General features: G+C 39.9%; 5 protein-coding genes across 13 annotated transcripts; 3 read left to right on the plus strand and 2 right to left on the minus strand.

Moving 5' to 3' along the window:
* Window positions 12,102-14,341, plus strand: LOC104747695 (glutathione S-transferase T3-like). The gene has a single exon (XM_010469370.2). The coding sequence runs from the start codon at window positions 12,699-12,701 to the stop codon at window positions 13,707-13,709; it is 1,011 nt and encodes a 336-aa protein (XP_010467672.1). The 5' UTR covers window positions 12,102-12,698; the 3' UTR covers window positions 13,710-14,341.
* On the minus strand, window positions 25,965-30,152 carry LOC104747696. Of its 9 annotated transcripts, none has more exons than XR_002035359.1 (9): window positions 30,031-30,152; window positions 29,873-29,922; window positions 29,721-29,790; window positions 29,555-29,636; window positions 28,902-28,959; window positions 28,605-28,643; window positions 28,337-28,427; window positions 27,076-28,244; window positions 25,965-26,984 (listed from the first exon to the last, which is right to left on the minus strand). XR_002035359.1 is itself a non-coding variant. In XM_010469372.2 (9 exons), exons 1-8 carry the CDS (start codon window positions 30,089-30,091, stop codon window positions 28,225-28,227), a joined length of 471 nt encoding a protein of 156 aa, XP_010467674.1. In that variant the 5' UTR covers window positions 30,092-30,152; the 3' UTR covers window positions 25,965-28,116; window positions 28,198-28,224. The 9 variants fall into 9 exon arrangements, 6 of the variants coding, with proteins under 6 accessions (XP_010467674.1, XP_010467680.1, XP_019092077.1 ...); XM_010469372.2 differs by having other exon boundaries at window positions 25,965-28,116; window positions 28,198-28,244; XR_761218.2 differs by lacking the exon at window positions 28,337-28,427 and having other exon boundaries at window positions 25,965-28,116; window positions 28,198-28,244; window positions 28,605-28,734.
* Window positions 33,600-36,377, minus strand: LOC104747698 (vicilin-like seed storage protein At2g18540). The gene is made up of 4 exons (XM_019237418.1): window positions 36,079-36,377; window positions 35,607-35,866; window positions 35,182-35,511; window positions 33,600-35,098 (listed from the first exon to the last, which is right to left on the minus strand). Exons 1-4 carry the CDS (start codon window positions 36,374-36,376, stop codon window positions 33,836-33,838), a joined length of 2,151 nt encoding a protein of 716 aa, XP_019092963.1. The 5' UTR covers window position 36,377; the 3' UTR covers window positions 33,600-33,835.
* On the plus strand, window positions 40,525-42,360 carry LOC104747699 (scarecrow-like protein 15). Its single transcript, XM_010469380.2, has one exon. It carries the CDS (start codon window positions 40,630-40,632, stop codon window positions 42,133-42,135), a length of 1,506 nt encoding a protein of 501 aa, XP_010467682.1. The 5' UTR covers window positions 40,525-40,629; the 3' UTR covers window positions 42,136-42,360.
* Window positions 65,548-66,425, plus strand: LOC104747700 (probable thionin-2.4). The gene is made up of 3 exons (XM_010469381.2): window positions 65,548-65,842; window positions 65,937-66,014; window positions 66,114-66,425. Exons 1-3 carry the CDS (start codon window positions 65,617-65,619, stop codon window positions 66,209-66,211), a joined length of 402 nt encoding a protein of 133 aa, XP_010467683.1. The 5' UTR covers window positions 65,548-65,616; the 3' UTR covers window positions 66,212-66,425.

Consider the following 72,089-nt stretch of genomic DNA (forward strand, 5'->3'; position numbering starts at 1 on the left):
TTACCCCCGTCGATCATCCAGACACGTGAAAATCAGTCAAGCCGCGCTCGACGAAGCTGTACAAAGAACCTTGGATCGGATGAGCGGTCAAGCAGCACATATAGAATCTCAAGGGCGAAGTGATCACGCAAGGAATCAAAGGCGACAATACGAGCCTCAACACGAATAGAATGAAGACGGGCTGGCGCTGCGCACTCTGCGAGCTGAGCACAACACTCCGCGAGCTGACCACAACGCTCCGCGAGCTGACCACAACTCTCCGCAAGCTGACCACAACGCTCCGCAAACTGACCATAACACCGCTAACACACCGCGAGTTGAGCACAACGCTAATGGGAGGCCCCGTCTCTCGTCGATCGTCGTTGAACCTAATGGCGAGCAGCAAAGGGTGCATTTCCAGACCAACCAGATGCTCGCGGATCAACGCGCTGGACCAAACCAATCCGAGAATGCTGAAAATCACGCACTACGGCAAGAACTTGACAGATGCAAGCTCAGCTGCAGACGCTTACGACTCAAATGCACCGGGCAACAAGTGTAGCACCAGAACTAGAAACCGTGCTGGCGGAAGCAAGGCGCTCACCATTTACCGCAAGGGTCTCAAAAGTTAGGGTTAAGCACAATCCGGCAACAGCAAGAACAGACCAATTCCATACGATGGAAAGGGAGACCCCACCATCTTCCTGAAGTCAATGACGTTCCACATCAATCGGTCGTATTTCTCACCTGAGGAAGCAGACGCAGGAAGCTGTCAGTTGTTCGTCGAAAATCTTTCCGGCGAGGCACTCAATTGGTTCTCCAGGCTTGAGGCCAACTCGATCGATGGGTAAGAAGCATTATTAAGCGCATTCCTTCAGCATCACCAATACTTCATGCGCACACCTGCGTCAAATGCTGACCTGTGGAGAATGTATCAGAAGCCTAACGAATCATTACGGGCTTTCATGGAAAGGTTTAAGGATGTCGTGTCCCGACTCGCTATAAGTGACGAATCCGCAATCGGTGCGTTAAAAAACGCGCTCGCCCAGGGTACCAGATTCAAGGACGACCTAACAATCCTGCCTGTCACAAGCTTAGGCGAAGTACTTGCACGAGCCAACCAATACATCCTAGTCGAGGAAGACAGAGATAAGAAGAACCCCGATCAACCAAGTACGATAGAAAAGGCATCTGAGAAGGTTCCAAGCTCAAAAGGCAAAGCCGTAGATGAGTACCATGAACCACGCCAACACTACAACAGGGACTATGCCCGTGGCGAGAAGGGAAGGAAAGCGACGATGTTCGCTATCGTTGGAAAAGAACAACAGAATAAGTTTTGGAACAAGTGGCACCGCGAATCCAATAACCCTGGCTTCAAAAGCAAACGCCCGTACTACGAGTTCCACATATTCAACGGACACTCAACCGAAGAATGCAAAACGCTTCAAATGCTGCTTCTGAATAAGTACAAGAAAGGTGATGTCGATGTAGAACGAGAGTGGAGAAAAGTTGTCACACACAGAGACAACCAGTATTGCCTGGGAGACGAGTAGCAGTACGACAGACAGCGCGAAGAGGAAGCTGCAGCACAGAATGACTGAGCACGGGAAATCGCTCGCTTACCTCCTCCCCCCAAACGAAATCACAACGCGGAAGAGCACGATGAACCACCAGCTCCTCGTCGAAGGATCAACATGATCATGGGCGGCTTGTCAACATGCCGCGATTCTGTTCGGTCTATCCAAGCCTACTGCCGCGAAGCAGAAACAAAGTGCAACATGCCTTCCCACAACAACATGTTCAAGACATCCTCCGCTCCAATTATGTTTACTGAAGAAGACGCGCGCAACGCAAGTTCAAACAACGACCCACTTGTCGTAGAAATGGTGATCGGGGACAGCTCGGTAATGAGAATTCTTATTGACACAGGGAGCTCGGTCAACGTGATATTCAAGGATGTACTGATCTAGATGGAGATTGATCTGCGCAACACGGTACATGAAACGCAGCCTCTGACGGGATTCGATGGAGACACCATCATGACTGTCAGAACTATAACGCTTCCAATCTACGTCGGCGGCACGATGCATTGCTTCAACTTCGTAATTGTGGACAAACCCATCTTGCTACAATGTCATTCTGGGAACACCATGGCTCCACAGGATGAGCGCTGTTGCTTCTACATACCATCAATGTGTCAAGTTCCCGAACGCATACGGAATCTATACGCTGTGCGGAGACCCTCTGATGGCACAGACTTGTTTCATCATCGAGAAAAAAATGCAGAATGCAAGGGCTTTCGTAATTGCTGAATCAACTCCACCGCGAGACCCACGCGCACCTCCTCCAAAGGAGTCTGTAATCCAAGTCAACATCGATCTGTCCGACCCCAAACGCTGCGTCTGAATAGGCGCCGAGTTACCAATGGCTCTAAGAGACGAGCTCGTCCAGTTTTTGCGCAAAAACGCAACTACATTCACATGGACGATAGATCATATGACCAGGATCGATCCAAGCATTACAAGCCACGAGCTCAACATCGATCAACCTTACAAACCTGTTAAGCAAAAGCGTCGAAAACTCGGTGCGGAGCGAACAACAACGGTCAATGATGAGGTACGGAAGCTGCTTGATGCGGGATCAATTACTGAAGTGCGTTATCCAGACTGGCTAAGTAACCCAGTCGTGGTTAAGAAGAAGAACGGTACGTGGAGAGTATGCGTCGACTTCACTGACCTCAACAAAGCTTGTCCGAAAGACAGTTTTCCTCTCCCGCGCATTGATCAGCTCGTTGAAGCCACAGCAGGAAACGAGTTGTTATCTTTCATGGACGCATTCTCGGGCTACAATCAGATAATGATGCACATGGACGACCGTGAGAAGACTGCATTCATTACTGAACAAGGCACTTTCTGTTACAGAGTCATGACGTTTGGATTGAAAAACGCTGGAGCAACATATCAGCGACTGGTGAACCGGATGTTCGCAAGTCAACTTGGAAGAACAATGGAAGTATACATTGATGATATGCTCGTCAAATCAGCTCAGGCCGCAGATCATGTCGCACACCTGAAGCAATGTTTCGAGATACTCAACAAGTACAGCATGAAGGTGTTTCCGGCGAAATGCACATTTGGGGTTACTTCCAGAGAATTTTTGGGATACCTCGTTACGAAGCGCGGCATAGAAGCGAATCCAAAACAGATCTCGGCAATCATCAATCTCCCGTCTCCAAGAAACACACGCGAAGTACAGCGACTTACTGGGCGAATTGCCGCACTGAACCGTTTCATCTCTCGTTCAACAGACAAGTGTTTGCCGTTCTATCAGCTCCTCCGCAAAAATAAACGCTTTGAGTGGGTTGAGAAATGCGAGCTAGCATTCACGCAGTTGAAGGATTACTTATCATCTCCGCCAGTCCTGGCCAAACCCGAGCAAGGAGAAACTTTGTATCTCTACATCAGCATCTCCTGTTCAGCTATAAGTGGTGTGATCGTTAGAGAAGATCATGGAGAGCAACATCCATTCTTCTATGTGAGCAAAACTCTCGATGGCGCAGAACTTCGGTACCCGACTCTTGAGAAGCTCGCATACGCGGTCGTTATTTCAGCTTGCAAGCTTTGCCCCTACTTTCAATCCCACACTGTTGAAGTCTTGACGAACCAGCCTCTCTGAACAATCCTTCATAGTCCAAGCCAATCAGGACGCCTCGCGAAATGAGCAATTGAGTTAAGCGAATACGACATTGAGTACAAGAACCGCACTTGCGCAAAATCACAAGTTCTCGTTGAACTCTCTCCCAAACTCGAAGCTGACATCCCTCCGCCCGAGATATGGTCACTTCACGTAGATGGCGCTTCATCAAAAATGGGCTCGCGAGCAGGCGTACGCCTAACCTCGCCAACAGGTGAAATTTTGGAGCAATCATTCCGCCTTGCTTTCTCTGCCACAAACAACGATGCTGAGTATAAAGCGCTAATCGCTGGATTACGTCTCGCACATGGAATCAGAGTCAAAAAGATATAAGCTTACTGCGATTCTCAACTGGTCACGCACCAGTTCAGTGGCGATTACGCAACAAGACACGTGCGCATGGATGCCTATCTCAAAGTTGTCCGCGACCTTTCCCAACAGTTCGAGTTTTTTGAGCTCGTCAAGATTCCACGCAGCAACAATGCTCCAGCAGATGCACTTGCAACGCTTGCTTCTACATCTGATCCCGACCTCCGCTGAGTAATACCTGTAGAGAGCATTGATCAACCGAGTATCGATGCCATGCTTTTAGAAATTGCCCCTTCAACGGAAACGTAAGCAAATCCGAGCAGCGTCTTAGCAATCACCTTAGCAGTCACAAGCTCAACAGCTGCGCATTCAACCACTCCAGCTACGCCCGTACCAGCGCCCGATGCCTCCTCGCGAGACGACTGGCAAAATGAGGTTATAGCATTTATCACGGATGGAGTTATGCCAAAAGACAAGTGGGAAGCAAGGCGTCTTCGTGTCAAGAGCGCACATTACACGATGTTAGATAGTAGCTTGTTTCGTTGGGATGCAAACGGCGCTCTTCTCATCTGCGTTAATGCAAAGGACGTCAACGACATCATGCGAGAGGTCCACGAAGGCACTGGAGGTAACCATTCGGGGGGGTGGGGGCGTGCATTGGCTCTTCGAATTCGCCGCAATGGCCATTTCTGGCCAACCATGGTCGCTGATTGTTCCGCCTTCGTAGCCAAGTGCGAGAAATGTCAACGTCACGCACCGTTTATTCATTCACCGACCGAACTCCGGCGCACAACGTCACCACCCTATCCCTTCATGCGATGGGCGATAGATATTGTCGGTCCACTAACACCATCCCGCCAAAAGAAGTACCTCTTGATCATGACGGACTATTTCACCAAGTGGGTTGAAGCAGAATCGTATGCTTCGCTTGAAGCCAACGAAGTCTAGAATTTTGTCTAGAAAAACATTATATGCAGGCATGGACTCCCATACGAAATTATATGCGACAACGGGCCACAATTGATCTCGCTCCAGTTTGAAGGATTCTGCGCTGGCTGGCGGATATGCCTTAGCAAGTCGACTCCACGATATCCGCAGGGCAACAAACAAGCAGAGGCAACCAACAAAACAATTCTCGCTGGAATCAAAAAACGCGTCGACGAAAAGAAGGGACTCTGAGCAGATGAGCTCGACAGCGTTCTATGGTCTCACCAAACCTCACCGCGGACATCCACATGACGAACACCATTCTCGCTCGCATACGGCATGGAGGCTCTCGCACCAGCCAAAGTCGGGATCCTGATGCTTCGACGCTCTACGCTAGTCCACGATCCGGAGTTTAACAACAAGATGTTGTGCGACAGACAACTTTTCGTCGAAGAATAGCGCGACCAGGCACTATTGCGCATTCAGAACTACCAGCAAGCAGCGGCAAAATTTTACAACAAAAAAGTCAAGTCTCGTTACTTTGCCGAGGGAGATCTCGTCCTCTGCAAAGTCTACGAAAACACTGCCGAGAAGAACGCTGGAAAGCTTGGCGCACATTGGGAAGGTCCCTACTTAGACTCGAAGATTGTCAAGCCAGGAGTCCATCAGCTACATAAAATGAACGGCACGCCAGTCCCGTGATCATGGAACTCCGCCAACCTTAAGCGCTACTACCATTAGTCCAACAAGAATGAGCACGTCTGCCAAAAAAAAAACAAAAAAAAAAAAACAAAAAAGAAAAAACAGCTCGTCACCTAGCATTCTTATGTAATACGAACTACGAATGGTTTAATCCCTCTCGAGGGTACGTAGGCAGCCTTTCACGAGGTGCAACTATAACTTCAATAAAAAAGAAAATGTTCGAGCAAATCCTTCGTTTTCACGCTGACGCCCTGGCCAGGTGCACAGTTCTACGTTCCGCACAAATGTAATGGTGAAATAATCCATACTTTACTCTGGTAAAGAATAAAAGCCAAGTCCATACTCGCAAGCGCTCCGCATGGGTGTCGTGGTGAAATAATCCACGTCCTTACTTTGGTAAGGACATATAAGCCGAGCCCAGACTCGCAAAGCTAGCAAGGCGCAGAGTGAATAAGCCGAAGATCCCGACTCGCACAGTCTCGTGACCCCTGCAGCACCTACAGGGTAAGCCGATCACGACAGAACGCACCTAACTAGTACGAGAAGTCCATCTTGTCTACAACTCGCCGTTATGGGGAATAACATATCCAGGATAAGCCAAGAGACGTCCTACACCACAAAATATGCCCTGCAACGATAAAAGACAAATCCAAAGCAACTTCATCATAATGAAATAAACGAAAGATAGGCAATAATCAACATTTGCGCGATAAGAAGCAAGTAGTCAAATTCAGAAATCAAATCAACTAAGTTCGCAAATATCCGAAATCAAAAGCAAGAACAACAAGTCCGGCTTGGATCCAACTAAGTAAAATTCATATTAAGGCAAGCTGAAGGATTGGATCCAAACCTGAAACTGTCGACGAACGGCTTCCTCGTACGTAGTTGGACAAGCCAAGTCACCAGGAGCAGGAAGCGGAACAATATCACCGTGAATCTTGCTAGCAAGATCAGCGCAAGCTCGTGAATCGCTAGTAATCGCTTGGTCTTTCACATCGTAGCGGAAGGAAAATGAGTAGTCAACCCCTGCACGACCATCCTCCGCGTAATGGTCGACTCTCCTGCGACCATCCTCTGCGTGATGAGGACGCCTAGAGCTCCCTCCAGCATCACTCCGAGGACTCGAGCGTGATGATCTCTTCCGGGAATGATCACCACCAGCTGCTGAAGCACACCTACAAGACCCCGAGGAAGGCTTTTTTGCAGCACAAGCCGCAGAAACATCGGCAGAACGGGACCTACAATCCGGCTCACCATCCGGAACAGGCACCTCGCCATCCTCGCGCTCCACAACAACGATCTCCCCGCCGGTCTCCGCTACCGGCGCAACAACCTCAGTAGCGACAGTAGGCGCATCCTCGGCATCGAACAGGTCAGCATAGCAAGGCATTGGGCAATCTCCCATTTGCAATCCAGTCCGCGAACCTGCAAAATAAATAGGAGCCTCAGACGTAAAACACGTAAATCTCGAAGACGAAGACAGACCAATGAAGAAACTTACAAGTCTTAAAATGTATAAGAACTTCCGGCCACCGCAAAGTTGCACCCTCAATAAAAGAAGAAGCTTTATCAACGACGCCAAAGTCACACGCTGCAAAAGCTGGAGGATTGCTTGCAAATACAAAACAAAAATGGTCAGCAAACAGAATCGAAAATCACAGAATACAAACCCAACTCAACCACGGCTACCGGGAGTCAGGTTCCAAGCATGAGAACAAGCTGTGAACGGATCTTCAACTGAAATCTTGTTTATTTCCACGAAGAAGAACCGTCTCTGCCAGCCGAGGATGTTACTTTTCTGGCCGCGCGTAATTGTGAGACCTCGCATACATCAAGCAGTGCAAAGTTCCGTACGGTCGTGCGTGAACTGCGTAACAAGCTCGAAGAGGTCACAGCCGATCGGAATTCCCTTTGCGGCACAAGTTATTGCAAGTCCCACCGCGTTCCGAATAGAAGAAATTGACAGCTGCGAGAACGCGATCCCCCGTCTCGCACAATAGCTTGTTAGAAACTCTGGAATCGGAAACCAAAGGCCGCACTCGGTGAAGAAATCCTCGTATACGCAAAGGTAACCCTTGGGACAGCTCCACGGATGCTCATCGATGCTCGGCAGCGCAAGCTGGAAGTTATGCGGCATTTGAAGGATGTCAAACAAGTGAGCTAAAGACTTACTATCGGCCCATCATAGGAGAAGAATTCGCCGTCACCTGTCCGTGGGATTGGCCTAGCGTCTCTGGCACAATCTCTGCGACGTCTTGAAGTCCTGTCTCTAGCAGCAATGCCGACGACCAGCGATCTACAGCTGCACTCCGACCTAGCATGCCCCTCGTATGGGAGAACCTTCCCGCGACCTGGAGGAAGGGGAATTAGACTAAGGTCTCGGCTATCTGTAGGGAACATTACTTCGAGCACACGAACATCTTCTTCCGTCAAATCCGCGAGATCTGTCACGACACCTCCTCATTCTGATGGCTCCCACCATGAAGGGCAGCTCGGTCCAGTTTCGTCAAAGCCTCTCTCTAGCGCTCCATACTGATCATCTCCATGCCCTTCCGGAACATCATCGAAGACATCGTCCCCATAAGCCATTGCGCGAGACCTTGCAAAACCAACCAAGCAACCGGTCAGTATTAGAGCAACGAACCACGTCAAGAGCGCCGTATTATTCAAGACAGATCGATCACACCCGAATTACAACTTTGAACGGTTTGCGCACCATCACCATGAGTTCGTCGATTTCTCCGCAAATGGCGACCTCGTCAGAAACATCCCTGCCAACTTGATCTCGCCAGGACACAACAACGTCACGAAATTGAGCTCGTCAAAGTCTCCTACGTGGCAACCTTGTATGAGTGCCGAGCTCGCCAACTCTCCTACACGCAGCCAAAGTTCGAATCACCTAAAACACGCCGTCTCGTACGTAACTCTCGTATGACCTCGCTACCTTTGATGGCGTCTCGCAAACAAATCCGAGCTCTCCAAACCTTGGCCTCGCCCCGGTCACGACCTTGCTACAATCTTGTCGTCATCAAGTCCTGAGTTTCGTCGTAATCAGTATTTCAACTAAACTAGCAAACTCGCCTTCCTCACGACAGCCAGTCAGTCACGTACGGAACCCATCTCGCCACCACGTTTCCACGAAACTCGATCTCACCACCAAAGGTCAATCAGGCCTTTGACTTTGCCACCGAAAGTGCAGCTCGCCATCAAGACTACCATCTCGCCCCTATATGGAGACCATCGCGCCGTCAAGCCGTTACATGGATCTCGCTATTACCCCCACGGAAAAATCACTTCAGCTTCTACACTTTCAAGAATCGCGCGCAGCTACGTCCACCTCGCCATCATCAAAATCCAGTTCGACCTTGTAGCAATCTCGACCTCGCCAAGGTCTTGTCCTCACCACCTCACCATCGGTACTCAGAACGCGAGCATAACGCAACAACAAACACATCACATACGCCACCATCAATCTTGCAATCGCGCCAACTCATACGAGAACATCGTTTTGCCTTACGTCGAAAGCACCCTCGCACGGCTCAACGTGACCTCGCTAGCTGAAGCTCGCATGGCTCAGGTTCGTCAATACTTCAATCTCGCCAAGGTCCCGCGCCCTCGAACTCAAGGGAGACAATTCTCAACAATTTGATTCACCACCACTGTTCCACGGGTTCGCGATGGTATCTCGCAAACGGGACCTGTGCGCCGCTAGTCCTCAATCCTGCACATGATCTCGCACGAAATTTCACCGCAGAACCTCGCTCTCGCAATGGCCTCGCACACGATCTTGCCACTAAAATCTCGAGCTCGCCACGCCATCACCGCCCCTTTTCTCTATCGAAATCCGCTAAACACCGTCATCTTGTCTCGCGTGGAGACCGGGACGCCTCATTGTCCCGGTCCATGGACGGCGACGCACGGCAGGGCGCAGAGGTTGAGAGTCAAGGACGCCTAACGGTCCAAGTCTCGTTCTGCGGATACGGCGGGAGGTCGAGACTCAAGGATGCCTAACCGTCCAAGTCTCGCTCAGCAGCACGACGGGGGGAGGTGACCAGAATTCGGCGATGGGAAACGTGCAGAACATGCAAAACTCTCGCTTAAAGCTCGGATGCCTCGAAAAACTTGCACGACGCACTGTTCATCCTGGAATCTCCCATATACCTCGAAAAAAGCGCTCAATGCATTATTCATCCTGGAATCTCCCGGATGCCTCGAAAAACGTGCACGACACACTGTTTATCCCGGAATCTCCTGGATACCTCGAAAAATGTGTGCAACACACTATTCATCCCGGAATCCTTCGGAAGGTGACAAAACTTTTGAGATCTTCTGTTCTTCCCGCAAAATGGACATGAGGACGCATAGTTGGATCCGACGGGTTCAGGCAAGCCATCGCACATCGGACTAGGGGGGGGACCATTGTTGGATATGGGCTTTGCCCCCAACATTTATAGAAGCCCAAACAGAAGATATTAGGAGGTTTTGGGCCTGAAGTCTTGGATTCAGCCAATCTAGCCGCAGGGGCAAAATCGTCATTTTACGGAGAGACAGCAGAAGCCCTAGGTCACTGGCCCACTATATATACATGATGTCATTGTCAGAGCTAGGGATCCACTTTTTGGGCAATTAGAGAGAAAAGAGCAATTATTTCCGTATTAACTGCGCTTAGCTTTTTGATTGTCATTTTCTGTAAACCCGTCTGAAATTCTACGTTAAATAGAAAGACCAGTTTCGATTTATTCTCACTAAAATATTCGTATTATTTACATTGTCGATTTCATACATCAACATGTAATATTCAAACATTTTAGTTTTGTTTGTTAATTCACATACTTTTATTTGTAATATTTTCTAAAAATAAAGTAAGAAGTTACATGAGTATAGACATAATTGTTTGTTTCTTGTATATCCGAATTTTTTATCATGTGGAATTTGATTATTATTCGTAAATTTTATGCACAATGTCAATTCTATAATATGTTTTTAGTCTATATTACAAAAATTTAATACAATTTTGCGTTTATGCACAATGTCAATTCTATAATATGTATTTTTAGCATCTTACACATATTTGATAGGTAGATGTTGATTTTATGGGAAAAAATAGGTTATCTATTTTGATTTTATTATTTAGTATTGACATCGAATTTTTATTGAAGATTTTATACCAAACTTTTGGTCACAAAAATTATTGTTTAAATTTTTTATATTTTAAAATTATTAATTATAAATTGTTGTGTCAACATCATTATATTGTATCCAATAATATTTTCTTTTGTATTTTTATCTGCAATATATCATTTTAAGATCATTTTTATAATTTATATATAGACGATTGTGGATTGATCGTTGAGATCTTTCTTAATGTCAAGGAATTAAAATTTGTTCCATTAAGACTTAACTAGGAAAATTCCTCCCGGTCGATAGTTTTATTTGCCCTTACTGTAGAGTTTGGAGCCTACACTTTCAAATGAAGCTCTTGGGATCGTTGTTTTTCGATCTACATTAGTTTCTTTTGTTGAAGTATATTGAACATTCCAACCAATTTTAGTGGAAGAACGCACTATTTGTTTACAGGGCCGGCTCACTTATTTTTGGGACCTCGTGCTCAATTTTTTATTTTTTTCCAGAAAACTAGGGTTATATTTGCAACATATCAAACTTTATGACCCTAAACCTTAAAGAAAAAATCACAAAAATCTGGAGACATGGTACTTTTTCACCGTCTACACTGCCTCTAAACCGGGCCTGTTTGTTTACATCCATTAGTTTGTAAGGGGTTCAATGCAGACTTTAATGGGGATCAAATGGATGTTCATGTCCCTTTATCTTTAGAGGCTCAAGCAGAGGCTCGTTTACTTATGTTTTCTCATATGAATCTCTTGTCTCCAGCTATTGGAGATCCAATTCTGTACCGACTCAAGATATGCTTATTTCTATCCTTAGTTTACTTTTTGTTGGTGTTTTTAAGGCACTTCTTACCTTAAGCTTGTATGTCTGTAATTCGCTATGGAGCTTGTTTGAGATTTAAGATTAATGAAATTTATCAGTTTGTTCAAAAAAATAAAAATAAAGATATGTCTCCAAATTAAATTTGAGTATAATGGTTAGGACCTGAATTAGATAAAATATAATGGTTAGGACCTATATGTTCCTTGTTCTTTTTGGTCTCCTCATCCACATATATACCACAAAAAATGCCAAAAAGAGAGGACAAAAACTGCTTTTTTAAGAGAACTAGATGGAATCAGTAAAATTTTAATATTTGGTAAGATACAATGACAAGATTGTGACAAAATGCCTTTTAAAGGAACTAGATAGATTCGGTAAAATGTTAATATATTTCTATATACTTATTTAAGCAATGTTGTTAGAAGTTTAACTCTACTATTATGTGATATATTACAAATAATGTCATTGTATTTTAATTAATTTTAATAACTAACCAAAGAAAGTTATATTGGTTTATAAAATGATAACGTTTGTGAAATTTTTCAGAGCCTACTACATGTGTAAGTTGATGGCGCTTCCAAGGAATCGATAAGACAATTTAATTTACTTGGTGCTAAATGTTAGCGGAACCTACTACATGTGTAAGTTGATAGCCTACTACAATTTAATTTACTTGGTCCTTTTTCCTGCTGGTACGAATCAAATTTCGTTCAAGGAAGCTCCAATAAATTTCTGCTGGTACGAATCTAGCCCTTTTTCCTGTGTATTTAGCTCTAAATTCTCGTCTTTTGATTCGAAATTAGGGTTCTCTGATAAGTGTTTATGCCCCAACCGCTTTGACAGTGACATTTAGCTGCATCGATTAGTGACTGTTGTTAGCGTTAATGCCCCAACCATTTTCGACGATAAATGCTTGCTATATTAGACTGGTTTTGTATGTGTATGTCATTGATATGCCCCAAAATCATTTGTATATGGGATCAATTATATCTTTTGTTTGTGTCACATTGTCTAATCTGTGATAAATGCTTGCTTGCTGTTTGGGTTAGTAGGTAATACCATTGATGTCTTTCTCATTGAATGCTAAAAACATTAATCACAGTGCCCTAAACACAATAACCTCTTGTTATATATGAATGAATACATCATGTTCGGTTAACACAATAACCTTCTTTCCTTCTCCTTCACTTTGTCCTTCTCCTTTGATCTTTCTTTCTCCTATAAACAACCACCAGAAACTAGGAATGGATCTTTCGAATCCATTTAGTAACTCTTCAGGGTTTTTGAATAGCCAACAGTATGAGCCGGTATCCCCTGTCCCTGTCTTTACTTCCCAGTGGACTAATGCTCCAAGCCAAGGTGAAAACACAACTGAAGATAGAAAAGGAAGACAGAATTGGTCACCTACAGAAGATCTCGTCCTCATAAGTGCTTGGTTGAACACAAGCAAGGACCCAGTGGTTGCAAATGGTCAAAAGGGTGGGACCTTTTGGAAACGCATTGCAAATTACTTTGCTGCAAGTCCTCAGGCTGCTGGTATGCAAAAGAGAGAGGTCGATCACTGTAAGCAAAGGTGGGGGAAGATAAATGACCAAGTGTGCAAGTTTGTTGGCTGCTTAGAGGCTGCAACAAAGCAGAAGTCAAGTGGCCAGAATGAAAATGATGTCATGAAGCTTGCTAACCAAATCTACCATAATGATCACAACGTCAAGTTCACACTTGAGCATTGTTGGAGGGAGTTGCGCCATGATCAGAAATGGTGTGCATCTTATAAAACAGATAATGGCTCGTCAAAAAGAAGAAAGGTTGACGATGGGTCTCAAGCTTCAGGACAGTCAACAAACCCCAATACAATTAGCCATGGAGATGAAGCAATGGCTCGTCCTCCTGGTGTTAAAGCGTCAAAGGCCAAAGGTAAAAGGAATAGCAAAGTTGTGGAAGGAGAGAACAAGAATTTGGTAGTGTTGAATGAGGCGTGGGAGATAAAGCAGAAGGACCATGAATTGAGGAAGGAGGATTATGCATTGAAGGAGAAGCGTAATAAGCACAACATGTTGGACAGTCTCCTTGCAAAAACAGAGCCACTTAGTGATATAGAATTGGCTTTGAAGAACAAGTTAATCACTGACATGTTGTCAAATGCTTGAATTGTGTTTCAGTTTCTTGTTTAAGTTTGTGTTTCAGTTTTTTTTTTGTGTTTGTGTTTCAGTTTCTTGTTTAACTTTATGTAGTTTGTTTAAGTTTGTTTGTACCTTTTGTTTCTTGAATCGGATCAATGATATCTTTTGTTTGTGTTAATGGTTGAATGAATCAATTTAGTTAAGTTTGTTTATGTCTTTTATTTCTTGAATCAACTCAATGATGTCTTTTGTTTGTTTTATTGCTTGAATGAATAAGCTTCTTTGAATCAGTTGTGTAGCTGTGTTCATGTTGTTTGTTTCTGTTCTCATTTGCAGGCAAAGTATTCACATGCCTCTCATAGATGTTGGAATCAAAGTAATATTCACATTTGCAGTGAAAACTTGTTTGGCTGGAGCTGATGTTGGACAGAGCCAAATATTTAGTGTGATTTTTCTTCTTCTTTCTTGTTGCAAATTTAATTGTATTACAAGTTTTATGTTTTTAAAAATTCAAATTTTTAGAACCTCATAGTTCTACCATTGGACTACCAAAATTTTCAAAAATCTCTTTAGTATCTAACTTTTGGTTTTGTATTATTTTTATTGTTTTTAACAACATTTTTAGAACTTAATAGTTCTAACCGTTGGTGATTCTCTAACCACTCCGTCTATGCTTGGAAATGAAAGTTTTAACGTGGAATATGAAAAATATCCTTTTTTTTCCACAATGAAAAATATCCTTTAAAAAAGGATTTGATTATCAAGTGTTCGAAAAAAATTACAAAAAACAATATTTTTGGAATTATTTAACAGATTCCATTTATTGTTTCAGAAATCTTATGAAACAATAACAAACTATTTAAAATAATAATTATAACGTCCGCGAATCAAATTGTGGGTTTTGGGAGTGGGTGTCGATTGACACCATTAATTTCGGTTTGAATGGGTTGATTTTAAATTGTCGTTTTGGCTCAGTTTGGTTTAATGGGGAATCCCTAACCAACATATTTAAGGCAAAACTCGACCTAGGTCGTGGAAAAGAAATTGTTTTGCCATTCTAAAGAGAAAAGAGAGAAGAGAGAAAATTCTTGAGGAATTTTGGAGATTCTAACCTGGTTTGGTGAGATATGTTACTATGGAGTGGAGATCTAGTACTAGAAACGAAGGAGAAGTCTTCTAAGTGTTGGATTCGTCAGTTTGGGTCAGAAACTTTCTACAAAAGAAGTGAGTGTATGACCATGGCTGATCTAAGCCTGATAATCTTTTCTTTTTTTGCTTGTTTTGGGCAGTTTGTGTTGTTTTCTTATATGTGTGTGGTTGGTTGTTGGTGTCAATGAATTTCCAGGACTTTTGGGTGAGTTTCGGATGATTTGAAGGATTTGGGAAGCGGTTCTTTGACTTTCAGCTTCGTGCAGAACATGTTGCAGAGTCGGTGTCTATTGACACCAGGTAGGTGTTGGTCGACACCAAGGAGGAGTGCCGATCGACACCAATTTTTTTCAGCAGCGGCTGATGCTTGTTTTCGTGGTTTGTTTGTGTTTGGTTGTTGTTTGTTAAACATTGATTTCTCAGTTGCTTGTGTGTATAGCCCAGTAGATGCGAAGATTGTCTCCTTAAGTATTTATGATAATACTTACGCATCTCAATTGTTGTTTGTGGTGTGCAGGTATGTGACGTGGAATCATGGCAATGAGGGGGAGGATGATTTAGGATCTTGGTTATTGTGTTATGGTTATGTTATTGATGTTGGAACTTTGGATAGAGTTATGCTAGGTTGTTGGATAGAATGGTTAAGAATGTTATTGCATTGATGATATGTTGGTTTTGTATTGTTGGTATGTTTCCACTGTGCATATTTGTTGTTGATGGTTTAATGAGGAATTGTAGTTTGGGTTGCTTAATTAAGTAGTAGTGGATGCTTAATTATATATATATTGTTATTATTAAAAAAAAACGGGTCGAGTTGTTTCAGTTTGGTATCAGAGCCCTTACAGTTCTATGGTGGGTTAATGCATGGTTTAGAGCGGTTTACGGATTTTATTGGTTGAATTGATCTCTATGTTGGTTGATGTGTGATGTTGATTTGTGGTTGGGTGCTTTCATTAATTATGAGTAGTTAGTCAATTTGTATATGGTATGGAGTCCTAGTATCATCCTCTTCGAGCCTTCAGTGAGATTCCACGGTAAGATGTGTTCTTTGTGTGAGGCTTTGAATTGTGTGTTTAGCCTTTTGTTCTGGGTAGTGCAGATGGTTAGAGGTGTAGCTGTTGCTGGTCGTGGACGCGGACGTGGTCGTGGTAGGGGCAGAGGCCAAGTTGCTAGTGGTATCGTGGACAAGAGTGTGACGGTAAAGGGCATCGGCGAGTCACATGCATTCCAGGAGAGGTTGATGAGTGTGGCCAGTGGTGGTATCAATAAGACTGTAAGCGCTGAGGGGGTCTGTTGGCGGTGTCGGTGCCGGGTTGGCCGGTAGTGCTGGAGTTCCGGGTGCAGAAGTTCCAGTAGGTGGGACTCTCAGTGGAAATGCTATGATTCCGGACTTGTTGACGTGGGTGCTGGAGTGGTTGCCAACAGTGATACCGACGCAGGCTCCGGTGCGGATTTACGAAATTGATGGGGGGGTCAATCTCAAATTTTCCAGGATGAGGATCTCGGGATTTATGGGAGTTCAATCTCGGGGTTTCTATGTGTTGACCGAGAGGATCAGGTTTACGCTGGCTCGGGGGGGAGCAGAGTTGTGATGGTTGGGAGAGTCTGGTTTGAATTGACCGGTGGAGTCTGATTTGGGTGACCGGTGGTGATGTGAGCAGAGGACAGGAGCCTGACCGAGACGACCGAGACGCATCGGACGCGACCAAGACGCCTGACCGAGACGCGTCGAATGCGACCGAGACTCCAGCTTCGTGCACGGACAAGGTTCCAGCGATCCTCTCGGGAGCCACGACAAGGTCAAGGAGCTCCGCCAAGTCTACCAAGCAGAGTATCAACCTCTTTGTTCAAGCGTTCGTCCAGCATTACCCGATCAAAGAAGACCTTGAAGAATCAGTTCGCATGGTCTTCACCCTTACCCAAGGGTGAAGATAACCAAGTCATTGTAAGTGAGGAATCATACTCTTTTTCCTCACTCCGCGTTTTTTCCAAGTGGTTTACTGGAGGAGGTTTTAACGAGGCGAGGAGCTTCAATGCACAACGTCCAAAGCCAAGGTGTTTCACGCGTCAAGGCCAAAGATGGTTATCTTTCTTTCCTTATGCTGTGCGTTTCAATTTGAACTCTAGAATATTCTCTTTTGAACGTTAAGAGTGTTTTGTGGCTAAGTTTGATGGTCAAAAGGAGCGACGTGTTCTATTTCAAAGAGAACACGTCCAAGGACAACTATGCGGACCATTGCGAGTCCGCGTGTCCTTGAGCCTTCTCTTAACCTAGCTATTTAAACCCTCTCTTAGCTCTTTGTAGACAGGAGACTTGAATGAAATTAAAAACATTTCTCAAAGAGAGATTCTTTGATCTTGTCTCACTCCTTTCTTTAGCCTCAATCCGGGATTAACTATCGAGAGAAACCTAGCAAACCTCGAACCGGGTTCGTCGTTCGCTAGTGACCGTATCGAGTGGCGAGCCAAACCACTCGTGTCATCGTTTGATCCACCTTCGCAATCATCGACGTTTCCATCGCAACCTCTCGAGTCCACCGTTGTTCTACCCCGCAACCTCTCGAGTCCACCGTTGTTCCGCATCGCAACCTCTCGAGTCCATCGTTTCGCGTCGCAACCGTTCGTAGCCTCCCGCAGCCGCTCGCAGCCTACCATAGCCGTTCGACCAGATCGAGGCCAAGTTCGAGATTTCTCAAACCACTCGTTGATTTTCCTTCATCTTTCGATTCCACTGTTGGTTTCCACCGCGGAGACGACCCACCACGGCTTGACCAAGGAAAGTCAACCCTAGCTTGACTTGACCGAGGACGTTCGTTTCAGACCGATCCGCAAGGCGTCCGACGATCACATCAGCTGGTATCAGAGCTTCAAAAGCTCCTGCAAGGTTGTATCTTTCTAAAACTCATTCCTTTTGTTTAAAGTTTTGATCTTGAGCTTGTTTGGTAGTCTTGTACGCTTTATCTCGTTCCGCATGTTCCGATTAGTCATTTGGTTTAATTTGGTGCATGTGTTGTGTTGTTAGACGTTTGTTTAGGTTGTTTCGTGTTCATCCTGTTCTCCATATTGTTCATCCTTGTTCTTGCGTAGTCTTTGCTAGATCGATAAAGTTAGAGTCTTGTTTTTGGTCATAAAGCATTTATTGTCGTTTTGCACTTTTGCTTTTACATTTGTTTAGTCTCAGGTTCGCTGTCGTGTGCTGTCATCAATTATTTGTGTGACGAAATAAATATCTCTTTTGTGGTCTTATTGAACGTTAGATACTCACGTGCTTTTACTTTTGTTTTGACGAGGTTCAAATTCAAAACCAAGCCGCATTGTGAAGCTCCACGTCACCATAGACCGTCCATACGATGGCCGATCATCAACCACCAGCAAATCCTTTACCACCACCCGAAATAGGAGTCACTCTCGCAGCTTTATGCAACGGCATTGAGCAACTAGCCGAGTGTATGAACCGACTTGAGTTATTAAACCCACCGAGGGAAGATCCCTTACCTATGCGGCGTCAACGCCAAGCGCCGGAGCAAAGCGACCAGTCCGAAGAGGATTATGAGCCAAGACCTAGACGATGTCACCGACGTGACGACCCATATGACAAAGCTCCAAGACATCACAATCCTGTTCACAAGATGGTAGCGCCAACGTTCGCCGGTAAATCTGATCCGGAGGCCTATCTTGAATGGGAGAGCCGCATGGACCACTTATACTCGTGTCACAACTACCCGGAGTTGCACAAAGTCCAATACGCCGTAGCTCAATTCACCGACTACGCTCTCACCTGGTGGGACCGTCTTGAAGCTGAGCAACGCCGTAACCGAGACCGGCCAATCACCGTTTGGGAGGTCTTAAAGGCCGAGAAGCGAAGGCGTTACGTTCCACGGTTCTACCACCGCAAGCTCCAAAAGAAGTTCTGGAGGCTCACACAAGGCACGCGATCGGTGGAAGAGTACTTCGCGGAGTTTGAACATTTGCGCAATCTTCTACAAGTCGAAGACTCATCATGGCGCAGTTCTTGGACGGTTTACAAGACCGAATCACGCGCAAGGTCGAACGCCAAACTTATCAAGGCTTCGAGGATTGTTGCACCTATCGGTGCAAATTGAGGGTCAAATCAAGAAGAAGAACGCTACCACAAGTCGCACCAGAGCTCAAGGAGTTCCAAGCTGGTCTCCTAATGCGTCAACATCAAACCGGTCCCAAGAAAAGCCAAAGGCGACCAACGTCGACACAAGGTTCAAACCGAGAGAGCCGGCCACCAACGAGCACCAAGACCCGCGATGTAACACCACTGACGTCCGGAGTCGCGACATTATGTGCTTCAAATGTCAAGGAAGAGCCCACTATGCTCGTGAGTGTCCAAACGCGCGCACGATGATCATTACCGAGTCCAAAGAGCTCGAGTCCGATGGAGAAGAGGTCAAGGTGAAAGATCGAGTCGAGAAAGAGCTTGAAGAGGCCGTAGCGTAGCCAGACGTTCGGGAGCTCTTGATGATACGACGCATCCTCAACACAAGTGTAGCGACCGCCGACGACGCCAGCCAGCGCGAAAACATCTTCCACACCCGTTGCACTGTAAGTGGGAAGGTTTGTGGCTTGATCATAGACGGAGGATCTTGCACTAATGTTGCAAGTTCTAGTTTAGTCAAGAAATTATCTCTTGAAACCACAAACCACCCTCGATCCTATCGTTTAAAATGGTTGAATGACAAGACCGTGATTCATGTGAAGGAACAAGTCACGGTCCCGTTTAGTGTAGGTCCGTATAAGGACCAAGTCCTATGTGACGTGGTTCCTATGCAAGCTAGTCACCTCCTATTGGGGCGACCATGGCAGTTTGACAAGAGAACCACTCATTGTGGCCACACCAACCAATATTACTTCGTCCATGACAATAAACGTATTTGCTTGAAACCCTTGAGCCCCACGCAAGTTCATGAAATGCAATCGAAAATGTCTAAGGATTCGGATGATAAAAAGAACTCTTTGATTTAATATGGTGATGTTAGGAAGTCCCTTAAGGACTCTAACCAAGTGTTACTGATGGTTTTCCGAGACTTATTTGTTTCAGGACTCGAAGGATCGATAGACGCCTTAGCGGATGCGATACGCAATGTTCTTAGGCGTTTCGAGGACATGTTTCCTGATGAACTTCCTGAAGGCTTACCACCAATACGAGGCATTGAACATCAAATCGACCTTGTTCCCGGAGCCCAACTACCGAACCGGCCAGCGTATCGAGTCAACCCGGAAGAAGCCAAAGAGCTGAAGCGCCAAGTGTACGAGCTTATGTCCCATGGATACGTGCGAGCGAGTTTGAGCCCGTGCGCAGTTCCTGTTCTCCTCGTGCCAAAGAAGGATGGTTCGTGGCGAATGTGTGTTGACTGTAGAGCTGTGAACAATATCACCATCAAGTATCGACATCCCATTCCAAGGCTGGACGATATGCTCGACGAACTAAGCGGCTCAAGCATCTTCTCAAAGATCGATCTTAAGAGCGGTTATCATCAAGTCCGCATGAAGGAAGGTGATGAGTGGAAGACAACCTTCAAGACAAAACAGGATTTGTACGAATGGTTGGTAATGCCATTCGGCCTCTCTAACGCTCCTTCTACATTTCTGCGCCTTATGAATCATGTTTTAAGAGCTTTCATTAATAAGTTTGTGGTAGTTTAATTTGATGACATTCTCGTATACAGTTCTAGTTTATCGGATCATGTTAAGCATTTCGAATCTGTCTTGATTACTCTCCGCGAAGAGCAATTGTACGCCAACTTGAAAAAGTGCGTCTTTGCTGCTGATGAGTTAGTGTTTCTAGGTTTTATTGTAAGTTCGCAGGGTCTCATGATAGATTGAGAAAAGATACGAGCTATAGAGGAGTGGCCCATGCCTACAAGCATCTCACACGTCTGATCGTTCCATGGCCTCGCAAGCTTCTACCGGAGGTTCGTGAAGGATTTCAGCACGGTCGCGGCGCCCCTCACCGCAGTAATCAAGAAGAACCAGGAGTTCCAATGGGCAGAGGATCAAGATCGAGCGTTCAAAGAGCTCAAAAGGCGACTCACTCAAGCCCCTCTACTTACCTTACCTGAATTCAACATGACGTTTGAAGTGGAGCGCGACGCGTCTGGTGTTGGCATCGGTGTGGTTCTCACTCAAGGAGGCAAACCGGTGGCTTACTTCAGCGAGAAGCTTAGCGGCGCCACTCTCAACTATCCCACCTATGACAAGGAGCTCTATGCCCTCGTCCGCACCATGGAGGTTTGGCAGCACTACTTGTTGGCCCGAGAATTTGTGATTCACACCAATCACGAGACGTTGAAGCATTTGCGCAGCCAGACCAATTTGAAGAGGAGGCACGCGAAATGGCTTGAGCTCATCGAGTCATTTCCGTATGTGATCAAATACAAGAAGGGAAAGGAGAACGTTGAAGCCGACGCCTTATCACGAAGGCACGCTTTGATCACTACAATGGACGCTTGAGTCTTGGGGTTCGAAAGCATTAAGGACGCGTACGCCAAAGATGTCGAGTTTGGTGAATTCTTCAAGAACCATGGAAAAGGAATCTACACCGAGTTCTACTTGCATGAAGGGTTCCTGTTCCGAGGCCGACAACTTTGTATTCCCACCGGATCCATTCGCGAGTTACTAGTTCGGAAAGCTCACAGTGGAGGCCTGTCCGGTCACTTTGGTATCACCAAGACGTTAGCCGTGCTTCAGGAGCATTTCTATTGGCCGAAGATGCGCAGTATGGTCGAGAAACACTGTGGATGCTGCATAGTGTGTTGAGCTTCGAAGTCGACAACTCACCCTCACGGCCTCTACATGCCTCTACCGGTGTCAACAGCGCCTTGGATCGACTTATCGATGGATTTCGTTCTCGGCTTACCTCTCTTAGCACATAAGGACAGTATAATGGTTGTGGTGGACAGGTTTTCGAAGATGGCGCACTTTATACCTTGCAACAAGAACAATGATGCTGTGCAACTGGCGAATCTCTTCTTCAGTCAAGTGGTCAGACTTCACGGTATACCGCGCACCATCATCTCCGACCGAGATCTGAAGTTCCTTGGTCACTTCTAGCGAACACTATGGAAGAAACTCGGCACCAAGCTTCTATATTCCACCGCCGCTCATCCGCAAACTGACGGCCAGACCGAGGTCGTGAACCGGTCAATAGGAGCCTTGCTTTGGACGGCGATTGCGAGCAACAAGGGTTCATGACTTGAGTGCATTCCTCTCATTGAGTTCGCTTACAACCAAGCCGTCCATTCTTCAACAAAGAAGTCTCCGTTCGAAGTTGCCTAGGGGTTCAAGCCGCTTACACCTATGGATCTCCTATCTCTACCACCGGACGAGACCGAGAACCAAGATGGAGTCGCAAGAGCAGAGTTAGTCAAGAAGCTGCACGAGGAGGTTCAAACAAACATCGAGAGAAGGACCGAACAGTATGCGCGCTTCTTAAACCGCGGACGCAAGCTGATGTTGTTCAAGCCAGGCGATTGGGTTTGGTTGCACTTAAGGCTGGAGCGGTTCCAACAGAAGAGAAAGGACAAGCTTATCCCACGCGGAGACGGATCATTCAGGATCATCGAGAAGATCAATGACAACGCCTACCGACTCGAACTACCAGGTGAGTATATCACATCTACTTCCTTCAACGTTACTGATCTCGTTCCATTTGATGTAGGAGACGACGAAGAAGTTTTGGGGATAAAACCTTTTCAAGAGGGAGGAAATGATGTGAGCACAGGACATGAGCCTCACCGAGACGCATCGGACACGACCAAGACGCCTGACCGAGACGCGTCAAATACGACCTGGACTCCAGCTTCTTGCACAGCCAAGGTTCCAGCGATCCTCCCGGGAGCCACGACGAGGTCAAGGAGCTCCGCCAAGTCTACCAAGCAGAGGATCAACCTCTTTGTTCAAGCGTTCGTCCAGCATCACCCGATCAAAGAAAACCTTGAAGAATTAGTTCGCATGGTCTTCACCTTTACCCAAGGGTGAAGACAACCAAGTCATTGTAAGTGAGGAATCGTACTCTTTTTCATCACTCCGGGTTTTTCCCATGTAGTTTTCCGGAGGAGGTTTTAACGAGGCGAGGAGCTTCAATGCACAACGTCCGAAGCCAAGGCGTTTCCCGCGTCAAGGCCAAAGGCGGTTATCTTTCTTTCCTTATGCTGTGCGTTTCAATTTGAACTCTAGAATATTCTCTTTTGAACGTTAAGAGTGTTTTGTGGCTAAGTTTGATGGTCAAAAGGAGCGACGTGTTCTATTTCAATGAGAACACGTCCAAGGACAAGTGGGCGGACCATTGCGAGTCCGCGTGTCCTTGAGCCTTCTCTTAACCTAGCTATTTAAACCCTCTCTTAGCTCTTTGTAGACTAGAGACTTGAATGAAATTAAAAACATTTCTCAAAGAGAGATTCTTTGATCTTGTCTCACTCCTTTCTTTAGCCTCAATCCGAGATTGACTATCGAGAGAAACCTAGCAAACCTCGAACCGGGTTCCTCGTTCGCTAGTGATCATATTGAGTGCCGAGCCAAACCACTCGTGTTGTCGTTCGATCCACCTTCGCAACCATCGACGTTTCCATCGCAACCTCTCGAGTCCACCATTGTTCTGCCCCGCAACCTCTCGAGTCCACCGTCGTTCCGCATCACAACCTCTCGAGTTCATCGTAATTCCATCGCAGCCTCTCGCATTCACCATCGTTCCGCATTGCAACTTCTCGCAACCTCCATCGTTCCGCGTCGCAACCGTTCGTAGCCTCCCGCAGCCGCTCGCAGCCTACCGTAGCCCTTTGACCAAATCGAGGCCAAGTTCGAGATTTCTCAAACCACTCGTTGGTTTTCCTTCATCTTTTGATTCCACCGTTGGTTTCCACCGTGGAGACGACCCACCAAGGCTTGACCGAGGAAAGTCGACCTTAGCTTGGCGAGGACGTTCGTTTCAGACCGATCCGCAAGGCGTCCGACGATCACATCATGTGGGGTCTGATTTGTGTTGACCAGTGGAGTCTAGGTGGTTTGGACCAGTGGTGTCATGGTTGCGGCAGACCGGATGGTTAGATGGTGCGAACCGTTGCGACCGTGGTTGCATAAGTTTTGCGGTCGAGTGGCGGTGTTTTGCAGATTCAAGAACGAATCTTTTGCCAGAGGGGGGAAGGGGAATTGTAACGTCCACAAACCAAATTTTGGATTTTGGGAGTGAGTGTCGATCGACACCATCAATTTTGTTTCGACTGGATTGATTTTAAATTGTCGTTTTGACTTGGTTTGGTTTAGTGGAAATCACTGATATATTTAAGGCAAAACTCAGACCTAGGTCATGGAAAAGAAGTTATTTTGCCGTTCTAAAGAGAAAAAAGAGAATAGAGAATACTCTTGAGAGATTTTGGAGATTCTAAGCTGGTTTGCTGAGATATGTTCTTGTGAAGTGCAGATCTGGTGCTAGGAACGAAGGAGAAGCCTTCTAAATGTTGGATTCGATTTGGATCAGAAACTAAAAGAATAATTCAAAAAACTAAATCAAGATTTCTAAACAAAACTGCTTCACAAAACCGCTTCAGATTTTGTTTTATTTTCTGAATTTTATCAAATTTATATTATTCACAAATTTGAACATAAAATCAGAATATAAAACTAAGTAAATTAAATGTAAAAAATTATATGAATAGACTAAATTAGATAAAATTTTTACTATTATTTTATAACTAACTAATTTATGCAAATATTTTTCAGCAATACAACACCTACCTACTATCTAATATTCAGTAAAAGAGAATAATTTTTTCATATTTTCTTTTCGATAATTTGTAGTTAAAATATTTATTAGTTATACAAAAAAGCAAAAATATAATTTTTCATTTTATTTATTAGCATTCGATAATTTGTTATTCAAATTCTTTAGAAAGTTCAGTCTTTACACTTGTAAACGGTAAAGTCTAAAAATGCGTAATAATAATATGTAATATTTAATTTAGAAAAAAAGAAAACTATCATGTTTTAAGTGTTTTGGGGAAACTTATGTTTAAGTTTTCAAGTAGAGAGTTCAACATATAGATTTTGGAGTTTATAGTATTAATCCTGATTTTATGTTTTATCTATATATAAAATAATATAATTTTATAAGTTTGTGTAGAAAAACTATATTATTTTCTCTTTAATTTTTTTAGTAAAACATTTATTATGTTTTCGGTTCCATCTTCTAATAGAATATGATAACTTCCAAAACAAAATACCCACTCCTAGTATGAATATCTAACTTAAATCTGGTGGTATCAGTAGTTCAACCTCAAGTTATACGTTTAATCATATAAAATACCAAGCAGTAAACAAACGATTAAATTTTGAAGTCCTATCTACATCCTCATAACCAATCATAAAAATTGATAGTATATCTTTAATTTGTATAATTTACCACACTAACTATTTTGAAACGCAAAATGATATATCATCCAAAGAATGATGATAAAATAATTATCGGACTGCCAACAAAAATGCAAGGACGGTGTTCATGACCTTACATATTATATAATCTAAGACAAAGCTAAAAAACTATAATTTATGTATGTTCATGACCATTCAGAAACTATCTTTTTCAACAAAATTAACATTAAAATTCAAGTTGTGCTTGTAACAACGACAACAACACCAACAAAAATTGAAAGGTAATAATGGAACATATATAAACGAAACTTACAACTGAATTTTGACATCAATCATAAAGAAAAGTGTGACTAAAATAAAAGGCATAGAACAGAATAAAGAAATACATATTGCATTCTAACTAAATACATCAATCTTCGATAGAGTTGATACACATTGCATTCTAACTAAATACATCAATCTTCGATAGAGTTCCAACTGCAAAGACTAGAGTTCCAAGCGCAAAGACTAAGAGACCAAAAGATAAGCACTAGTGTTGTAAAAAGATTAAGGCAGAGATTACAACAAGTGGTAAAAACTAACATAATAATCATACAAGTGTATGATGCAAATTTTGAGAATGTCAGTTAAAATGTTTGTACCCCAATCACCAAGGATTGAGAACATAACACGAAACAAATCCATTCATGATTTAACTAAAATACTATCATAGTCTGCACGAGTCTCAACTATGTTCATCTATTTCGTAAAACAAGAGAATTTATGACGTTTTCAATTAGTGTATTGTAAACACTGAAGCCAAGAGGTATAAATTATATAACCTAACACAATATTAGTATAATGCAGAATTCCAAAATGTGGTTTCACATGCTTAGAACAATCACCAAGGATTTAGAGCATAACGCAAAACAAAGACATTCGAGATTAATATTATTACCATAATTCAGTTAGTGTATATAGTAAATGCAGAATTCCATAATATGGTTTCACATGCTAAGAACAACCACCAAGGGTTTAGAGCATAACACAAAACAAAGACATTCAAGATTTAATAATATTATTACCATAATGTGCAGTACTACTATCACAGATATTTAAAAATAAGTAACTACAGTAGATCCCAAGATGCATCTATTTCATTAAATGAAAAAGTTATTTATACATACAAACACCAAAACAGGGATATTAAGTATTTTCAACACACAATATAATGTTTCAAAAGCCAAAGTAAAATCAACCTTTACTCAGTGGATGATGCAAAATCCTAGGATGTCATTCACATGTTTAAAACAATCACCAAAGTTTTAGAGCACAAGGCAAAAAAATAGTTTCAAGGTTCAAAGAACACAAACACAATCTACATATGTTAAATATCTACGAGAGACTCTACATCCACTATATAGAATAAGAGAGCTTATGATACACAAGCACTAAAAGATAGAGAATAGTGAAACTAAAATACACAATATGCTCATCTAGAAACACAAGCAATTTTTAGGATTTTCAAACTGAAATTATACCTACTCTTTCGAATTGCCGAATTGGAATCTGTCCCAACTGCGTCATCATTAAGGGTTGATAAAAGCACCAGAAACTACCACTTTGGAGTTCAGGATGCTGTATGTGTCTCTCACTTGTGATTTTCATACACTAAATTACAAACAAGTCTAGAAAGCACTTAAACAAAAATAAAAAGGTTTGAAAGCATATACCTATCAAAAGTCTTGACAATCTGAACACCGTAACTTGAGAAGCACATACCTGAAAGAAAAAGAAAAAAGAATTTGTTAGTCTTCATTTTATGTGAATGCCATATACGTACCTCGTTGGGCTAAACTTCTTTAAGCCGTACGTTGGTCCAAGTTCTGGTCATTTTTACCATCAAACAAGTAACAATCTTGTCTTAAGATTTCTTTAGTCCGGCTCCATCCAACAAATCGGAACTTATTCCCTTACGTGCATGCACTACTCTTCCAATGTCTTTTGGTTTTTCTAAGCCGATGGTACCAATAAGAACTCTTTGGTCCTTTTATGTCTTTGTCTTAAGAATCATTAAGCCGCAAGGTCATTCATTCATGTCTTATGGTTTTTACCAGCCGAGGGTACCAAACTTTCAGAACTCTTTGGTTCTTTCTTCATGTCTTATGGTTTTTACAAGCCGAGGGTACCAAACTTTAAGAACTCTTCGGTTCTTTATTCATGTCTTATGGTTTTTACCAGCCGAGGGTACCAAACTTTGAGAACTCTTTGGTTCTTTATTCATGTCTTATGGTTTTTACCAGCCGAGGGTACCAAACTTTGAGAACTCTTTGGTTCTTTATTCATGTCTTATGGTTTTTACCAGCCGAGGGTACAAAACTCTGAGAACTTTTTGGTTCTATGTCTTTTGTCTTAAGACTTATTTAGCCGTTGGATAATCCAACAAATCGCAACCTCTTTTCCAATTCCCAACATGCATGCACTACCAAGCCAACAGTTCACGATTTTGCTCGGGACAATGTCCCCAAAATAGAATCTGGCAGAACACTATTAGATTAATGTCTGTCAATGATCTGTTTTGGGTTTTAAAAGAAAACAAAAACATCAAAACTTAAAATCCCCAAAACTAAGAATAAGCAGACGAAGTAACCAAAACCAAAAATGGATCTGGATTCTTATTAAAGTGAATAAATCTTTTGTTGTTGGATCAAGAACACATACAAAAAAAATCTTGATTCTAAAATCACAATGATACAAAAGTCAATTGCTTAAATAAAATAATAACAATAAATCCGAACAGAACTGGACTGATCAATTGTACCCCGTTTGATTTCAGTCCTCCAAAACTTGAAAACACAAAAAAAAAAACAAAAAAAACAAAAAAAGGAAGGACTTTACCTTGTACACGTGAAACCTGGAGTTGAACAGTTTAAAACTCACAAACGTTCATGTGCACACAAAAACAAGTAACTAAAGGAGCAGGAACAACTTGTACCTTAGTGCTCATCTCTCATCTTAACTCCTACACTGCCGTCTCAAAACCTGCAAGAACATGATAGATAAATCACAAATGAAAAAGAGACAAATCCTAGCGACTGAAAAATGCAATCAGAGAACAACAATCTAAAACCGACATTGAGTTTGTAAGTATCCTTTTCCTGATTTAAAAGAATGGGAACTGTAACTCCAAGAATGATAACAGTTGTCAAAGCTATTGAAGCCCACCTGCCAAAACAAATAAAAACAACTTAAAACTAAGTCTTTGACAATTCAACATAACCGAATAAAATGAACTTGAAAACTATGTATATTCCAATTCAGGGCCGTAAAGGAAAGCATACTATCTATCAAAAGCTACAAAGCATTAACGAGAAAATCAGAATCCGCAACAGCAATAACAACCTCATATTTAGCAGCAGGAACAACACAGCTCTGGAACAGCTTCCATTGCCACAAATTCAATACCATCAACTTTATCAGACCATTCTGGTGATATAGAACTCATATGCCGACAAACAAGGAGGGATTTCACCTTGTACACGTTAAACCAGAAGGAGTTTTCAAGGAGTTGAATAGTTTCAAACCCACAAACGATAATGTGCACACAAAGAACAAGTAAGAACATGATAGATAAATCACAAATGAAAAAGAGGGAAATTCTAGTGACTGAAAAAAGCAATCACAGAACAAAAATCTTACCTGAATGAGAACTGTAACTCCAAGAATGATAACAGTAGTCAAAGCTATTGAAGCCCACCTTCCAAAAAAATGAAAATTACTTTATAACAGTCTCTAATAATTAAAAACAAAACCAAATAAAATGAACTCTATGCACACCATCAATCAAATGCGGCAATACAGCAATGACCTAGCAAATGACTGAAAATGCCTTTACTCAAACACAGAGCTAAGCTTGTTATTCAAACCATTCCAGTGGTATAGAACTCATATGCAGACACGAAGACAATCCAAGACCTAATGGCCTAGCAAATGACTGATAATGCCTTTCCTTCAAACAGAGAGCTAAGCTTGTTAGCCCCATTACGTGCTTTACAAATCATTGTATCATAATTCAAAGAACCTGATTTTAGTGTCATCTCTATAATCAGAATTACATGACCATACACAATGGACAAGTTCGTCTCTATAAAACATTAACTCTCTTGGTGATGATACAATTATCAACGGAAGCAAAGCCATATAATAGTCCCTGCTAAAGAATAGAGTTCTCACTAAGTGAATAAAACATTTGAATCAAAAACAGTTCAATAAGCTCCGTAATAGTACATAATCAAATCAACTGGCACAAAAAAAATTACACACGAAGCGAGGATCAGAGGAATAAATCTAACCATGAGGAGGAAGAAGAAACTAAGCCGCCGGTCAAATAGTTTTGTGCCGAATCAAACCAAACAGAAACAAACAACCCTAGATCTGTACACCATAAGAACAATTAGTCAATTTGAAAACCCTAAAAAAAAACACAAAGAGAGGATCAGAGGAATGAACCTTAATTACCAAAATAATCACGACGGAGAAGAATCACAGCCGATTGAATTATTCTTGTGCCTGAATTAACCGAACAGATCTGTACAACACAAGAACGATTAGAAAATTCAGAAACCCTACAAAAAAACACACGCACAGAGGATCGGAGGAAGAAACCTTACCAAATCACCACGAGGAAGAAGAAGCCCAGTCGATTGTAATGGTTTCGTGCCTGAATCAAATCGAAATCAAAACCCTAAATCACTGTAAGAACGATTACACAAAAATTTAAACAAATCCTGAAAACAAATTAGCGATATAGAGAGATTGAAATACATACTAATCATAAGATTACTCAACGTGAATCTCCTCTGCGGTCGTCGAATCGAAGCATTCTTCATGCGAAAACCCCAAAGAGAGAAAAAAAATTGGGAGAAAAAGAAAAATAAAAGCGTTTCTTTAACCCCGATATCGATATGTATGTATATCGCCGACATAACGCGTTTCTTTAACGGTTACTATTGTATGTAGATTGACCGTTGATTCATCATATATTTTAATTTAACGATTCTGTATTTTTCACGATAAAAAATGATTTCTTTTTAATAGTTGGCAATATAAACAAACACAAAAGCAAAAACATTTTTATCTTAAACGGGTTTGTAGTTATCGATAATCTAGATGGGTTATAATTAGGGAAAAATGCTAAAAAAAACCCGAAGTTATTTTTATTTGAAAGTTTAATATCCAATGGTTTTGGATTGGAATAAAAATACACCAAATAATAAAAACGTGTCATTTAAAATTCAAAATAATTAGTATTGTTATATTCATATCCACGATTTTTCAACAAAATTAAAATTTCAATTTTACCCCGGTTATCTAATTAATTATTAAATTTTAATTAAAAAAATTTTGGTTTTCTGTTAACTATATCAAAGTGAGAATTAATTTCGGTTATCTATTTTCTTTATCTCTTCTTCCTCCTCTCTAATCGGCGTGTGAATATGTCCGATAATCTGAAGCATCCTCTCGGTTCGACGGCTTCTGAAGAATTTTTTTTTGTAAACAACGGCTTCTCAAGAATTGCTCGAGAGAGTCTCAAAGGTTGCGAGAATCGAGGGGTTCAGTGACGAAGAAGAGAAACAAGAAGGATTGGTCGACTCGGAGTCGGAGCTGTCGATGAACCCAAGGAATCCTAGATTGCAGCGTTACTTGGTTGCCATCGAGTATATCGGAACTCGTTTCTCCGGTTCACAACAGCAACTCCGCCGTTAGAGTGAGAGAACTCGATGAGACAATTTAATTCGAGAAGTTGGTAGATTGGTCACGATGAGACAATTTAATTCGATGAGACACGTAGATTGGTAGATCGGCGTGTGTTTGTGTCTGAAGATCTAAAGCCAATGTCATTAATTAAAACCAATACAAATGTCCAGTCACTATGAGAAAGTAATCTCCGATTTAAGTGAATGTTTTTGTATACGGATAACGCGTGTTTGCACCTTGAGCAGAGATGTTAACAAGTTTTCTTGGGGCCGGGGGATTCAAGTTGTGTGAATTGGTACATACATTTCAGGAGGCTTTTCATAAGTTCATTGGTCAGCCAGTTAACATCTCTGCTCAAGTCGAACGGGGAAGACCAAAGTAGCCGGCGCCGCGATCTATGCCACTTGCTGTCATCTCTGAGCAAATCCAGCGCTTTCTCTATATTGTTTTCTTTACAAAACCTATGAATCAGTAAATTGTAAGTCACATAGGTTGGGAAAATTCTCTCATTCTTCATCCTCTGAAAACTAATTTACAATTTTTATATTCTTCATAAGTTGGTAATCAACCCAGACTGACTCAAACCTTTTCTTGCTAACTAATCCATCCAAAATCGCAAGACAAGCTTTCGAATCCGGTGAACAACTCATCTCTCGACTCACCCAAAGAGCTTGTTCAAACAAACCCATCTCTAGAAGCTCCATAATCAATAGACTAACACCCTAAGACTAAATTTTTCACTCTAAATATCCTCGAGACTAAATTTTTCAGATTATCGGACATATTCACAGGCCGATTAGAGAGGAGGAAGAAGAGATAAAGAAAATAGATAACCGAAATTAATTCTCGGTTTGATATGGTTAACAGAAAACCGAGATTTTTTAAATTAAAATTTAATAATTAATTAGATAATCGGGGTAAAATTGGAATTTTGATTTTGTTGAAAAATCGTGGGTATGAATATAACAACACTAATTATTTTGAGTTTTAAATGACACGTTTTTATTATTTGGTGTATTTTTATTCCAATCCAAAACCATTGGGTATTAAACTTCCAAATAAAAATAACTTCGGGTTTTTTTTAGCATTTTTCCCGTTATAATTATATAAAGAAGGTCCAATAATGTCCATATTAGTTTTAAAATCCTAATTTAAACATCTTTCTTTCTTATTTAAAACCAGTATCTTTCTTTTTTTAAAAAAATAAAAATAAAAAATAGGGTTAATTTGCTAGGATATACTCCTCACGGTGTAAATGGGGAAAACTGAATGTCGCTCTCGTGGGCGATCTTTTGGGTGATTACAACCCTTCTCTCTTTTCCTCTAACGTTGGTGTCGGTTCATGTCTCTCGCCGACGATCTCAATGTATTTTCCACGAGATCCGGCTTTCCTACTCATCGACACAGTTTCGAACAAATCATGATCCATCGTCAAGCGAGAGTATCATAATTCGTTGTCATCATCGCCATGATGTAACAGATCTTGTCGCAAACAACAGGGCCACCATCACCAACGTATGTTGCATCAAACATACGAGAAATGCCATGATCTCTTATCTCTTGGTGCAGTTTTATCATTTCATAGTAACTGTCATGTCTCTCTTAATTAGAGTGTTCTTATGGATTCCATTACGGTGGTGCCTTTATTCTTGCCTTCTCTTTGCGGGAACGGTATATCTTGATCTCGATGCCGGTTTGGGATAGTTCCTTGACGGTTCCGTACAAGCATCTTCCATGTCCGTGATGGTAACATTCCATTACGATGTCAATGCGGCATTCCACTGCCAATTACTAAGTGATTCCGATGCACTTCCAATTGAAACGTTTCAAGAGGTTGTAACGGAAGATCAACTGAGGCCCATAGTGAAAATTTCTCGCAATTGGTGCCTTGGTCGACGAATATGGGATCCAGGAATATTATGGTTTAAAAGAGACGAATTGGTAGACAAGGAGGTGATTAGTACGATCGACAACCGGCCATACATGGACAAATCCATAGTCACTACCCGGCTATGTGCATGGCATTTCAAAAGATATGATCCCGAACCATCTCAAACAACAGATCATATTTATTGTTTAATTAGAGTGATGCGAAAAGCATTTAGGAGTTTCATCTATAAGATGTTAGCCTTTTACGAGTGTATGAAGAGGGGACTTAACAGATTTATTATGTTGCTTGTAAGGCTTCCGTTTGGAAAGTAGGGTCACTTCCACTTCTTCATCGAAATTGTGTTCAATTTCCTTTATTTGTTTCAATGGTTGTATCTGAATGGTTTTGTGTCATGTAAACTCTTATGATATAATATATGATTTGTCGGTGTTAAAAAAAAAAATACTCCTCACGGTGTTAAAAAAAATACTCCTCACCCTTTATAAAGTTAGCAATGTATAGAGTCCACTAATACAAGAAATTCGTAACGGATCGAGTTGAAATTAGAAAAGTGAAACGCATCAGCCTTCTAAACATAAGTAAACGTGAGCACATAATGAAACTCTCATAATCCTTTATCAGTCCAGAAACGGTTTCTCTCATGATAAAAATATATTTTGAATGGTCTAACAACGTTACGAAACAACACATGTTTGCAATAAAAGTCTACGATCGATGAAATTTGATTTTGATGTATGCTTATGGTAATCAGCGACGAAACATTTCGACTTCAATAGAATGACAAAACCATGCTTAGCTTAACCTATGTGAGAATTGTCTCATAATAAGGACGGCTTGTACAACTAAACATCCCACAATACAACTCAAAGCCTACTTTGTCACAATCTCATCTTTTGCCACATGTCAGAAACATCAAAGTTCATAATCATAAAACATTTACCAAAACAAACACTCAAGAAAATAGAAAAACGAAAGTTTCCATGCTTTAAGACACACCCGCCATATTTCCCACGGTACTGAAGGGTGGTCGTGGCTGGGGCGGCCATCTCCGCTTTGCTTCTTCTTCTTCCCTTTTCCTTCGTTCCTCCTCAGCTCTTCTAGCCGCTTCTTCTTCTTTCTTTCTTTCTTCTTCTCTCCTCATAGCCTCCTCTTCACGTCTCTTCCTCTCCACCTCCTCTTTCTCTTTCCTCTGCCTCTCTTGCTCTCGTCTTCTCGCCATCTCTTCTTCTTCACGTCGCTTCCTTTCTTGTTCCTCTCGTCTCTTCGCCATCTCTTCTTCTCTCTTTCTCGCTTCTTCTTCACGTTTTTTTCTCTCCACTTCCTCTCTTTCTCTCTGCTGCCTTTCTTGCTCTCGTTTCTTTGCCATTTCCTCTTCTTTTTCCCTTTCTTCTTCTCTCTTCCTCGCCTCTTTTTCTTCTTCCTCACGTCTTCTCCTCTCTTCCTCTTGCCTCTTAGCCTTCTCTTCTTCTCTCTCCCTTTCTTCTTCTCTCTTTCTTGCCTCTTCTGCTTCCTCCTCACGTTTCTTTCGCTCCTCCTCTCGTCTTTTAGCTTCTTCCTCCTCTCTCTTTCTTTCTTCTTCTCTTTTCCTTGCTTCTTCTTCTTCTTTCCTTCTACGCTCAGCTTCTTCCTCTTCACGTCTCCTCTTCTCTTCCTCCCTCTTCCTTTCTTCTTCTCTTCTCCTTGCTTCCTCTTCTTTCCTTCTACGCTCAGCTTCTTCCTCTTCACGCCTCCTCTTCTCTTCCTCTTCTCTTTTCCTTTCCTCTGCTTCCTTCCTTTTCCGCTCAATTTCTTCCTCTTCACGTCTCTCCCTCTCTTCAATCTCCCTCGTAAGCTTTGCAAGCTCTCCCTCTGCACAAGACACACAATCTAATATCACACTTTCTTTCTGAGCTTCCAATAGTCCCTTGATTGTCTCATTATTCAAGTTGAAAGACACGGCAAGCACTTCCCGGTCCAGTACTTTGAGAACCGAGTTTTGCCCTACTAAGAACTGAGGGTGGTTTGTCTTCACTGAAGTACTAAACCCCATGAATACGAATGAACTGTTTTCAAAAGACATTTGAGCCATAGGATGAAACTTCGGCACAACAAAAACATCTCCTTCCTCAACCATGAACCTCTCACTCTTGCTATTGTTCTTGCAAGAAGACAACGACCGTTGGTTAACCACCCGAATCATGCCTTCCCCTTGTAACACAATCGATATCTCAAAAGCACTAGGGTTCCAGTGAGGTGCCATCATTGATCCCTACAAAATTCATTTTTAAGTCGCATCAAAAAGACAAGATGTCAAAACCAAGGCAATATGGTATTAGTTGTAAGTGCCTTAACCTCGGTTAGATTGACCATGAAAACCCCAAATCGTGAACCCTTTAAAGCATCCAAATCCTTGTCATCTACCACAATGCTCCGACCATTGTTGTTCTCAAAGTCTGGGTCAGACTCAAAAACATTGAACGTTCTTGTTTTCTTCTTATTAGCATCACCGATTGGTTTCATCGCCAAATGATCAGCCACGTCTTCGACTCTGACAAAGAGCCTAACGAGCCGTGATTGCCACTTATCCTCCTCCGAGCCTTGCGTTCTGTTTCTCGGCAGAGCATTTATGATCAAGGGAGGTTTCGCAGCGTCTCTTATCTTCTTCAAAACATCCCCATGAACCTTCCATATCGTAAAAAGAAACACAAATCAGTGAAACAACAACCACAAATAGAATCAGGTCATGTACATTTATGAGTCTAGTGAGCAAAACGTACCGCAAAAGCTGACCGGAGAGTTCTGTCGTCGAAACCCAATAAAAGGTCTCTAATACTCGAGTAGGCTCCAAGACATGGATCGCTTAAACACTTCCCCACGTCAAAGATTGCGTAAACCCTAAGTTTCTCTTGAACTTTTTCTTTCTCCAAGTTGCTGTGTACGTAAAAGACTGAACCGGAACGTAGCCTATAAACATCTCCTCGTCGTAATTCTAACGTCCTCTCGCTCTCCTCCTCCACCCAATTTAAAGTCCCAGTCCCTAATAAAAAATAACAAAATCTTAATTACAACCAAAATAGATATAATTAAATAATCAATTTTAATTACATTATAATTATTTAATTTTTGTATCAAATAAAATAAGTTGTGGGGGTGTGTCAAAGAATTTGGTTCAGGTTCGGTTTACATGCGAAGCTATCAAGAGTTTGAGAAACAAAGTTACACATAACTCATAAGTAGCTTGAGTCGTACCAGTGTGAACGAATAAAACCATGTCGGAATGGAGAAGAAGGGGAAGCAAGAGTGCGTTTGGCTCCAATGTTATGAACTGAAGATGGTATCCATCACCGATCTGAACGGCTGATATCTCTCCGAACTCAGTCGTAACAATTGGCATGCGTTGATCTCTCTTGAACAGAAGTGAGGAAGAAAACGACGACGAGACGAGGCCATTTTGGTCGGGAAAAGACTGTGTGCAGAGGAACAAGGTGATGAGATAGACAAAAACAGAGAGTGGAAGTAATGTAGATCTCGACATTGTTTGTTGCATATACTCAAATGAGACTTTTCATCTCTTTTATCAACGATCACAGACGGGTCCGTGTTTGGACACATGTCGTAATAAGTGAACACGTGTATCGCTAACTTGACAGGTGGTGGATTATTTCTTGATACTAATCTTAATATTCATGAATGACCATCGTCGAGAGACGAGAAATATATTATAACTTCGTCGAGAAAAGATAGTTGCATGTGATTGGTAACTACATTTTTTAAGCAAATTAAATTGAAATCTTTTTTTTTTCCTTTTTTTTCAGAGATCGTAAGCGTTTGTACTCTGAATATTTTTATACATCCTAGCGGCAATATCTCTAATGATATGTGTAATAATAGAGGTAACATAACCATGAGATAAGTATGAAAAGCAATATATAGGTCCAGCGTCCAGCCCATTATGTTAGAACTTAAAATTGTGAAACATTTCCCATATACTGTAGTGATAACTTCCGAGGGCTCGTCTGAATAAAGTTAGTTGCATGCATGAGGTGTGTTTATGGATTTAGAAAACTGCGTATTTTGCGTGTATACAATAAAGAAAGAGAAAAAAATGTTTGCTCAGACTCTTACATTTTTTCCTTGTTTTGATTAAGTTCTTATACAATTAAGCAGATTAGTGATCACGTTTATTTGAAACTAACACTAATCATATGACCTAAGCATAAATTCGATCTAAGTCAAGTAGAGCATGCTAGCACAAGTGGGGAGGAACACACATTACTGGAAGAATATCAATAAAAGAGAACGATTATATTTGGTTAAGAATAAAGGTGTGAAAGAGTAATAGTTAATAATATATAATGTTGGAAATGTGAGTGAAAGGGAGTAGATTAAACGAATGAAAAAGGTGTAAAGTAATATAATCGAGACACTAGAGCAAAGGCTAAAATACCAAACAACATATCCAACCTTCCAAAAGGATTCCCCCATGTCTAAGAAAAAGCATGTTATGAATGTGACTACTCATTGTGTTACTTTTCCAAATTGTAAGAGATTGAAGATACTCCACTCTACCTCTTTTCCTCCTTTTTTTCTGGTTAAAGTTCATTGTTTATTTCTACTATTCCATATTTCTCTAGTGTTCGATCAAGAAAACATTTTAAATTTGTGGCTAGTTTTGTGCCATTTGTAAATACCGCTAATAGATTAAAAGAAAGGTGTAAAGTTTGATCATGACTGAGTTATGAACATATGTCATAGATTGATAGGAAAAATTAGAAGATAAAACTTTCTAATTCCGGTTTTGAAAGATTAATTAAATATCATTAGCTATTAAAAATGTAAATTATTGGTCTTCCTCACAAGTCACAACTACATTTTACGTTTTTCTTACCCTTTGCAACACTTAATCAAAATATTTGTTACACTTTTATGTTTTGGTACTATAAACACTAAAAATCAATCTACGAACGTCAAAATAATTTTTTAAGTACCTAGCGAAAATTATGTAACACATGCATGAGTCATCACGTATAACTAAGTGGACAAGATTCACGAATAGTTAAGGAAATAAATAAACGTTATAAGAGTTCATATGATGATTTGTGGTTCGATACCAGATTGATTAATGTCAAGTAGTCTGCTGTTTTAAACCCTACTTTTTTACGTGGAAGTCAAAACAAAACACCATCTAAATGACACTATTTTGAACTTTGAACCAATTATTGGGTTATACATTACTTTTAGATATGCACAGCTATACATGAACTTGAAAATAAAAAAACTTTCTTGATCTTTTTATGAAATTTTCCCTTTCTGCGTTATATTTTTAACGAAAACGATCTTTTTTATATGTGTGAATGACATAAAATCAGAATCTAAGAAAAACAACCTTTATTGCTTTTGTGAGCTTCAAGCTTCCTCCACTTTTAAATGAAACGTATGTGCGTTGTGTATCATCGGCCATCTCGTTTGTTTTCCTTACTTCCTAAGTATTTGACACTTTTTTTTTTCTGCTAAACAAACTCGGTGTGCCAAAAACAAAAATAACTAAAGCTTTAATAACATACAAAGAATGACCTAAAACATACTCAAGAACTTATAAGGGAGAAAGATAGTGAAAAAAGAAGGAAAACAAAATGAAGTGTACATCCATCCAATGGCGGATGTACTTTCAGAGTTTCTTATACAAAGAAATGATTAATGTAAATTTTGCTATCTGTTTTAGTTAATTAGGAATAGGACAGATGGTTTCAGAAAAACAATAATCACAGGAAAATTAATGTGGAGCAGCTTGATTGATTAAAAAGATAATAATCAAAAGAAAATAAGATGCTAGATTTTGCGTGCTCTTTTGAGCAACAAACAAAGTTTGTGAAAATCTCACTTATGGAATAAATAGTTTCAAGGATTTTCAGATCATAATTTAAAGGCATCAAGAACTTTATCCATATTATTATTTGGAGAGGGAAACGACTAGGTTTCCCTTAAATTTCATTTTAATTAAATAATATATGTTACCAATATTCCTTTGTATCAAATAATTGATGTTTTAGGAAAAAAAGTTTTTCGATTCTCAGTTTTTATGCTAAATTTATTGATTTGAAATATTTTCTGATCATTTCGTATTTTGCATTTTGTTTTACTATTAATGGAATTTTGTTAAAGTAGATAGTAAATCATGTTTGTATTACAAAAAAAATTATAAATAAATAATTTATTGATACGTGTGTAAAAATGTAAAAATAAATTACTATGATATGGATATACAAAATTTAATTTTTCAAATTTTACGCTTTTCAGAATGTTGGGAAACTGTTTAGCCTTGACTAAAGTTGGTTATGAATATATGATAAACTCAATTTATTTAGTGACATAAGAGGGTTGTCGGTGCATGTAAACTCAATTGTAAGTACATCCCTAATCTAATAATAAACTTCTCCAAATTCTAAATCTAACGTGGAAATTATGAAGATCAATTGAAAGAAAATACTCATAGCAAAAAAAAGTATTAGATCATTTGATTAGTGCATTTCTTAGATCATTTGATTAATGCATTTCTTAAAAAATATGATCACATGTAAAATGGCTTGGTTTAGAGACAGACGGCTGATGAAAAGTTATGGGAAACAATTATGATATTGTGCTTTGGTTTGGTTTGGTTTAGATGGCTGATAAAAAGTTATGGGAAACAACTATATGATATTTTGCTGTAACAATTGAGTTGAATTAGCCTTGATTAAAGTTGGTTATGAATATATGATAAACTCAATTTATTTAGTGACATAAGAGGGTTGTCGGTGCATGTAAACTCAATTGTAAGTACATCCCTAATCTAATAATAAACTTCTCCAAATTCTAAATCTAACGTGGAAATTATGAAGATCAATTGAAAGAAAATACTCATAGTCATAGACTGGCAATATTAGATCATTTGATTAATGCATTTTTTAAAAAATATGATCACATGTAAAATGGCTTGGTTTAGAGACAGACGGCTGATGAAAAGTTATGGGAAACAATTATGATATTGTGCTTTGGTTTGGTTTAGATGGCTGATAAAAAGTTATGGGAAACAACTATATGATATTTTGCTGTAACGCGTAGAACTATATACCAGAATGATTCCCAAAAATGACTCTGTTCTCCAATTTGGCCTTAAGTGTTTGATATGAATTAAGAGTGAAGAATTTGCATGTAGTGCAATTGTGCTAAGACAACATGTACACTTGTTTGTTTGTTCGAACTAGAGTTATCATGTGGGATAGATATGCAATAGCGATCATCTAACAAATATTACACTGAATTGGTGGCTACTTGCTAGCTAGGTTTTAACAAGTAACAAGGTACAACCACAATACGATTTTGATAACTACTAGAGGGGTGTATTGAAACTATGATTTTCTTTGGTCAAATAGTTTTACAATATTATGGTTCACAAAAACTTTATTCTTTTATTTTCCTGATTTAGCTTCATGAAATAAAATATATATATATATATATATATATATATATATATATTGTACACAACCTTTTTTATTTATTTTTTCCTTGTTTTTTGACAACCCTTTTTCATTACCCTTTTAAAAATTTGTCTTTTTCAGAAATTAACATAGTGAAGGCAGGTCGAACATCTCTTGATTAAAATTAATAAGAGAGTGATACAATACAACTTACAAAAAAAAAGCAAAAAAAATAAATAAAGAATATTTTTTAAATATCCACAGTACCATTACACTGATATAAAAATACAACAATTACAATTCAAAACCTCCCACTTTCACAAACCCTTCTTCTTCCTCAAACATGAGAGTCCCTGCTTCATCAGACACAACCAGTAACTCAAACCTCGTTTGCTTTAACGAACCAACTTCGGTGCTCGACCTCCGTAGAAGCCCAAGCCCATCCACCGCGGAGGAGAAACCACTCCTTGTCTCCGATCAATTCCCGTTAGATGATGATGATCATGTGATGCGTTCTATGGATTGGGATTCAATCATGAAAGAATTAGATTTAGATGACGATAACCTCAAGCCTAATTTCCCATCTTCTCCTCACTTCGCCGCCACCGCCGTCGATCCTCCACTGCTTCCTATCTTTCCCGATCAGCTTCATCCGCCTGAGTTTCCTGGTCACGGTTACGGATTCAACAACGAAGGTGGAGGAGGACTCGATTTCGTAGAAGATCTCATCCGAGTTGTGAATTGTGTTGACTCGGACGAGTTACAACTCGCTCAGGTGATATTATCACGGCTCAACCAACGTCTGAGGTCTCCGACGGGAAGGCCGTTAGAGAGAGCAGCGTTTTACTTCAAGGAAGCTCTCGGTTCTCTAATAACCGGAACAAACCGGAATCAAAACCGGTTATCTTCCTGGTCCGATATCGTTCAAAAGATCAGAGCAATCAAAGAATTCTCCGGTGTATCTCCGATCCCTCTCTTCTCTCATTTCACGGCGAATCAAGCGATCCTCGATTCGTTAACCTGGCAACAACAACAACATCAATCATCTTCTTCTTCTTCGCCGCCGTTCGCTCACGTCGTTGATTTCGAAATCGGATTCGGTGGTCAATACGCGTCGCTTATGAGAGAGATCGCCGAGAAATCAGTTAACGGGATCAGGTTTTTAAGAGTGACGGCGGTTGTTACGGAGGATTACGCCGTCGAGACGCGTCTCGTTAAAGAGAACTTAGCTCAGTTCGCCGCGGATCTGGAGATTCGATTTCAAATCGAGTTCGTTCTGATGCGTACGTTTGAGGTGTTATCTTTCAAATCGATTAGGTTCGTCGAAGGAGAGAGGACCGTCGTTTTGATATCTCCGGTGATCTTCCGTCGTTTAAACGGAATCTCCGGTTTCGTTAATGATTTACGGCGAGTTTCACCGGAGGTCGTCGTCTTCGTCGATAGCGAAGGATGGACGGGAATCTCAAGAGGAGCTGGATCGTTTCAGAGAGAGTTCGTTAGCGGTTTAGAGTTCTACACGACGGTGTTTGAATCTCTCGACGCCGCAGTTGCAGGTGGTGGTGGTGATTTGGTGAAGAAGATTATTGAAGCGTTTGTGTTGCGACCTAAAATCGCGTCTGCGGTCGAAGCGGCTGCGGATAAGAGAGGAGAGGAGATGATGACGTGGCGAGAAGCGTTCTGTGCGGCAGGGATGAGGATGGTTCCGTTGAGCCAGTTCGTTGATTTCCAAGCTGAGTGTTTAGTGGAGAAAGCGCAAGTCAGAGGGTTCCACGTGGCTAAACGACAGGGAGAGTTATTGCTTTGCTGGCACGAAAGACCTCTCGTTGCCACGTCAGTTTGGCGGTTTTAATAAACCAACCGGGATTGAGTTGAGTTATTATAGGATTTGGTTTGGTTTTATTATTTACTACTTGTAAGTTGTAAACCATTAGAGAATTTACTGAAACATTCACCAAAAAATTGGCATTAATGACCAGATGAAAGTTTAACAATATTGACCGCCAGAGTTTAAGTTGATATAAGAGCTAGTAACCTTTGATGTACAATCTATAATTCGAAATGAGAATCAGTGTTTTTAGTCTATAAATGATTTGGTTTATGTTTCATAACTTAAGTTTAACCCTGAGTACAGTTTGAGCTATTTTTTTTTGCTTTATGTATAATGATTTATAACTATCCAGTTATTCTTTGAGAAGGCTCAAATGATCTGGAAAATAACGAATAAAAGACATTACCGTGGCTAAGATAGAGAGCCACGGTAGTTGACCAATCGGAAAACTATCATGTAATTGAAAGGCTTCGTATTTGCTTCATCATTAACAAAGGAGATTACAGAGTATAGAAAGACTTTACAAGGTTAGTATGATCTCCCGACTATATCGCAGAGTATCTCTAACAAATATTGAAACTACTATTGACCAAGTTTTGAGGAAGACTCATGTTCGTTCATCCTCCCGTAGTTGAATCGTTGGGACACCGAACGGTTAAACTGGACCTGAACTCGTTAAAGAGTGTTTTCGGTAGTCCTTTTGTAAAAATGTCAGCAAACTGCAGAGAAGATGGGACATGAAGAACCTTCACCTGACCAAGTGCGACCTTCTCACGGGCAAAATGGAGGTCGATCTCTATATGTTTAGTTCTCTAATGTTGAACCGGATTGTTGGATAGATATACATCACTTACATTGTCACAGTAAACAAGAGTTGCTGTCCGTATTGGTATATGCATTTCCAGAAGGAGATTTCTTATCCAACATGTCTCAGCCACTACATTTGCTACACCTTTGTACTCTGATTCTGCACTTGAGCGAGACACTGTTTGTTGGCATTTGGAGGACCAGGAGATTAAGTTCTCGCCAAGGTAGACACAGTATCCGGATGTTGAGCGTCTTGTATCAGAGCACCCTGCCCAATCCGAGTCTGTATATGCAGTAAGTGATCCCAGATTTCCCTTAAACAACTGCAGGCCGTGACGTTTTGTTCCCTGAAGATAACGTATTATGCGTTTCAAAGCTTGAAGATGTGGTACCCTTGGATCATGCATATACAAGCACACCTGCTACACTGCATAAGTGATATCAGGTCTTGTAAATGTTAGATACTGCAAAGCTCCAGCTAAACTCCGATACTCTTTAGGATTTTGAATTTTGTCACCACATTCGCCTGCGAGCTTGGAATTGACATCAACTGGTGTAGCTATCGGATTACAGCCCTGCATCCTTGCTTTTGATATGATCTCCTTAGTGTAATGAGCCTGAGAAAGCAATATTCCAGCGTTGTTATGCTCTGCCTTTACACCCAGAAAATAACTCAAGCGGCCTCCATCTGTAATTGGAAATTCCCTCTTAAGCGACAGTGTGATGTCATCGATCAAACCTTGTCGAGAGGTAGTCAGAATGATATCATCAACGTATAGTAGAAGGTAAGCCATATCTGTTCCACATTTGTACACAAACAACGAGTTATCACTCTTACTCATGGTGAAGCCTAGTTTTGAGACAAAACCTTTAAATCTTGCATTCCATGCCCTTGGAGCTTGCTTGAGCCCATATATAGCCTTGTTGAGCTTGCATACATAATGAGGATGTTGTCTGTCCACAAATCCTGGGGGCTGATGCATATAGATTGTCTCTTCTAGATCACCATGTAGAAAGGCATTTTTAACATCTAGCTGCTTTGTGCTCCAGTTTCTTGCGACAGCAACATGAAGGACTGATCGTATTGTTGCAGGTTTAACAACCGGTGCAAATGTTTCGAAGTAATTGACCCCTTCTTCCTGTGTTTTGCCATTTGCAACCAAGCGAGCTTTGTACCTGGCTAGGTTCCCCTCTGCATCATGTTTATGCTTGAATAGCCACATAAAATTAACAATATTAGCATCTCTAGGTGGTGGTACCAGATTCCAGGTCTTATTCTTAATTTGAGCCTCATACTCATCAACCACTGCTAGGTTCCAGTTCGGATCAGAAAGAGCTTGTTTGTGGGATTTTGGAAGAGGCGAAACATGTAAAGTTGTAACAAGAGAAAGATGTGTTTTAGGCTTTCTAGTTCCTGTTTTACTACGAGTGGCCATCGGGTGGCATGGAGCATGCTGAACCGGAACAGAGACCAATGGATCAGTTGTGATCGGAGCAGTAGCAAGAACTAGGGGTTGTGGTGTTGGTGATGTTTGAGGAAGACTGTTTGTTTGAAGTAGTTCCTTGAACATTGATGAGGGCTCATCTACATGATTTAAAAAATCATACTTGGAGTGAGTTTGAGCCTCTGTTATAGCTGCTGGAAATGTGGATTCATCGAATATAACATGACTTGAAATTATTATTTTGTTTGTCTTGATATCAAGGCATCTATAACCATGATGCTGCAGCGGGTATCCAAGGAAAATACAAGGGGTTGATCGAGGAGAGAGTTTGTGTTTTGTGGAGTTGTTCAAGTTTGGGTAACATAAACAACCAAATATACATAGATGGTCATATGTAGGTTCCCGCTTGAACAAGGTAGAGAAAGGGGTTTTAAAGTTGATTGAAGAGCTGGGCAAGATGTTTAGTAAGTGACAAGCCGTATGCAGAGCCTCAGCCCAGAAAGATGGTGAGAGCTGAGCTTGAAAGAGAAGGGTGCGAATAGTGTTGTTAATAGTTCTTATCATCCTTTCGGACTTGCCATTTTGCTGGGAAGTGTAAGGACATGAGAAACGAACCACAATCCCATTAGTATCAAAGTGACGAGTGAACAAGTCATTGGAGTATTCACCACCATTGTCACATTGAAAAGATTTGATGGATGTGTTGAATTGAGTTTTGACATAGGTAGTGAAGTGAAGAAATTTTGAGAAAACTTCACTTTTTCTTCGAAGAGGATACACCCACAGAAAATGAGTAAAATCATCAAGAAAGATAACATAATATCGAAGATCACTAATGCTTGGAACAGGGGAGGTCAAAACATCAGAGTGAATAAGTTCAAATGGACTAGTAGTAGTAGAATTTGATTTAAGAAAAGGAAGTCGAACATGTTTCCCAAGTTGACAAGCATTACAAGATGTTGGTAAGCTAGTCGTATTACATTGAAATTTATTGGAAGAAAGGAGAGATTTAAACGTCTCCTTATTGGTATGTCCGAGACGCATATGCCATAAAGACGGAGAAACAGCAAGACAAGTGGTGTGCGAAATGGTGTTGTTGTGTGGAGATTGGAAGAGATATAGATCACCAGTACTGTCACTGCGGAGCAGGGGAGTCCGAGTGAGAAGATCTTTCACAAGAAAACCAAATGGGTCAAATTCTACTGAGCAAGCATTGTCTTTTGTGAACTTTCGAACATATATCAAGTTTTTGATGATATTGGGGGTAATGAGAATGTTATTAAGATGAAAAGGACGAGTGTTTGAAGCAAGGGAGGTGTGACCATAAAGAGAAACAGGAATGGAAGAACCGTTGCCAACAATGACTGAGTTTCTGTTGCTCAAATTAAAAACAGAGTGGAGAGTACCTGGTGAAGAAGCTAAATGTGCTGTGGCACCTGTGTCCATATACCAATCCCCTCCGTTTGGTTCTGCAAGTGTCATGGTGTTGAACGCTTCTGCAAAATCTCGAGTCGGCTGTAGATCAGCAGTGTGTGCCTCTGCATTGTGAGCGTTAGGTGGTTTCGGAGCTGGTCCTAGCAAACCACGGTTCTGAACAGTTGGAGGGTATTGTGCCCATGGTGCAAACGGAGGTTGTTGCCACAGGTTGTAAGGGTTTGGCCAGTAGGACCCCCAAGTGGGGAACTGTTGTCTCTGTTGTTGCAGCGGGAGATTTTTTTGTTGCAGAGAATTGTTGCGACCCTTGTTGAAGCGATTGTTTCGACGCCATGGTCGGTTGTTCCTCTGCTGAGTCTGATGCTGCTGATTCTGGGAATTGTTGCTTGTCGTGACCAACGCCGTAGGAGATGAGGCATGAGCCATATGTGAAGCAATGGTCTTGTGAGCTTTCTTCAAGCGACTTTCTTCATCTTCGAGCATGGATTTGGCATCATCAAAGGATGGAAATGGCTTATGGTGTTTGATAACATTGATGATGTTATCAAACTTTTCGTTGAGTCCATTCAGCATGTACATCACAAGATTGCGTTCATTGGCTGGAGCATCAAGATTGGAGAGAAGATCTGCTAGTGACTTCAGGGATTGACAATAAGTTTGAATGGACATATCACCTATCTCCATGGTTCGCAGATCATTGTCAATCTTCATGACCCTCGCATCCTTGTTGTTACAAAATTGATTTTCTATACAGAGCCAAATGTCTCTTGCTGTACCTCCGGTTTTGAATGAGGATTTGAAGAGAGGTTGAGCCAGAGTTCCATAGATCCACAGCTTAACGAGTCCATCTCGTTTCAGCCAAGTTTGATCATTCGCATTTGCTGGAGCAGACGAGCCATCAACATGTCCTAAGACATCGAACGTGAGGCAATGAGTGAGAAAGAGTTTCTCTCCAGGCATCTTAGTTGTGATCATCTAAATCAAGGATCAAAGGGATGTGAGATTTGATGTTGGTGACACCAAATGCTCGTTCAGCTTGAGCAGCCATTGAGAGAAGAACAAGGGAGAAAATATGAAAGAAAGAGAAGAGATTGATAAAGAGAAGAGAAGAGAAGAGATTAAGCCAAGAGAAGAAGATCAGAGAGATCGATGATTTGGCTCTGATACCATGAAAGGCTTCGTATTTGCTTCATCATTAACAAAGGAGATTACAGAGTATATAAAGACTTTACAAGGTAAGTATGATCTCCCGACTATATCGCAGAGTATCTCTAACAAATATTGAAACTACTATTGACCGAGTTTTGAGGAAGACTCATGTTCATTCAGTAATGATTAATTATTTAATTTCCATGTAACATGGATCTTCTCATTATTCTTGTGAAAAGAGTTCGTTCTTTTAATTGCCTTGTTTTCACAAAAAATAAGATTATCTTTTGATATTATAATAAAGAACCATTCGACCATTGCACTATGAAACACTCACATATTTTGCTTGTAGCTGAAGCAATGTGTAGCCAACAAAGCAACAATAACACCAAAGATATTAAGAAACTTACTGAACGATCCCACATATAGCGTCACTTTCACGCCACCTTGTCCAAATAATGAACATGTTAGTTTCCTGATCTGATTGCCACTGTCCAATTTTTACTTTGATTGGCAATCAGATCAGAAAAATCAAAGTGGAACTACGCTTTGATAGACTATCTCCGGCAAGTGGAACACGTGCAACGTCCATATAAGTTTAAAACTCTCAAACCTATCACAACCTTTATTATGTTCATACTAGCCTTCCAAACAATCCCTAAACCCAAAGTTTAAAACTTTGTTATTTTCCTAACATAACTAATCAAAAGCGGTATATATACATCATGTTTTCTTCATCTATGATTTCTGTTATTTTTTTTTTCAAGTATAAGTAGTCTCCCAGTTAGATTTTAAGTTTCTAAATGGGGGATTAGTTATTAAATTTTTATAATTTGATTCTTAATCAAGACTCATTATATGTAGGTCCTAAGATTTTTATGTTTTTATAATGCTGAAACTGGTCTGATCATCCATAATCTAGAATTTAGGATTTTTGCATCAAAATGTTCCGTAAAGTGTTTGAAATTTTGAATGAATGTACATCGAGCAACTATTTGTTAAACACTATGAACCATTGGAGTAGTTTTTTACAAACAATCAAATAAACACCTACACAATGATATTTTCATACGAATTTTTATCTAGGCCAATAGTAAGAGGAAGTGTTTGGTAAAAATCCCAAATTTAACAAGTTTTAAGAAGAGAAATCTAAAAAAAAAAATTATATATACAATTATAGAGGAAATATAAAGAATTTTGTTTGTATTTTTTAATAAAAAAGTTATATTTTTTATAGATAAAATTTGTTCTAAAACATTTAGAAAACGTTTCCTTCCAATTTTTTTTTGTTCTGTAAATACCAGATTTTCTATTCTAATATTTTGTACATGTTCTAATAATTTTAGAAAAGGTTTTTGTTTTAAATACTTTAGAAGTTCGGATTTCAAAATTTTACGAATACTCAGAATATACATTCTACAGTTTACTCTATGTTCCAAACTTTTTAGTAAATATGTTCTCCGATTTAATCTATGTTTTGAAAACGTTAGAATATGTTTTATTCTTTTACTCTATCTCTGAGAAAATTAGTATATATATACTACAAAAATATAGAATATGTTTTCTTAATTTTTTAGATTTCACTAAATATAGGAAGTGTCTTTGAGAAAAGTAACTAAATATTTATCTAAGTTCGTATTTGTTTGTTAAGATTATGTTCAACGCAATTTAGAAAACGTAGTCTAAAAGTTTTGAGAAAATTAAAAATAAAAAGTGTATAAACCCTAATCGATTAGTGTCATAGTTTATTGTCTCTAGAGGAGTTTTCTCTTATTTCTTTTCACTCATTTTCGACTGTTTTTGATGGCGATGCACATCTACATTAAGAGTGGTGTGTGGAGATTGTATTACAAAAAGGAGTGGAGTTTACTATTGATGAAGAAAAACGTGGGAGATTATTGTATTTGGAATTGACTACAACTCATGAAAAATTGAAGATTATGGCTATAGAAGCCTATTGAATAGAACCGAATATGGTTGATATCGAGCTAAGTTTTTTACCCACAGATCATACTGTGTTATGATGAATAATAGACAGGTTACAAATTTTATTTCATACTATAAAAAGAAGAATACAAAAAATTTGTGTATGACATTCAAAGGTGGAGTTGAGGATCATGGGAGCAAAGTCAATTTGGATTTGTATAAAAAACTAGGGGATTCAAGTGATGGAGATGATGATGGTAGAGTGGGTGAAAAACTACCTTTATTTGTGGTGAGTGATGTCAAACATAATGATGTTTTAGAAAAAAAACAAACAATGTAAACTTCAATGATAGTGTTGGAACGACGTTGAAAGGTGTGAGCGTAAGGAAGGGTCAATATTTCAGAAGCAAAGAAGTGTTACATGCAACTATGGAATTGTCTACGATGAGGTATAACTGCGACTACAAGATTACAAAATCTTATACAAAGTTGTGGTGTATACGCTGCATAGATGGTGTTTGCAAATGGAGTCTTTGCGCTGAGTGTTTAGAGGGGTCTACGTATTTCAAAATCAACAAGTTTGTGGGGGACAATACAAAACCAAATTTTGTAGGACACCTTCAGCAAAAACAATTTGACATCTCATTATGCAGAATTAGGAGGGTGTACTGGAAGGGTTTAAACCGAATGATATCATTAATATTATTCATATAGAGTATGGTTGTGAATTAACTTACCCCCAGGCATGGGAGTCTCGCGAGTATGCAGTTAACAAAGTTAGAGAAATTCCCGGGAGAAGTTATAGTAAAATGCCAAAATATTTGTACATGCTACAAGAAGAGAATCCGGGTACGTATAAGTTTTTTGAAGTTGATTGCGATGATAGATTCAAATATCTATTTGTTTCTTTTTTTCAATCAATAAGAGAGTTCTACAAGGGGATTCAGAAAGTGTAGCTGATGGAACATTTCTGAAGAACAAATACAAAGGTATTCTACTTGTTGCTATAGCCGTAGATGGTAACTCTAATTTGTATCCAATCGCATTTGGAATTGCTGATTTTGAGAATGGTTCTTCATGGGAGTGGTTTTTGAGCAACTAAAGATTGTTATAGGAGATGATAAAGATTTATCTTTTGTATCAGATATGCATTTGTCAATTGGCAAATCAATTGAAAAAAACTATTCATTGGCTACTCATGGTATTTGCATCGACCACCTGATTGGTAATGTTTTTACATATCACAAGGGAAGGGGTGTGGCTGATTTAGTTGCAAGAGCGTCTAAAGTGTAAAGAGTTGCTGAGTTTGAAAAAACATTTCGCAGAAATTTGCAACATCTTTTATGCGATTAGAGATTACCTAGAGGATGCTCAGGTGAAAAAATGGGCTCGATGTCATTTTCTTGGATACATATATGACTTGAATAGAAACAACGCTGCATAATCGATTCAGTTTTGAGATCACCTTTAGAAAAAGCTGAATTATAATATTTTATATAAATACAAATACATAGATACAAAACTGAATCATAATGTTTTAGAAACCAAATACAATACCACAAGCATACAGATTTATTTTTGACTTACCACATATTTTGGTTTAGCGGATGGTGGATTGGCATGTGTCAAAGTCGATGCTATAGTGGATAGTAATTCCGTGACTTCTGATACATTCTCCTTCATCTTCTTCTATCTCTGGCATATTTCTTCCTTAGAAGGTTTGAAAGAAGTTTCAAACACTCCTTTAATGAATGACTTCATTTCTTCATCAAAACCATGTGTGCTTGCGGCTTGCTGATATAGCAATTTTATTTTCTTACTCTCTACACTGTGATCAACGTGCTTTGTCTTTCTCTTCTTCAAACCTGACACTTGTACATTTACATCTTGCTTCTTCTCGCTATTCTCTACACCAGAAAATTGATTATCTCCATCACTAAGCTTTGGATCTTCTTTCCATTTGGAGCTACCTCACTATCCTTTTCAACATAATCATCTTTGTTTATAACCTCCTTTCTCTTTTCTTCGGCTACATAATCAGTTTCAACATATTCCTACACATGGTCTCCAAAACCGTAACCAGATCTGATCAAAGTGTTTAAGTTTTTAACTACATCATCATTGATCTCACCACGCCTCAGAAAATCTACTGACTCTAATAAGTCATAATTTTATGTAATTGAAATGTATGGAAAAAATATATCCTAAAAAAAAAAACATTTACACAAATGTTAGTTAAGCAACAATCAATAAGATTTGCAAACTCTTAACTATAAAGAAACACTACCAGATTATGACCATAAAAATCAAAAAGTAATTAAGATATGAAGTTATTAACCTTTGGTCCAATTGATTGCTCTATGAAGATAATGTATTGATAAGACACTTTTGTTGTGCATTTCCAGTTAGAAAATCTAGGACCGTTTACAATTTTTTTGTTAATCTTCTCTCCCAATAATTTTCCAATCACAGGAATTGATTCCATAACCCATATTTGAAGTGCATATGAGAAACCATTAAGAATATAACTATTGGTCTTCTTCAACTCTTTTCTTGTGTCCATGATCGAGTTAACAAGATAGTCAAATGCATGAAAACCCCAAATCAAACGAGCAGAATATCCTAGAACATTTTCATAGATGGCAAACACATGTGCAGAGACATAATCACTTTTCACTTTCTCTTACTCGATTTCTACTCCTTTTCAAAACATGAACAAAACAATTAACAATACGTAAATCAAACAGAACGATAAGAGCTATTAGAAATAAGAGTAAATAGCTCTCATGAGGGGAAAAACAAATATCCATGAATTTTAATATATCTTTTAAGTTAGTCATTAACTTTTCTCAACTATTTTTCAAAGTTTTCCTGCTAAATATCCATTTTAATTAACTTACATAATTCATTTCAATGACAAAATATATAAAAGTATTTGTATATGTACTCGTTGACCATGGTTTTTCTTCCATAGAGAAGCTAATTTTGGAAGTACACCTAACACGTAAAAAAATTCTTTACAAAATGCCTTGTAAACCACCAAAGTAGATATAAAAGCAAGATAAACATCATGTTAAAAAAAAATAAGAATTCTAGAACTGAGCTTGTATTACGAAGTAGAAATCTAGGTTTTATAACTACAATCAAAAAAAAAAAAAAAACATATTACAGTCAAAGAACTATCAAACAAAAAATGATGATGATTCACCTAGTTAAGATAAAACTAAACCATCATACAACACATGTGTCTAGTAATCATTCACACAACATGAGAACAAGAACAAGAAGAAGGAATGTAAATTAAAGAGCATAAGAAATATACATGCAATTATTTAAACTTCTAAATCTAATGGAATTGAGAAATCTACAAGATTTACACTACAAGATGAAGACGAATTTGAAATGATGGTGAAGAGGAGCAAACACAATTGAGCGATTAAAGAGTGGACAAGGAGAAGAAGAATGTAAGAGGAGTTCATAAGAACTAAGATATAGGCAAACAAATTAAAGAGCATAAGAAATCTACATGCAATTAAAATTTAGACTTCGAAACCAGATGCTTTCCTCTGGAGACCTGCAACTAAAATGTTTACTATTGCGGAAGCTGTTGGACAGATGATTGCATGGCCTGCAGATAAATGTGTTCTTTTGGATAAAGAGATCCAAATAGAAGACATTGCGCCAAGGGTAAAATTTATTGTCCTTTCCAGACAATTTTTTGTCCTTTACTATATTTTAATTTGAATTGTGTTTTACTGAATGTGTATGACAGGGCCTAAATGGAAGTTCCCTGAACAAATGTCAACTACTGGATTTGTCTACGGATGAATTGATTGTTGCTGAGGGTCGTTGGCACAGACAAGAACCATCTGCATTAGTTAATGGTCTTCCTATTGGGTCAAAAGCTGTTAAAGTATTCGTGGATTCAGTATGTCAACCTGACACGTTCATATGGAGGCCTACAATGGACACAACATACCTGGAGGACTGTTTGATGACTTATGTAGCATGGCCTGCCCATAAAGTTGTTCGTCAGAATGGCAAGAGTTCTCCTATACATAATCCTCCATCAACTAATATACCATCATGTTCTACATCAACAGCAGGGGCAAAATCTGCAGCAACATGTCCTATTGAGGATGCAACAGGTCCATGCTCTCCAACTAAGAAAACTCTACTGCATTCACAGGAATCTCAGGTAAATGTTTTCGATATGTTATGAAGTTGTTTCTGTCAAGCCATATGATTGTTGGTTGGCTTATATTATTTGGCATTGTGACAACCCGTCCCGCGGACCCCACTAGCCCACCGCTAGCTGCCCTAACGGACCGTCTATGGACCCTGCTAGCCCACCGCTAGCCGTCCAACAGACTCCAAGCTGGCCATGCAGGGCATCGATCCTAACCCATATCACTGTGGATATCCCAATCCACCAGTAGGTTATTGGTGTGCCAGGCGTTCCTCGAACCCTGGTCCTCACCCTTTAACAACCTTCCCACAGGACAAGCTGTCACCAATTGATTGGGGTCGATGCCCTGCAGGGCCAGCTTGGGGTCTGTTGGGCCGGCTAGCGGTGGGCTAGTGGGGTCCACGGACGGTCCGTTGGGGCAGCTAGCGGTGGGCTAGTGGGGTCCGTGGGACGGGTTGTCACAACATTGGTCATACATGTTATGTATGCGCATCTCACAAAAAAAATCTCAGAATAGGAGGTCAAACGAGCTTTGTTCTCCCTGAATCCGGGAAAGGCTCCAGGACCAGATGCGATGATTGCTTTGTTCCTCCAAAAATTTTAGGAAACCATAAAAGGCAATTTCAATAAGATGGTGAAAAATTTCTTTAGCTCGGGAATTTTTGATGGAAAGCTAAATAAGACAAATATATGTTTAATCCCAAAAGGAGAACGACCTTGGGAAAGGTCAAGATATCGCCCTATTAGCTTGTGTAACATGAGCTATAAGGTGATCTCAAAAATTATGAGCTTACGTCAAAAGAGCTTTTTGCGTAAACTTATATCTGAAACCCAATATGCCTTTGTGTCAGGGAGATTAATCACGGATAATATCCTCAGTGCTCAAAAAAAAATTCATGTCCTCCGTTCCAATCAGGCTAACAGGAAGAAATATATGGCAATAAAAACGGACATGAGTAAAGCTTATGATAGGGTGGAATGGAATTTCTCAATAGCTTTGATGGAAAAAATGGAATTTGATCAAAAATGGGTGGGTTGGGTAATGCAATGCATTACTTCCTTCTCCTACCGTATTTTGATCAATGAAGATCCCAAGGGACGAATTCGGCCAACACGGGATTCGTCAGGGGACCCAATCTTCCCATACCTATTTATACTTAGTACTGAGGCCTTAATTGTTCAGATTAGGAATGCAGAAAGAGAGGGAAAGATCCAGGGTTTACGTATTTCAAACGCAAACCCACGGATTTACGTATTTTAAACAAAACCCACCGGTTTTCTACTTACGTTTAATAGACGACAGTTTATTTTTCTACAGATCCGATCCTCAGCAATGCAAGGAAATTATTGATATAATCCGCTTTTATGGCAAGGCGTCTGGACAAGAAATTAACTTCTCCAAATCTTCCATCATGTGTGGAACCGAGGTCCCATCCCATATACGACAAGAGATCAAATCTATTGTTGGGATATTATAAGAAGGAGACATGGGTACATACTTGGATCTCTCTGAGAAGATTCATGGGTAAAAGGCACAAGTCTTTGCATTCGTGAGGGATAAACGCTAAGAAGGTAAACTTATGGACCTCGAAATATCTATCCAAGGGAGGGAAGGAAGTCCTGATCAAATCAGTAGCGCAAGCAATTCTGACATACATAATATCGTGTTTTCTCTTACCAAAAGTTATATGCTCAAAATTAACTTGTGTGATAGCCAATTTCTGGTGGAGCAATAAAGCATACAGTAAAAGGACTACACTGGATATCATGGGAGCAAATGTGTATTCAACTTTCAGAAGGTGGGCTAGGCTTTAGAACACTAGAAGAATTTAATCTTACCCCTTTGGCAAAGCAACTATGGAGATTGTTGAGATATCCATATTTCCTTCTTAGCCGAGTTCTAAAAGAGAGATACTTTCGATACTGTAGTCCATTAGAAATACAAGTATCAAATCGACCTTCATATGGCTTGAGGAGCATGTTGGCGGCAAAACATGTTCTTTCGTACGAAATCCGTAAGACCATAAGCTCGAGGTTTAACACGTGCATCTAGACTGAACCATGGATCCCAGATACGCCGGCACGGCCGCCACAAGGTTTAACCAATGAGAGAAATTCCTTGATTTGTGTTAACACCTTGATAGATTTTAACACAAAAAAGTGGAAAATTGAACGTCTTCGGGAATTCTTTCCCCCGAAATAAATTACCTTTATTTTGGGGCTCAAATGCCTTGAGGTACGGTTATCCTTGGACCCTAAAAAAGTCTAGAAATTACACTGTTAATTCTGGATACGAAACCGCAAGAGCTATCTCTCGTACTGTTTGCGACATCCCTTCTCAGAGGCCTAGTGTCACGACACTCAAGGCGCAAGCATGGAAGTTAAAAACATCAGGAAAATGTGTGACTGGATGCTTGGCAATATGCCAACGCTTACATTATCGCCATATTGGTAGAGATAAGAATTATCCTAGATGTGGAGAGGAGGAGGAAACTATAAATTATATGCTATTTGAATACCCCGTAGCACACCAAATGTGGACTTTATCGACAATCCCTTCCCACCCTACGGTGTTTCCCTCATCTTCTCTATATAGCAACCTTGATTTTCTATATGGGCGCGGCAAAGATTTTGATGCACTTGAGCAAAATTTGCGGACATTTCCTTTGGTGATGTGGTATATTTGGAAGTCAAGAAACAAGAAAGTGTTTGAAAATATTTCTGAGCCTTCGCAAGATACATTTAGAGAGAGCAATCCAAGAAGAAAAAATGTGGCGAAGAGCAAATAATATAGATTTAGCACCAGCGATAATAGAAACGAGAGTACTTTCGACCCCAATTCCACAAGAATTCCTCGTATGCTTTATAGATGGATCTTGGCACAAAGAGGTGGATAGGAGTGAGCATGGTTGGATTGCTTTTATCGAGGATAGCAAGTTTTTTTAAATTTATATTGTAAATAAATTAAGTGTTTATATTTCTATTATTTAAGTTTATGTAAAATCGAAGGTATAAATGATTTTAATTATTATAAAACTTATATGGCCAAACTTGTGAAAATAAAATATATTTACACATTTTTCTGCAAAAAAAAAAATTATTTCCAAATCTCCCTTTTCTAATAGGATGTGTGGTTGTACATAAATTAATCAGATAACATTTGGTCCCAATATATAATATAATATTGAAACACAAAACACGTTTGTAACAAACGTTTTGTATTTTTCTCGAATAATTCAACTTCTCATGATCTAGTAATGTACTCCAAGAGAGTTGGTTAAAAATTTAACACATTGTAGCAAACTTTTTGGATTTTTGTCTATTAGGTCATTATCTAGTTTATCTTAACATTTTTGAAATACATTTTTGTGTCATTCTCTCTTATCTTTGTATCCAAACAAGTCCCAACTAAATTCTCTACAATCCTTGCAACCAAACATAATCATTTCCTTATTTGATAATATTAATTTCCTAAATTTTATCTACCTAATTTAAAGCAATATGTTATATTAAAATAGAATTTTCCTTTCACTCTTATTTAATTTTATATTAATTATTTGAATTACTATTTAATACATAAAATTAATTAAATTTTAGATTTTTTTAGCATATGGTGTGATTTGAATTTTTATAAACGGATATATATTTTAAAAATTGTTTTAGGATTTTTGTAACCAAACAAGTATTTCCAGATATATATTATTTTACATTTGAGTTATTTTAATATATAATAAATATTTACAATTAAAAGTTAAAATAACACGAAATGAAATTATATTGTGCGAATAATTTGGTTCAATATGAATATAAATTTAATTATCATTAATTTGGTGTTACACAGATAATTTATCATTTCATTATTTTGCTAACATTATCAATATTAGAATATTAGATATATTAAATTGAGTAATTTATGATAATGTAGAGAACAAATTATTTTACGGTAAACTGTAGGTTAAATCGTATAATTAACAGTCAAATACAATTATATTATCTTACACTAAACAAAACTAACACATAAATATAACTTAAATTTTGATCTATTTGTTATAAATATTTGAATTAATTTTTTCAGAATGCACGGGGTTATTGATTTATAAAAAAAAAAAAAAAATGGACTCGTGGTGTACTACGGGGTAGATCCTAGTATATCTACATAACTACAACAGAGTTGATTAAAAAAATAAAAGTTAGATAATTATATACACAAAACATGTTTTTTTTNTTTTTTTTTTTTTTTTTTTTTGAAAATTTGTGAATTTTCATTAAAGAAAGGGATTGTAGAATCTACAATATGAAATACAGTAGGTAGTCCTCACTTAAAAAAAGTAAAAAATGAGGTCTAGCTAGAAATGAAACACCAGGAAATACATTAGAGGTTTCTGAGCCAAGCTTTTAAAAGGTGCTTGAAGTTCTTCCGATGAGCCTTTGCTAGGATTGCGTGCCTTATTTGCCTGTCCAGAATCTTGAACTGCACTTGGGATGGAGTTGAGACTTGGTTGTGGAGGCAATTGTTTCTTTCCGACCAAACAGTGTAGATTACAGCCTGCGCTACAAGTCTTTTCAGAGTCTTGGAGGATACAGAGTCGGTGATGTTCAGCAGAGCAGTGAAAGCGTCCCATGTATGAAACACAAAAGGAGAGTAGCCGAGTCTCCTAGTGGCTTCATTCCAAAGGTCTTCACTATACTCACAGTGAATGAAGAGGTGGTCTCGAGATTCAGGAAACCGGGCACAGATGCAGCATGAAGGATCCACATGCATTCCCCAGGTTAGCAGTCTTGTTCTAGTTGGTAACCTGTCAAGATGAGTGAGCCAAAAGAGAAAAGCATGCCGTGGTATTGCTCCTTTGTACCAAACATTTTGGGTCCATGGTAGAACTTCTTGTCTGTGACGAAGAATCTCCCATGTTTGTTTGATATTGAAAGAGCCTGCCTGCATTCCTTCAATGGTCCACATGAAAGAGTCGGGTCCATTAGAAGGTTCCGGAGGTTTAATGGTGGTTAAGTGAATCTGAAGAAGCTCCGCTTGGGGTGATCTAGCTGGTCGTATTAACCAGTTTGAAGAAGAGCATGCCATAGAAACTGTACTGTTTAGTGGGATCCCCGTTTGTGATGGTCTTGAAGGCCCCAAGAACGAGATAAGAGGTCCAAAGGGGGTCCACCAGTCGTACCAGAAGCTCACTGTCTCACCATTCCCCAGTTGGCTTCGCAGGAAACGAGCTACAAGAGGGCGAAGATACAAGAGTGTTTTCCAGGTCCAAGAGTTCTGCTTTTTCTCATCTATTTGCCAAAAAACCCCATCCTTGATTTTATTGTTACGAATCCATTTGGCCCACAGCGAGTCATCAGCAGAGAAGAGCCGCCATATCAGCTTGAGACAAAGTGTTTTATTCCACATTGAGAAACAGCGTAACCCCAAACCACCTTCTTCTTTAGGTAGGCAAATAGACTTCCAAGCAACCCTTGCGTTTGGTTGTTTTGTTATGTCTCCGCACCAGAGGAATCTTGCACAGAGGCTCTCGATGTGCTTTAAACATGTTTTTGGCAGGATAAAAGCAGAGGCCCAAAAGTTTACCGTACCATATATGACTGTGGAGATCAGCTCCTTTCTCCCCGCATAAGAGAGTGCCCTAGCAGACCATGTGGTGAATCGAGAAGTGATCTTGTCTATTAGTGACCCATATTCAGAAACTCGCAGCTTTCTGTGCATTAAAGGCAAGCCTAGATAGCGGATGGGTAATGAACCAAAACTGAAACCAAGAGTAGATAACCCAGAGGTTTCAGTTTGGTTCACTCCCGCAACAAAAAGCTCAGTCTTGGCTCTATTCATGGAGAGACCCGAGATTTCATCAAAACCCTGTAGGACTCTTGTAATATTGTCCAGAGAGGTTTGTTTCCCATCGAAAAATATCATGATGTCGTCAGCAAAGGCCAAGTGTGTTACCTAAGGGTTTGTGGCGTTTGGATGGTGCCCGATAAGGCCACTATTGAAAGAGCTGTTGAGCATTTGGGAGAAAACCTCCATAGCCAGCGTGAACAGGTATGGGGATAAGGAGTCTCCTTGTCTAAGGCCTTTCGCACCCTTGAAGAATCCGCATGAGTCACCATTCACTACAACTGAGAATCGAGGTGTTGAGATGCATTCCCAAATCAAATTTACAAAATGTGTTGGGAAGTTCATAGCCTTTAAGGTGTTAATGACAAAGCCCCAATGCACTGAATCAAACGCCTTCTTGAGGTATACTTTCAGCATTCCCCTTGATGAGATGTTTTTCTGATTGTAACCTTGAACGAGTTCCGTGGCCAAGAGCACATTTTCCACTAGAAGGCGTCCCGGAATGAAAGCAGATTGAGAGTTGGATATGTTCTCCGACACAACCGACTTGAGCCTATTTGCTAGTAGATTTGATACCACCTTGTACACTGTGTTACAGCAAGCAATAGGCCTCAAATATGACATTTTAGAGGTGTTTTGTGTTTTTGGGATGAGCGTAAGCAGCGTGAAGTTCCATTGTTGCAACAATCTGCCTGAACGAAAGAACTCTAAGACTGCATCCGTTAAATCCTGACCTATCACTTCCCAATGACCCGTGAAGATATCTACACAGTACCCATCAGGCCCCGGTGCTTTGTTCTTGGGAAGGGAGAATACAACAGCCTTGATCTCCGCAGGAGTAATGGGAGCAGAGGGTGATTGCATTGCAGAGGCAGAGCACCTTTGAGGCAGAAAACTGGCCAGCTCTTCAGCGGACAAAGGTGTTGCAGAAGACTGTGCACCCAAGGTTTGTTTGAAGAAGTCGACTGCTATCTGTTGGATACCCTCCTTTGAGTCAACAATTTGATCATTTGCATCGGTGAGGAAAAGGATTTGGTTCTAAGCTTGACGAGACATGACGACTCGGTGGAAAAATTTGGAGTTTTTATCACCTTCCTCCAACCAACATATCCTTGATTTTTGCCTCAGATAAGATTCTTCAGCCTTGGCTAGAAGGCACCAAGTGCGGTGAGCCTGTTTTTCCTCCTCGAGAGCTTGCGGAGAAGGGGAATTTAGTAGATTTCGCTGGCAGGCTTGAAAAAGCTGCAGTAACCCTTTTTTCAATACCAGAGTAGTTGCCCCTCCTGAAGTCATTGATGATACTTTTAAGCTCCTTCAGCTTTTTGGAGAGTAGCAACATCTTTGAACAGTCAAATTTCAGAGCAGTCCACCAAAGCTTTATTAAAGGTGCAAAGTCCGGATGTTGGTTTAGCACTGTCAGGAACTTGAAAGGCAGCTTCTGCTTTTGTTTGTTGATGTCTAGGAAAACGCAGCATGGGCTATGATCGGAGAAACCTGGATCCTCAAAGACTCCGTGTGAGTTTAGGAAGGAGAGAAGCCACTAATCATTGACAAGGATACGTTCTAGATTTTTTGTGATTAGGCCGACATCTTGCTTGTTTGACCATGTGAACGAGTTACCGCAATAAGAGAGATCAGAGAGACATGAGTTAACCAAGCACTGACTGAAGTCTTTCATTCCTCTGGTCCTCGTGTTATTTGTGATGACTGACTGTTCATGGGGATGCAATATTTGATTAAAGTCCCCCAGAACGAGCCATGGTTTACCCATCACTGCAGGGGCAGAGGCGAGATCTTGTAACTCTGCCCAGAGGAGCTTCCTCTCGTCACTGGAGGTTTAAGAAGCGTAGACGATAGATATCACCAACTCCTGATGCACAAAAGGCAACTGAACCAGGCAAGCAATCATTTGGAGTGACTTTGACAAAATGGACACTTTAACAGAAGGGTGCCAGATTACCCAGATTTTCCCAAGATCTGAGTATTCGTAATTATCCGCTTATAACCATCCGGGAACTATACTAGACCGTATATACTGGGCCTTCACAGGACTCACATGAGTTTCTATGATGCCACCAAAAATTGGCTTATATAACTTTAGCCATTTCCGCATACTCCTACGTTTAATAGGATCGTTTAGACCTTTTACATTACGACAAAAAAATCCATAAAAGGAATATAGATTTAGAGGTTTAAAGGGCCTCCAGCCCTTGCTCTCGAATTCTTTTGCTTCTTAAGACGCTTTGAGATCACCTTGAGAAATCTATCAGAGTCTTCAACAAGATTATCGTCTTCACCTGAGGGAATATCAGGATCAGACTCCTCGAGATGGCTAGCTTCGTGGTCTACAGGTGGAGGTAAATGAGAGAAGAGGTTCGCAGTCAGGTCAACACAGAGCTGTCCTTCATCAATGTTCATCCTGTAATCCTTTGATAGGTGAGGATGTTTTGCAACAGGGGAGGGTCGCTGTCGGGCACTCATTTCACCTTCCTCTCGATCACCAGAGCCAAGATTTACAGTCGGTGTTATTGGATGAGGCATAGATACCTTAGCAGGGGACTTTGTGGTGGTGGAAATAGGAGCAACGGCTGTGTTTCCAGCTTTTTCGACGTTAACTTCTACCACAGGCAGTTGGCTTTGGATGGGAGCCTTTCCCGCTTTCTTTTCCTTCTTGGCTCGTGGACAAGATGAGACCACATGTTTCACGGAGCCGCAAAGGGTACAAGTGGGAGGGGCACTTGTGCACCGGGATATGGTGTGTCCCACCTTTTTACAGTGACTGCACAAAGAGGGAAGCAACGGGCTGGAAACCCGGATTCTCTTAATCTGTCCTGACTCGAAGCGGGCATTGACAGCCTCAGGCAGGGGTTTCCGTGGATCAATAACCGTATAGACTTTGGCGACCTTAATGTTTGTAAGCTTCTCTGTTTGGGGGTGGAGGCAGACGGGGTGACCCACAAGCCCTGCAATATGTTCAAGGCCTTCACGGTTGAAGAATTCAAGGGGAACGCCATGGAACTCTAACCACACTGGTACTAGAGCTAGCTCTGGTTTTGTTGGAGTGACATCCAGCGACCACTTAGCAACGAACATGGTTTGTCCATCGACCTGCCATCGGCATTGACTTAGGATTCTCCTACGAGCATTAGGACACAGTACCTTGAAAAGGAAAGAGTGCCCTTCCATTTTTGAGACTGTAATGTCTCTACGTTGCCGGCTCCAAATCCCATTCACGATGGCATGAACTGCACCACGGGAAGGCGGCTCTTCATAGAATTGGCCAAGGATAAAGCTATCCCAAGCTTTCTTGTTTTTCTCAATAACAGAGTTGGGTATTGTAACACAAGCCTCTCCAGATTCCAGGATAAACGGAGTACCTTTCTTCTCGAGATTGATAGAAGTTCCTTTAACCAAGTCTTTCCAGGGAAGTTCTGCTTTTTGCGGGTGAACCGCAGCCTCGGATTCGGTCCTAACTACAGTAGGAGCAACAATGGTGGTTAGAGCTGCAGTACTAGGTAGAATTGCCACATTTGTGGTAGCTGTAGCTAGAACATTAGATTTTGGGGATCTAGGGTTTGAGGTAGTTTCGGTTGCTGCTTCAATTTGCACCGGGGGGCGATTGGGCAGGAATCAGTGATTGCTTTTACTTCTGAAACTCTTTTTGATGTGGCACAGTCCGTTTCCGGTGAACATATGGATGTTTCACCAGCAGATTTCGGAGAATCTGGTGAGGACATCTTCGTGAGGGGGGAGAAGGAGGTTGCGGATCTAGTGGGGATACCGCTAAGGAGTTTCTTTTTGTGTTTGTTCTTGTCCATGAGGGGCGGTGAGGACCGACGCCGAGATAGGCGCAGGTGGTTGGAGAAAGATGAAGATCGCGTTTTGGGAGAGAAAAGTCAACTACGTTTGCAACACTACTCATACGCTTCAAATCAAGCCAACCACAATGATCCCGATATTCCCCGTTCTTCGAAATTTAAATGTTTTGAACCCATCACTCATCACCTTATATATTAATTACCCCTTATAGTTATAATTCATCTTTTTGAAAATCTTACGATTGGTATACACCACCAACTTTAAATCTTACGTTTCAAATTCAAACTATTTACACGTACGAGAAGTGATACAAACTTGATACACAGAATACTCACAATATATATTAGAGCAAACTGCCAACTAAACCTTTCATTACTTGGTAGAGAAATTAAGGATCAAGTAAGAACTGGGGGTTGGGGTGGGTATCACACATTCTTGTCTACTTTCAAGTAAGCAGTGTTAGTCTTCTTTGCTTGTTCACATTCTTACACAGTCTGGATGGAACCCTGCGGTAATCTTTCTTATCAAAATATCAACAAAACGATTCCCCGCCTCATAAACTTAAGACGGCACGTCATTGACGGCAAATTCTAAGAATATAGCACGATTTGTGCTGAGTTGGTTCAATGATACAATTTCTCTAATCTGCTAGCAAATATTAGTTTTTAGCTATCTCACTTTCCTAAACATGCTTCTTCATATTAGGCAACCATTGAAAGAGTAATCTTCTAATTGAATGTGCGGTTGAAAAATAAATGAATCAGACAATAAGCATTCATTTGGTCCCAACATATCATATTGACACAATAAGACACGTTAGTAACAAACTTTTTGAATTTTTGACTAATAACTCAATCGGCCATCATCTAGTATATAAAAATATATATCTACATATAACTACAAGAGAGTTGGTTAAAAATTTAGGGCCTGACTGGTTCAAACGCTGCGGTTGCGGTTGCGGTTGCGGGAGATTGCGGAAGCGGGCGATTGCGGTTTCAAGCGTTATTAAGCGTTTTGAACGACTGGTTTAGCGGTTTAAAATTGGTGCATTTGCGGGAGGTTTACGACTGGTTGACCAGCGGGTGCAATAGCGGTTGGAACATAATAAATGTGATATATAATTATATAAATGTTTTAAAATATCAAAAACTTTATTAAACTTGATTTATAATTAAAATTCATTAAAAATACTAAAATAATTATTAAAAAATAAATAAATTTCATAATGAAATACTTATTACTTTATGCATTTGGATTTTTACCAAAACTTTAATTAAGTAATTTGATAAATGACTAAAACATATGTTTTAGATCGTAGATCTTCTTTCTTAAATCTCACACACTCAATAAGTTTTGTGGGGCAGTATTTGCATCGGTAGTAATGATCAAATGAGAGTTGAGAAGAGTCACTCGTGATTTGTTTTTATTTTTCACAAATAATCTTATTTTCTTAAATTTCTGATGAAACGTTATATTTATTTAGATTTTTTTGAACTTATGTGCGATGTGCCATTAAATTTACATCAAGTTTTCTGGGTTATTGTTAATTGAAATATTATTTTCTTCCAATTATTTATTTTTTTAATATTTTTAATCTTATCCGTACTTCATTTTCTCTCATCCTTAATGAATAAAATAGTTAGGTAAAAAATATATATAAAATATATTTCATTATCATTGATTTGTTTCAAATTTTTTCTAAAAAAAAAAAAAAATTTAAAATGCAAACGCCCGCAACCGCAAACGCTTGCGGAAACCAGCTTTTGGAATTCAACGGTTGGGAGCGATTGGGAGCGACTGGGAGCGATTGGGAGCGATTTGTGTGATTGGCCCCAAACGCTAGCAACCGCCCGCAAACGCAAACGCAGCGTTTGCGGGAGCTAGCGGGAGAACCAGTCAAGCTCTAAATAAAGAAATACAAAAAACGTTTGTAACAAACTACATTCTTATCTTTCCCTCTTCAATCTACTCATACGCTTCGAAATTATAATCCGTAAACGTTTTCAACCCATCACTCACCTTAGCCCTTAACTATAGCTGGTAAATTTACAGAAGATAAACGCAGAGATCTGTTATTTTTCTTAACCGTATAATTCATCTTTTTTAGAAAAATATTTACACAAGAGTTCATGTCATCCAAGTACTAAATATTAACAGTAAAATCTTACGTTTCCAGATTCAAACTATTTTACACGTACGTGAAGTGATACAACCTTTGTAGACAGATCGAATACTCGTAATATGTTTTAGAGCGAACTGCACCTTTCATTACTTTGGTAGAAAATTAAGGATCGAGCAATAACTCGGGCGTTGGGGTAAACACACATGCATGCAGCATCTTGTGTACTTTCAGGTAAGTTGGGTTAGACTTCTTTGCTTGTTCGTATCCTTATACATTCTGGATGGAACTCTGATCTTTCTTTTATCAAGATTCACACAAGATATCAGCAAAACGATTCACCACCTCATAAACGCACGTCATTGACAGGAAATTCTAAGAGGCTACCACGGACATACATGATATAACTAGCAAAACTAACAAGGAATAGTTAATTGTAAACAGAAAATTAAGCATCCAAATTCAAAATATTTAAGTAACACAACATTTTAAGAGGTCTTTTCTTCATACTTAACCAAAGAAACAAAACAAAACAAAACAAAATTGAAAGAAAGAGAAGAAAGTAATTTTCCGGGTCGTGAAGGTAGCCATTGAGATAAAGTGGTCCATGCAACGTGTACAGAGGCTATAGAGTATGTGATGAAGGGGTATTAAATGAATTTTGTGGTTTCAAACTGTAGACCAACTAGTATTTAAACGAGCCTTGTTCCATCACCATTTCATCAATACAAGCTTAACTCTCCACATACATTTTGCAATCAAACAAATCAATCGAAGGATGGAAGGAAAAACTTTGATCGTAAGTGTGCTCTTAATGAGTCTGTTCATGGCACAAATTCAAGTTGACGCCAAGAGCTGCTGTCCCAACACAACTGCTAGGAATATCTACAACACTTGCCGCTTAGGGGGAGGTTCCAGGGCACTATGTGCAAACCTTAGCGGCTGCAAGATTGTTAATGGAAAATGTCCTAACGGATATACCCATGACATTCTTGAAAACACTGGTAAGTTAATTATCATTGTGATTCATTGAGGTACGTTATTTGTTACAAAACGGATCAAGATTTCATTTTTATGTAATTTTATTTTTGTCTGAAGGTGATGCTGTCAATGAATACTGCAAGTTGGGATGCGTATCCTCTGTGTGCGGAGCTTTGACCACTCTCCAGAACTCCGGTAAAATAAATTCTCAAACTCATTACTACTATATATAATTATTTTTTATATAATAATTGACGAAAGTATTAATCGTTCAAATTTTGTTTCGATAACTAGATGCAAGTGAAATCGTCAATGGAGCAGTTGAAAAATGTGCCAACGCATGTTTGACAGTCTGCACCAAAAACTCGATGAATGCAGTTGAAACTGCCTAAACAACCATGAAAATACCACGGGTGAAGGAGGTTCACAGTGTTTTTTTTTTTCATGTTTGCAATAATTGTCATGTATGCGACAACAATGTTAAGATCTTCGTGCTCGTTTACGTATGTGTGTTAAAGGTTGTCAATCTCTAGATTGTATATGCCTTTTACTCTTTATTTTTAAAATAATGAATAATGTGTTTCGTATAAATCTTCTGTTCTCATCCATTTTCATTTTTTTTTCTTTGAACGGAATGGTTTTTCTAGCTCATATCATGACAAAGAATAATACTTAATTAATAACAGTGATAAGGTTTGTTTACTAATTACTACTAGAGATGATATTAAGTAGCCAACTAGACGAAGATTCTCTTGTTTCTACGTACGTGTAATTACACTCTAAAGTCTAAATCTTACCTAACAACAATTAATCAAATCCAAACTCTACCATAGTAGTCTTCACCCTAACACAAACTTATAATATTCCACTAAAATGTATTAATTTATATTATTTTGAGTGTGTGATCAATTTATATATATATAATGGTTACTTCTAAGTTCTTACGTATCTTGGCTTGTAACTATTGCTCTTCTTACTATACCGACCAAATCTTCTTACGTATTCTGGTTTTGTTTAAGTTCTATGAAACTGAGTTGGTTTCCTCAAGGACGATCACACACTCAAAATAATATAAATTAATACATTTTCAAAGGCTGAGCAGCTATTTTCATCGGTGTTTCTGGATAACACTAAACGGAATGATAAAGCACTTAGGCTATGCACAAATGCTTGCAGGATGATGGGACCTGATGCATTAGTCAGAAATGGTTCATTGATCCATATGCGTTGTTGTGCGCATATACTGAATTTGATAGAGAGATGGTCTCGGAAAGGTAAATGAAAGCATTGTGGGTATTACAAATGCAATTAGGTATGTAAGGTCATCAAGGGACAAATTGAAATATTTCAATTGGGGTAAATGCCGTAGAGGAAGCTTGTCTTTAGATTGTGTGACTAGGTAGAACTCCACATATCTCATGCTAATTGCTGCATTAAAATTTAGGGTTGCTTTTGAGAAGTTACTTGCAGAGGACAAGCTCTTCCACAAAGAAGACGAAGATGATAGTGAAAAGTAAAAGTAAAACTTTAGGACCTCCAAATTCAAAAGGCTAGGATGAAGTGCAGATGTTAGTCAAGTTTGTAATGCCCGCAAACCTAAAAGTTGGTTTGGGTGTTGATTGACACCAAAGAAGGGTCTCGGTCGACACCACTCATTAGTTTATTGTTCGGGTTAGTTCTAATTTATTCGGTTCGACATGGTTGGATGTGCAAACCATAGGGCTCGTGTATAAAAGGAAAACTCGACGCCTAGGGTGAGGATTGGCCGTTTATCGCTCTAAAGTTTGAGAGAAGGAGAGTTCTTCCAGAGATCGTTTTGTGAGCGTAGAAGAGGGTTTATGTACTTTTTTTTGATGTAATCTGATCGTTGGAAGAAGATCTGAGTGTGGGGTGACGTTAGGAGGTTTATAGGAGGCTTGGATCTTACTGTTCTCATCAAAGGTGAGTGCGGGACTATGGCTTATCTAAGCGATTAGATGTGTGTTTTTGACTGATTTTGCGTGATTGATTGCTTGTGTGTTTATTTGTGTTTGGTTGACGTCACCTACTGAGGTCAGTTTTGGCATCACTGTCGTGTTGGCGACGGTTGGAGACGAGATGAGTAGAGAGTGATCATGTTTTGGTGATGTTCTGCGTGATGATGTTGATCGATACCAAAAATGTATCGGTCGACACCAGCTAGGGTTTTGGTGGTGACACAACACCAAGGTTCTGTGTCGAGCGTGGCGACGAGGAGTGTCGGTTGACTCCAATGTTTCAGATTTTCTTGTTTGATTGGTTTTGTGCATTGTTTGTGTTTCTATCTAAGCTCGTGTAAACAAGGCGATTAAGAAGAGGTTATTCTAGTGGCTCGTTGTTGTGTTGTCTGGCTTTTGCTAGGTTACTAGAGTTGGGTCATTAGAAGGATATTAGGATGCTTTTTATTTGTTTGATGATATTGCTGGTTATTGCTTTATTAGATTTAGCTGTTGGATAGTTGCTGGTTTAATATTGGTTATTCCGCTGTTTGAATTGAACAATGTTAGGTTGTTAGTGAGTATGAGATCGTAGTTGGTTATTATATTAAAAAAAAAAAAGGTCGGGTCATCTTTCAAGTTTTTGAATATGTTCTTCAATTGTACCAACTAGTTATGTGAGTTCTTGGTGGTTATTTGGAGCTTTCCGTGTCATCTTTGGAGAGTTCTAGCCTTAGGAGTGGTGATCTAGATTAGTGATCGGTTCTAAAGCTTGTTGTGGTGTGTTTTTCATTGTTTCAGAGTTAGATCCGCTTGTTTAAGAAGTGAGTGTGTGACCATGGCTTTTCTAAGCGATTAGATGTGTGTTTTTGTGTGTTTTTGGGTGATTGATTGCTTGTGTGCCTGTTTGTGCTTGGTTGTCGTGGTGGTTGTGGCATGTTGACGTTGGATTTGGCGTCACGGATGATGGAGCGTTTGTTGGAGTCAAGAAAAGTCGATGGAGATCGTGTATGGCGATGATCAGCGTGACTGCATCGATCGATGCAAGGAGTGCATCGGTCGACGCAGCTAGGGATTTTCTCGAGACGCGATGTTGCATTAGTCGATGCAAAGAGTGCATCGGTCGACGCAACTAGGGATTTTCTGGAGACGCGAGGTTGCATCGGTCGATGCAAGGAGTACATCGGTCGATGCAGCTAGGGATTTGATGGTTACATCAGTCGACTGGGCGCAGTGACAATGCATATTCAGAATTGTCTGGTTTGCTTGGTTTTGTGTATTTTTTGTGTTTGTCTTTTCACTTGTGTGTATAGCCCAATAGATGGAAGGATCGCCTCACAGAGTATTTGTGATAATACTCACGCATCTCAATTGTAGTTTGTGGTGCAGGTAAAAGTAATCGTGGAATCTAGGCGATGAAGAGGAGGATTTTCTAGCAGCTCGGTTGTTTGCTTTGTTCTTCTGTTATGTTTCTAGAGTGGAACAAAATTGTCTAGAATAGTGTTAGGATGCTGGTTCATTGTTTTATGACCTTTTTAATATTATTGACGTTGTTGGATAGATAATATTGGTTTATTCATTTATTCGTTAATAGTTCTTGGATTAATGGTATTGTTTATGTTAGCTACTGTTGTTTGATTGGGCTAGGTTGCTAATGAGTTTTGTATTACTAATTAAATTATTATATTAAAAAAATGGGTTGGGTTGTTTTACTTTGCATGGTGGAGACGCAACAGTCATAAGTTTCCAACATTGTCAGCACTTGTACAAGATGTATTTGCCATTCAAGTGTCGTATGTGTCTTCAGAGTCACTATTCAATATAAGTGGGAGGATTTTGGATCATATATGATTAGATTTCAATGTGTAATACCAAAAAAGTTAGATACAAAGTAAATATTTTAATTTTTTAGGAAAATTATTATAATTAATTACGAAATACTTTAATAAAAATATTTTACTTTTTTAGTTAGAAATTATTTAAAAAAAAATCTTACAAAATTACAAAAATAATGTTTTTTTTTGTAAGTCTTAATCATTCTAATCAATAATAATACAAGATAAGATACAAAGAGTATATTCCATAAGTTAGTTAAGTAATTACCTTAAAATCCAAAGTCACCATAAATATCACTTAAATTTCTCTACAAGCCAAAAAATATAGTTTTAAAAGACCTTAATTTACTAACCCTTAAAAATGAACACCCTTTTCTCACTATATAAAGTTATACGTTTGTTGAACAAAACATCAGTTCTTTCTTTTCAATGCTTTAGACCGTACAAAGATTTCCGTAGCCTACAAACTTTAGTAGTATTGTTCATGCAGAAACCAGGAGGGAATTTGATGTAGACCTCCTCGTCAAGATCACTGTGGAGAAATACGTTATGAACATTCATCTGATAGACTTCCCAATCGAGTGAAGTGACTTGTTGAAGAATAACACGAACCGTAATCATCTTTGCAGCGGGAGCAAAAGTTTATGTGTAATCCTCAACTTTTGTTTGTTTCTTTTCAAAGAAAATCAAGCGTGCTTTGTAACGTTCAAGCGTACCATCGGAGTTGTATTTGAGTCATAAAACCTATTTACAGTCTAGAGCTTTCTTTCCAGGAGGTAAGTCCTCAATTTTCCAAGTACCAAAGTCTTCAAGAGAAAAAATTTCAGTTGATACGCCAATTCTCATCAAGAATAGCTTTGTTATAACACCGAGGCTCAAAACCGGAAGTAGTAGCAAGAAGATATGCTTGAAACATTGCTGAAAAATGGTCGTTGGAAATAAAGTTTTCCAACATATATGGTGTCGCAGATGGATAAGGATGATGAAGGAGAGTAGTGACAAAATCAACAAATGTAGTAGGAGATTTCTTTATGCGCTTACCCTTACCAGGAGATTTAGGTTGGTCACCTGCAACAACCATCAATAAAGAAGAAGACAACGAAGGTGAAGGGTCTGAAGATGTTGTTGGTAGCACACCAGGAGGAACGACATAATTTTTGAGGAGAATAGATGGTAGATTCTTTCTATGGCATTTACCCAACAACTCAGGCAGACCTAGAGAGGATGGAGAAACCGGATCCAAAACAGGATTAAGCATGGCAGGGTCTGGAGCAAGAGATCTATCGGTTTGTCTAGAGGTGTGGACGAGGGAACGGTCGATCGAGGCTGCTCAGCAACCAAAGATTTTTCAGAAGTAGAAGTAGCGATCGTTCGTGCAGTGGGAGCAGCCGGTCCAGTAACCACAGAAGGTGTGGTTGTAATATCAAAAGATGGAGGAGCGATCGATCGAGCAGAAGGAGCGACTAGTCCAGGTACAAAAGAAACCGCATGTTTTGATGATGGAGCAGCCAAAAAATCTTCATCCGGAAGAAATGGAGTGGGAATAGCGGGAGATGGTAATTCAGGCAACAAGGAGAAATATCAAGAGGAAACTCCACTTCATTGAAGATTACATATTCAGGATACAAAGATAGCACTTGTCTCAATATAAACCCGCCAACCTTTCTTAGCAAAGGGGTAACAAAGGAGGAAAAATTTGGTGTTGCGCTTTTCAAACTTATCACCACCATGTTTCTAGTTATGAGCATATCACAAACAACCAAAAAGAGGAGGAGGACGATGATAAATAAGCTCAAAAGTTGTCTTTCCATGGAGCAATGGAGAGTGTGTACAGTTAATTGGATAAGCAGCAGTGAGAGCATGATAACTCCAAAATTCAGCGGGAAGACCAGCTTGAAAACAAAGAGCTCGAGCAACATTAAGTATATGGCGATGTTTACGTTCAACTCGACCATTTTGTTTAGGTGTCCCAACAAAAGAAGTCTCAGGAATAATATTGTTTTGAGCAAAAAACTGAGCTAGACAAAACCGTTATTATTGCGGATTTTCTTGATTGTGGTGGAATATTGCCGTTCCACAAGAGCAATGAAGTTTTTAATATGCACAGGAGCTTCTTGTTTGGAGGGTAAAAGATAAATCCATACAGCAGTTGAATTATCACAAACAAGTGTAAGAAAATAAGAGAACCGCATATTAAAGTAGTACGACTAGAGAACGGCAATATAAATCTTATCAATGAGTTGAAAAAATGTAGTGATAATCTCTAGTCAAATGAGAAACGAATATCAAATGACAATGAAGACCATCAACAAAATAAAATTCTTGAAGATCCAAAGAAGAGCCTAAGTGAACTCGTCCTTGTTTTGTAGTAGTAGTAGTAGTAGTAGTAAAATGTCTATCAAGAAGTTTAATAAGAACTGGAGGCACATCACACACATCATGCAGGAAAGCAAGTGTTCCAGTCATATGATTTGTAGCTC

This window comes from Camelina sativa, chromosome 15 (genome assembly GCF_000633955.1).
Source record: "Camelina sativa cultivar DH55 chromosome 15, Cs, whole genome shotgun sequence".
Taxonomy (NCBI): domain Eukaryota; kingdom Viridiplantae; phylum Streptophyta; class Magnoliopsida; order Brassicales; family Brassicaceae; genus Camelina; species Camelina sativa.

Coding starts and splice junctions, on each gene's coding strand:
- LOC104747698 (XM_019237418.1), bottom strand. CDS start 36,376: ATGCAACAAACAATGTCGAGATCTACATTACTTCCACTCTCTGTTTTT. Junction 35,867..36,078: donor GGTTTTATTCGTTCACACTG/GTACGACTCAAG, acceptor ATTTTTTATTAG/GGACTGGGACTTTAAATTGG. Junction 35,512..35,606: donor CTCTCCGGTCAGCTTTTGCG/GTACGTTTTGCT, acceptor ACGATATGGAAG/GTTCATGGGGATGTTTTGAA.
- LOC104747699 (XM_010469380.2), top strand. CDS start 40,630: ATGAGAGTCCCTGCTTCATCAGACACAACCAGTAACTCAAACCTCGTT.
- LOC104747696 (XM_010469372.2), bottom strand. CDS start 30,091: ATGAAGAATGCTTCGATTCGACGACCGCAGAGGAGATTCACGTTGAGT. Junction 29,923..30,030: donor GTTGAGTAATCTTATGATTA/GTATGTATTTCA, acceptor GATTTGATTCAG/GCACGAAACCATTACAATCG. Junction 28,644..28,901: donor GAGTTACAGTTCTCATTCAG/GTAAGATTTTTG, acceptor TGGCAATGGAAG/CTGTTCCAGAGCTGTGTTGT.
- LOC104747700 (XM_010469381.2), top strand. CDS start 65,617: ATGGAAGGAAAAACTTTGATCGTAAGTGTGCTCTTAATGAGTCTGTTC. Junction 65,843..65,936: donor TGACATTCTTGAAAACACTG/GTAAGTTAATTA, acceptor TTTTGTCTGAAG/GTGATGCTGTCAATGAATAC. Junction 66,015..66,113: donor GACCACTCTCCAGAACTCCG/GTAAAATAAATT, acceptor TTCGATAACTAG/ATGCAAGTGAAATCGTCAAT.
- LOC104747695 (XM_010469370.2), top strand. CDS start 12,699: ATGAATACATCATGTTCGGTTAACACAATAACCTTCTTTCCTTCTCCT.